This window comes from Musca domestica, unplaced genomic scaffold (assembly GCF_030504385.1).
Source record: "Musca domestica strain aabys unplaced genomic scaffold, Musca_domestica.polishedcontigs.V.1.1 27, whole genome shotgun sequence".
Taxonomy (NCBI): Eukaryota; Metazoa; Arthropoda; class Insecta; order Diptera; family Muscidae; genus Musca; species Musca domestica.
In genome coordinates this window covers 1437128-1507204 of record NW_026712286.1, presented here as the reverse complement: position 1 = coordinate 1507204, position 70077 = coordinate 1437128, and the positions used below count along the sequence as shown (strand labels likewise).

The window sequence follows — 70077 nt, the reverse complement described above, 5'->3', positions numbered from 1 at the left end:
TTATTTATTTTATTTTATTTTATTTATTTAATCTATTAAATGTTAATATACTTTTCCAATCAAAAATCGATTCGAAAAATTAACAAAAAATTAAAGAAGTTTTATATTTTCTTTATATTTTACATTTCTTTTTATATTTTTCTTAATTTACCTCCAAAACATTTTCTTGTATTTCACAGAGAAATTAATACTCTATCAAATCTTCATTAACTTTTCACGTTTCCAATCGGGGTTTATGGATTTAAAACGCTTCCAAAAACACAAAAAAAACGTGTCCACAAATTATCCACACAAAGACATGGTTTCAATTAAAAGTAAAGCTAAACTAATCGCAAGCATTTCACTTGCTGCTCCCTTTGATGTGACCCGAACCCGTTCTAATCTATATATGGTTATCGCTCTGAAAACAAATCTTAGTTTGCACTTGATCAGAGTTTACACAGGGATCAGCAGCTGACTGACTGAATGACAGATCCTTGGCGAGGTGAAGGAAACAAATCAAAAGGAATATTTCCACTGCAAAAACTAAAAGAATTGTAAATCATTTTATCTTCGATTTGTGGTGTTCGAAATTTGTTTGCTTTTCAGTTTCGGAATTTCGTTGTTGTTGTCGCTTGGGCTATTGTTTTAAAATTGTCTGCTCTGTTTTCAGTTGTACTTGTTGTTATTATTGTTTTATTTTTTTCTTAAGAAAACTCCGCCTTTGGTTATTCAAGATTCGATAATAATTTGTACGACTCTACACCCTTTGGTCATGCGGGGGTATGCTGGGCCCGTAGCCATAGCCTCGCCAGCTCAATGTGTGTTCGTTCTATGTGTATTTTGTACTTTTGTGTAAACAGCGAGTGCGTGTGTTTGTAAACATAAATTATTTTGTGTTTGCCTTTCAAAAACCTTTTTTGTATTTTTTTTTTCGTTCTTTGAATAACTTGGCTTCGAGAATCCATTATGGATGCTCCGTTTAAAATGGTCGACCATGGAAAGATTTCACTAAGAATAGTGGCAGCAAACCTAAAGCAAGAGATCTTTAAAATTAGGTGATTTTCGAAATCGTTAAATGCCAGAAGTCGGTATGGAGCAATTAAATATTACTCCTTGTGTATCAGTTAACAATTATGAATATCGCCATCACAATGCCTCCAGATTTTAATATATATTTAATGTTTCAGTCGCAATTTCCAAAACAATGAACTCTAATGTGACATTTAAGGTTTAATAAATCTCGAATCTCTTGCTGCAAAAATTTTCAATGAGTCCACAAGTTTATATAGTTTCAAAATAACTCTACCTACCGATGCGGGATTGCGGGATTTGAAGATGAAAGTGATTTCTAAAGTATTGCTCAGTTCCCTCACAAAAAAGGGGAAAACTAATAAAAGATTTTGTTGCCATACTTCAAAATCCACATGCCAGACAATCAGAAGCTGGCAAACATGCTAATCTTATTAATTCGGCCAAATTTGTCAAGTCATTGTCAATTCACCGTTATTTTTGTTTGATTTCTCTTAGATTTGTCATCAAGTGTTTGTTATTTAGGAGCATGGAACGGTTTTCATTGAATGTAACACAAACGGAACGTTTTTCGTTTTGTTCTTGAAATTCTTTAGACGTAACTCTCTCTCTCTCTTCCTATGAGAAAAGCAAGATCACATCTAATATATCTCCCTCCCTGCCTCAAAAAGAAACAAAATCCTTGTTTTCAAGTGGGGTTTTGTCTGATAACATAATGATAAATTTATTTAAGGTTTTTAATGTATTTTTTTATTATGTGGAAATTATTTTTTGTTTATAATTAAGTTTTTGCAATGTTTAATTTCTGTTATAATGGGCTGTTTGTTAAATATAATATTGTTTTCAGTATGTCTCACTTGTTTTTGTAAGGAAATCTCTTCTTTTATCAACATGACGTTGTTTGTGATTTGTTTTGGTTTACAATTTCGGCTGAAGGTACATGATGCAATGATTTCAGTGATGATGAATTTCGAACAGAAAACTATTCTAAGTAATAATCATAAAAATCGCAATAATGGTAATGACGTTTGTTTTAATACTTTGTAACTGTTAATTAAAATATTGAATATAAACAACTTTATACTAAATTTGTTTTGTTCTTGTTGTAAATAATTTTGGTTTCAAATTGCAGCTTTAATAGGAAATTCGAAATTGGTTTAGCATTTCGGTTTTGTTGTAACTATCGCCTAGTTTTTTATGTATGGTATTCAATTTGGTTTTTGGCAATAAAGAAACAAATTTTGAACGCCTATGTATGTCCAGTATATGTATATGTTTGGTATGCATGGTCTATTATGGCATTTTAGATACGGTCGTTATTTTGTTTCAGATTTTCTTTTTTTTTTTGGTGGCAATGCTGCTCTATATATATGTATGTATACATTTTTATTTTCAGATTTATGTTTTGGTTGTTATTTTTTTTAGTTTTCAATATATAATTTCAGTTTGGATATGATTTAAACGTTTCAACATCTTAGAATAGGTTTGTTATGTTTTCTTTTTCTTTTTCTTATTTTGTTTAGTTTTCAATATTTCCAATATAGGCTAAAAATTTTATATATTATTTATTTTATATTATATATAATTAATAGTACTGAGTTTGTTTTTCATTTTCAATATATTTCTGTTTGTTTTTTATGTTTTTTTTTTTATTAAATTGAAATAACAACATCGAGATTATTTGAAAAAGGTGTTAGATTTGGTAGATTACAAAAATTAGGTGCCAAATTAAAGGAAACATTTGAAATACAAAGAAATTCAATAAAATGTATTTTAATAAAAAACAATAATAAAAATATTAAGATTTGTTTGTTTTTATTAAATATGTTTTTAAATATTTTTTTTTTTTTTGTTAATTTAAGTATTGGTTTTTGTTTTTTTATTTAGTTTTAACAATATGGAAGACATTTGCAATTCATTTTACTATAATTAGTTACTTTTTGTGGTTTCATTTGTTTGTTTTTTAATTATTTTTTACTTTTATTCTTTAAAACAAACTTGAAAAATAATTCCAATAAATAATCAAAAATAAGTTATCTTTACACACACACTTCCCTTCTTTTAATTATTTTTCTCATTTGGTTTCTTAGTTTAATACTCAGGTTTGTGGGTTTTTTTGCTTCCTCTGATTAACCCATTTATTCCATGGTGCCGTATTGTACCTTTTTGATTTTGAAATATCTGTCAAAGAGATGTGAATTTAAATTCCAAAGTTTCAGAATCCGTTGAGATTTTCAACTTACCTCCATCCTCCATAGCCTGAGATGGTTAGTAAAACAGCTATCGCCAATGCCGTGCCCACTGCCAAGGGTGCCGTCTCATCCCGATACGAGCCGGTGGCACTGCAATGGAATGGTGGTCCCCATTTACCACTTTCCTTGAACATAAAGCTTTGCATATGCAGATCACGTAAATACAGCCGTGCAATGTGACCCGACTGATCACCCGAGTCCAGTGGGGCGAACATTAACACCGTTTGTTCCTTGTCGCAGACATAGGATTTACCCACGGGTGTTGGGAAATACATGGGCGTGTGAGATGGTGAAGTTAACTTAACATCTAAGCCTGGACGATCTGGATGTTCGAATAGGGGATTCGACGAGGAGTACGTTAATTCGAAGAGATTGATGTACCAGCCTTCACCGCCAGATGACTGTGTAAAAGACGGAAGAAGAAGAGGAAGAATTAAAAATTGGCTTAAAGTCATTGTCCTCGAAAGAACACGAATCCCAAATTTTTGCCTAGCTAAACTTTTCATAACCTCCAAAATGAAATTATATTTCATCAAATCACAAACAATTTGGACAAGCGTTATCTTCTTCCCTTATTGATTGGAAGCCCTTTTCCTTGTATTGGTCTTAGAACTTTAAACTACCAATAATAGGCCCGTTCCATGGCAATCTATATAGGAACCCCTCGCAGAAAGAGAATAAGGACCAACATGTAAAGACCATTTAGATGAATATGGTAATTGTTGTAGAATACAGGATGAGATGAAAAAACTGCAACCAAATTCAGACTGTTGTCATTTTTAAGCCACTCGTCCGACAGCTGTTAAAATTATTCCAGTGACAGCTCATAATATTGTTTACAAGGGGAACAAAAGCATTTTGATGAGAATTTTCCAGAAAAAAATTACTCGTGATGGAATTCAAACGTGATAGTATGATTTCTTTATATTTGGCTGGAAAACCACAAGTGGCTGTCTTTAGAGTCCTCGAGCATTTAAATGTGAATTAATCTTTTGTGTTTCCGATGTCAAGGAGTGGACGGAAGAAAATAGCACCATCAGCAGAAATGATTCGAAAAGTAAAGAAATCCGCGTCGCTGTGACCGAAAAATGGCTCGTGAGCTGAACATATCGCAGTATTCCATTCGGCAAATATTGAAAAATGAGCTCGGGGTAAAGCCATTGAAATTCCAAAAAGTGCAAGAACTTACACCGCAACAGAAACAAAATAGACTCAAAAGAGCTAAAGAGTTGCTGTGCTTGGCGGTGATAGTCGCTCCCCGCTCGTATTAATCGACCGTGACATCAAAATAAATGCCAAATATTATCGCGAAAATATTCTGGAGGGTTAATACACCCATGGGCACGCAAACATTTTGGCCACAGACCTTGGACAATCCAACAGGACTCAGCACCATCGCACTCAGCACGCCCACCCAAGAGTAGTTACAAAATGAGGTTCCTTGCTTCATTTGCAGCGCACAATGGCAACCAAAACCTCAGGATACCAATCCGTTGGACTATTGTGTCTGGAGTATTTTGGAAAGCAAGGTTGGCACTAAAAATTGTCAAAGTGTCGATCACCTCAAGAAAGTGCTTCGCCGGAAATGGGCCAAAATACCGCAGAGCAAAATTCGGGCATCATGTGACTTTTTCTTTCATCGGCCGTTTGTGCCATAATTCGTGCCAAAGGTGACCAATTCGAACAAATCTAAACTTATTCTAAAATTTGATGCTATTTCCGACATTTTTTGCTTTCATTCCATAAAATGTAAAAATTATGGTGTTTGACTTTGTTGCAGTTTTTTTGTCTCACCCCGTATATATAACACCTGTATATCATGGCTTATTAAAACACACCTAATGAGATCCTGCCAATTTGAAAATTTTAAAACACCGGGAAAATGTCAAACGAATACCATGCAACAGTTTTTGTGTTAAAAATAATCATGGCATCGTCGAGAGGCCTACTTCCCCTCCTCGTGCATTGGCCTAATGACCACATATTAAATTGGTCAACACCTCACATTTGTGTAATATTCCATACACCTTGTACTTCTCCCGCCTCATGTAATGACACAGTTCATATCCCAACTCTCTTTATACATAAATAGTAGCCTGTGCAACAGACTAATTGGTTATGCCAATAATGGATGACATGCCACCCACTTCCCACTTACCTTTTTGAACGTCATCGATAGTTTGAAGCCTTTGAACTCCAGCGTCAACAGTTCCATATTGGACTCCACACATTCGCCGCTCAACACTGGATTATCGGGCAAATACAAATCGGCCTCAACGTCTTCATTCAGCTTGTTGCGATACTTAATGCTGATCAGGCCATCAACACTAATCAGGATGCAGGTGATGCCGTTGGTGGCATTGAAACGGTAAATGGACGTGGTGGCATCGTGGTTCATTGATGAAGACTGTCAAGGAGAACACACACACATACACACGCAAACAAACATATGTCACATTAGAACAACAGATGCTTATATAAGTGGGATCAATAGGCGACTTTGACTTACCGCTGGCGATTTTGTCGTATATCTGGTAACCCTGGGCATTTTCGTTGAAAGTGAATTCAGTTGTAGACCTTGACAATACGTAACTGAAACCAAGAAGAAAAACAGATTATTTTAACAAATTAATCATCATCATCATCGGCGTCGTCGTCGTCGCCACCATCATTATCTGTCATTCTATTCAAGAGCAAAGCCTCTTGCCTCTCGTCCATCCCGTATGTCACAGTTAAGTGATACGCTAGGGGGGACAAGTTCGTTGTCCCACAAACCTAATTTTGGCTGATTTCGGCAAAATCGGTATCATGCCAAGTCGATTGTCCATTTTTATCTCTTGTAAAATATTAATATGTGACCAAATAGAAAATCGATAATTCTACACGTTGTTGTGTACAAGGCAAGCGAACATATGCCAACATCCTACTCCCCTCACTCCTTGGGAATGTTCGCTTTAACAGAAAAAAAAAACACATTCTGGCCCACATTCATCCCCCTAGAGACACTTTCTATTTCTTGTTTTTGGAAATTTTGTTACGTTTAGAGTCTTTGTCAAATGCCACCTACACCACCATCACCACCCACCCGAACAAATATCCAACCAACCACCTTGACGACATCACTACCCCATTTAGCTTTTTGGTCAAAACGAATCAAGTCAAAAAAATAAATACTCCATGACGTTGTAAGGACCACCAAAGAAAAGAAGTGCGGCCTACAGAGGGGACTTGGGGGGTTGGGATTCGAACACCAGATGCAACACTTTACTTTACTTACCCATTAACGAGAAAAGTATACTCGTGATTATTAGAAAATCATAACGCACTGAATTCCAATGGGTTTTACTCAGAATTTTCAGTAGATCAGTCATCTTTGGTCTTGAACTTTGAATACGAATCACAGGATTTCGATAATACTTTAGTTTGTCAATGATTCTAACTCGGATTTGTTCTTTCAATGCTACTCAGCGGAATGTTAAAAATGTATCTTTTCTTTTTCTATTTTTTTTCTTCTGCTTCTGATAAAAGCTCCAACGAACGAACGAACACACTCTCAACACTCCCGTTTCTTTCCTTTCGGTTGGCTTTAATGAAAAAATACGAAAACCGTTCCCAGTGCGAGTGACGAGTCCTGCGTACAAATGATGAATGAAATTGTTTGTACCAAAATTGACATTCAAGCAAACAATGGAGGAATGCAAGAGCGTAAATATTCTTCCCGATTGGAGGATGCGCACGGCGCATGTCCCAGTTTTGAACGAAACGGAAACGATGTGAAAATCATGTTGCCACATATTTTTTAATGGATGTCCTTTTTTTCGCAAAGCTAATAAATAAATAAAAAAGTAGAATAGGAAAATGTTGTTTGTCTTTTTCCAATAGATTCCAAAACCGACGAATGAATGTTTATTTTTTTGAAATATAATCTGCCGTCGAGTTTTAACCTTTAAATATTTTCAAATATGTGAAAATATCAGGGCAGTAAGGCAAAAAGGAAGCAATGGGTATGTCTGGTTACTTTTCTTACAGGAATTGTCCAGCAAAATCTTTCTGACAGAGAAAGGTAATTTTATTCTCCTTTGCAATAAACTGTTTAAAGTAAAAAGATGGAATCTCTGCAGAAACTGAAGAAATGCAAACTCTCTGTAAAAGAAATGTCAAATCTTTCCCCCTCTTTCGCTCTCTCTCCCTCTCTCTCTCTCTCGCTCTCTCGAATCGCTTCCTTTTGCAGAACTTTTGTGTAAACAGAAGACTTCCAGTAATAATTTGCAACAATTGTTATAAATTCTACAGTAACCAGACACACCTAATAATCCACATAGGACCAACCTAGGCCACTTTAAAACAGTTGCGCAGGAGGCGAATTCACACCTAACTCTCTCTTGCTGGCAAAAGTTATTCCTCGTAGCATCTATCAAAATAGAGGAAAACACTTAAATATTCTTCACAAAATGTACATTTCAATGCTGTGCCGGAATTTTGTTGTAAGATAAGAAATATTAATTTTTTTAAAGTTTTAATTAGACAATTGTGTTTTGACAGCAAAAGAAAACAGCCGCTGGCCTTACTATGGCATCTTGTAAGTACACCTTGATACCAACTAACTTCTTGATTTTTTATTGGGTTCTTATTAATCTATTTAAAACTAAATCAAAGACAACACGAGTCTAGATAACATATTTCAATATAAATGTTAATTTCATACAATTTTTTTTTGCTGAATCCGCCAGATTTTTCTTTAATTTTAAGGTCGCACTCTGAAATTAAGCAAATAAGGCCAGATCCCATAAAAATGAAGTTTGTGTTGGCAATGCCCAACTATCAAATGCTAGTTGTTCATTTAAGAAGTTCATGCTGGCAATGCTTTGCCACAAAGCATAATGGGATTGGTTTGTGTCTTTGCCACCCACAACAAAAATGCAACTCTGCTCGAAACTCAATCAAATATAGTAGTTCACATTTTCTGCGCCAGATTAAAATTACATGCTATAAAAATAAATAAATTCGAGGGCATCATCATAAACAAATGCACAGACAAATTAAGCTATAGGCAACGAAAAGTTTGTTTTGTCTTTTTATCCAGGTGGCTATCATCATGTTTTGCATAGTCAACATGCTGATTTACGCGTTCAACCCACTCTACTTCGGAAACACATTACATCCTTTTCAAGAATTTGACTTTGTAGTTTTTTATCTCACCCCGTATCCCCCAATAACAATTCTATAAACATGTTTTATTGTGTATTTGATAATTTGTTTTATTGTTATTTGTTATTAAATTTTACAGTAGTGTTTTATTATCTGTGTTTTTGTTATTGTATTTCTTTTTATTTAAAACTGTTAATTTTTTTCCTTTATTGTTTGTTATTTAATTTAGGACATTGTAGTTTTTGTTTGCTTGCATTTTAATTTAATTGATTCCTATTGAAATTATCATCAAATAAAGTAAATGTTCTTTTCTTTTTCATAATATTTGTTTTGTTTTTGTTTTTGTTTATAAGATAATTGAGTTTCTTGTTGTTGCCCGTTTTACTTTTCGGTTTATGTTCTAATAAAGCTTTATAATTATATGTAGTTGTTGTTGATGATGCTTTCCAACTATGCCTATGGGGCTGATGACCCGATTTCGATATTCATTGAACTCCTCTCTAAATACATATTTTAATTCTAAACTGGAAATAAATTTTTTTAGATAATTTTGGTTTTTCACTGATTTCCCCTACTGCGGTTCTAAACACAAAAATGGACGTGTCTTTTGTTAACCGAAAAACAACAAATCAAAAAATAAAAAACTCCAAAATTGGTCTGTAGCAATGAAACACATTGATTTATTCTTTTATAAATTATAATTTATATACATACATTTATTTATTAAATAAAATATCTGAAACCAAACAAAAGAAAAAAAAAAATTGGAACATAAATCACAATGCCAACAACATCTTAGAATTGCTTTAGAACTAAAATAAAAACGGGTGAATAAACAATATAAATTTTAACTAATTTTGTTTTGTACATTAAAAAACCATATAATAAATACAATAACAATGATTGAGGGGACGTGCGTGTGTGTGTGTGTGCTAACTTTGTCACTCACACCTCCGCCTTCGCCCTTTCCTCTTTTCCTTTCTTTTGTTTAAATAAAATACAACGACAATGTGCCACAGAGAAAAATAATTCATAAATTACACTAAACCATTTTGTTTTCTACATTTATTTAAATAATTTCTTTAAAGTTTGTTTAAAAAATCTTTGGTTTGAGGATTTTCAATTTCGTATTGTTGCCCTAACCCTCCGATTAGCTATGCTATGTTCTTGATCTGCAAACTTGAATTGTGTTTATAAGAAAACTCTCCGTCATCGATCGTGTAACATTTTGTGGTGATATCTCCTTTATTGGTTTCCCGTTGGCTGTAAAAATTTCCCTAGAGGAGTTACATATCACTAATGGGGCGGTTAAAAGCCTAGTTAGCCAAACTTTTTGTTAAAAACAGAAAAAAAAAACACAAAAATGCTTTTCATATAAAGAACCTGCTTTCAGTTTTATAAACTATGAATATATGTATCTTACGTAATGATTGATTTCATTTAAAAGAAAAATGTCTCGTCTATGTTTAATTGAACCAACCACCATGTTGGAGTTGTTCTATCTTCTTCTTCTTCTTTTATTTTTTGGTAATTATGTTAATTATTGATTTGGTTTCCATGCTTACTACAAATGTCTAAAAAATGTGTGTGTGTGTTTGTTTGATTATTTTCTTATATTTTGCATTGCTAAGATTTGAGTCGAATTTTAAAATCAGAACTGAAGGAAAAAATGTTTTGTTTGTGGTTTTTGTTTTAGTTGTGATAAAATCGTATTTTCGTTTCTTGAAATTATTGCTTTCGTTTGTTTTGCATGATATCAATGTGTGTTTGTGTGTCTGTATGTGTTTCATCTCAATTCTGGCTCGATTACTTTTTACCTATCATCTATTTAGTGTTAAAAGAGATACTAATTAATTATTTATTTATTTTTCTTCTTTATTATAATTCTGTTACTGTTCCTGTTTAATTGTTATATTTTTTAAATATGTTGTTGTAGCTAAATAGTCTTATCGTTTTTATTTAATTAATATTTAATTTTTTTCAGAGAAAGAGAATAATGTTAAAAGAAGTTGTTGAGAAATTCTAAAAATTGAATAGTTGCAGCCTGTTTTCTGGTTGGTTTTGGTTTTGATAGGTCATAAAAATAGTTTACGTTTTTTCGCTAACTTCTTGAGATTATTATTTAAAATTATTATTTGTAATTATTGTTTTTTTTAATTTGTTGTTGTTGTTGTTTTTGCTTTTTGGTTGGTTGATTATAGTTTAAATAAGTTTTGACAGCCTTAGGCCAGATGCTTATACATATCCTCCAACTGGGGTTTAAAGTAACTCTTTAACTGTGGTCGTTTTGATTTGAAGGTAGGTGTCAGCAGGCCATTTTGCACCGAAAATGGATCTGGATGTAGATAAATGTCTTTAACCTAAAAAAAAATAGAGGAAAACGAAATCAATAAAGAGTATTTAAATAATTTAATATTAGGTTATATAGATAAACACTTTACTTAAAAGTCTCGATTGCTAATCTTTAAAGCAGCTCAATAGGTCATACATATTAAGACTATGTATGACTTGCCTTTAAAGTCTCTTTTACGCAGGTTCCATATCAGTCATCCAAAAAGACTTCGTAGGCATACTTATAAAGAGTCCCCGTCTCTGACGTATAAAAACTTTCTCTATAAAAACTCTCTATATAGTTATCAACACTCGGTAGGCTTGTCTAAAAGTTTTTCCTCGTCCTTAAAGACTCTTCATCGCTTGACTATCGAGACTCCATATATCTTGCCTATTAATACTTCCTCTTCTACTTCTATAAAGGGTCCGAATAGGTCATCGTCATATATTTCTAAAAATTAACTAAATTTTATACTTGACATATATAAAGACGATCCGAAACTATTTCTGAAGACATTCTACAACTTGTATATAAAAGCGTGTCTTTAAACCAATATCCCCCTAGAAGAAAAAAATCCGACAAACTCTATCCCTAAAGACTATATACAATTGATGTAGTTTTTCCACCACCAGCCTGCATTTTTTTTTTTTTTTGATCCTCAGAATTTATTATCTTTTTGTTGTAGTATTTCTAGATAGTCTTGTTCTCAATCCCACCAAAATATTTATCTCACCTGTTCAAATGATTTTAGTCCGCTCTGTTTGCCCCACTTCAGCATATCGGTCATGATGAGTTCTTTCACTTGAGGATTATTACAAAGTACGGACAGTGTACCACGTACACCGTTTTCCATGGCCCATTGTTTTAGGACTTCAACATCGGGCACAACCACAGCCACAATACAGCTCTGCAATATAAAATGGAATGGAATGGTTTGAGAGGATTTCCTAAATGGCCATTGGAGACCAACTCACCTTCAGACTTTCGCCATAAACAAAGACTTGATTGACGTACTGACTTAAAGTGTAAATGTTCTCAATTTTCTCGGGCACAATATATTCACCCTGACTCAGCTTGAAGATATGCTTGCGACGATCAATGATACGTAATGTACCATTTGGTAACCACATGCCAACATCTCCAGTGTGATGCCAGCCCTCAGGGTCAATGGCTTCGGCAGTTTTTTCAGGATCTTTATAGTAACTGCAAATATATAGAGAGTAACACAATGCGATTAATAAAATTCTGAAATTTGTTAGGGACTGAGTCATACATACCCATGGAACACATTTGAACCTCGAACACAAACTTCACCAGTATTTTGATTGGCATAGTATTCCATTTCTGGTACATCCACCAGCTAGAATAGAAAACCATATTTTCTATACAATTTGTACTAATTTCTCAAAATACCCACCTTAATGGCATTACAGGATACGGGTGGACCCACATGATTGGGCACATAGTCTCCCTGCACTGTCAATGTTATGGCACCGGTACATTCGGTTTGGCCATAACCCTCAACCACCAAACAGCCCAAAGCACAGCGCATAAAAGTCAAAACATTACCAGCCAATGGAGCTGAACCCACCACCATCAAACGAAGATTTCCACCAAAAGCTAAAAGGGCAAAAGCAGAACAATTATCAGATTTTTCTCTGCAAGATCTTCCACATCGTTGTCATCCTACCTTGATGCACCTTCTTGAATACCAGCTTATCCCAGCAACCATTGCGTCTCAATATACCTCTGGATATTTCTTTCTCTTTGGCTTTTAAAGCCATATTAAATAAGGCTCTCTTTATGGACGAGGCAGCGATTTCATTTTGAATTTTATCATAGACACGATTTAATAGACGAGGCACGGCCGGCATAACGGTTGGCTTCAACATCTTCAAATCATTGTTCAGTTCTTTGATGTCGCCCGAATAGAAGCCAACGCACCCTCCCACATAGTACATGCCATTCTCACAGCAGCGTTCGAACATATGGGCCAATGGCAGGAACGAAATCATGACGTCACTAGCACGGATGCGATGATCACCTGTGAAGGACGAGATAAAATTGAAAATGTTAAAAGTTTGCGGACCATCCTCAATGCCTATAAACATTTCATATCCATCTATGAGGAATTACTAACCCCCTTGTCTAGATGCTGACGTATTTGGCCAGCCATTGGCATTCACTTACCCAACTGCAATATGACAGCGCACACTCCAGCAACAACATTGCCATGTGTTAGCATAACACCCTTAGGATTGCCCGTGGTTCCTGACGTATAACACACCGTACAGAGATCTTCGGAGCTAGGTGGTGCTTCGGGATGATTGCTTTTGGCACCCAATTTCTCGACGTCGATAAACGAAAAGATTTGTATGCCTCGATTGCGGGCATTTTCCAAAGTAGCTGGCCTCACCGGTTTTATGGCCACAAGGATTTTCAGCGAACGTGGTGCTTTGTCCAAAAGCAAGGAGGCTTTCGCATCATCCTCCACCACCACAATTGACATTTCAGTCTGACGAATGATAAAAGCACAGGCATCTGGTCCAAGGGTGTCGTAGAGCGGTACCACCACCAGCGAATAACAGTAACAGCCCTGCTCGTACAGAATCCATTCGGGACGATTTTGTGAGTAGATGCCCACCAGCTGTTTAGGTCTTACGCCCAGGGCAAGCATGCCGGAGCCAAAGTTCTTGGCGCGCAGCAGAGCTTCATCGTAATTGATCCACTGAAAGAAAGGCAACGACTATGAAAAGCAAGAAAATATGGTATTGGACCACTCTTACCTGATATGGAGATGTTAGGGTTTCTCGCCATCCCAGACATGGTCCATTGTTGGACGCATAGGCACCCTCACGAAACGTCTGGTACAGGGTTCGTACATTCTCTGTGATGTACGACACGAATTTGCCATTTTTTGATTCTTTGTAGAACTTCGAGACATGAATTTGTTCCGGACCCTGCAAGCAAAATGGTATTCGAACAACGACAACGAGAGAAAAAAAAAAGAAGAAGGAAGAACAAGACAATGATGAGTGAAAGGTGGTGCATAAATGCATTAAGAAATTATGTGTGTGTGTGTGTTTGTTATTCTTGGTGTCCTATGTAAATTTAATGCTCTCTATCCGCGAAGGCCACACACGGCATAAATCCCTCATGTAAAGACATTTATCGGTTATTTATCGACAACAGTTCTAAACTAAGCGCAAATTTATGGCCGTTCAACGTCAGACGCACGGAACCAATTTTTCCCCATTTGCCGCGGTCCGTTCAATTAGCAATCAATACTTTTATTGTCTTTTGTTGGCAGTTTTATTGTTGTGCGCCTCTGACGGCGACATGACGTGGCCAACGACAGGCCAATTTTGTGCTTGCACACAGCCCCAGCCAAGTATCGCTCAAGTATCGGCCGTAGTGGACCAAATTTAGATAAACGGCGATGCTACTACCCCACTCACCCACTTGGTGTGCCTGCTCTCTAGCATTGGTACAAAGCACTTAGCTTTTTCCAAGTCTAAAACGCTTTTAAAATAGATTTTAATGTGGCCAGTGTTGAAAAATTCATTCCATTTAGCGGCATTATGTTAATATTCAACAAGTGTTGATGGACACGAATGCCGAGTGATCAAAAAGATTCGCCTATTTTTCGTTTTAATTTACTGGGCTGTGGAGGTTGGGGGGGGGGGGTTTGGTTTGTGGTATAAAACGAAAACAAAACGGCAAATCAAAGAACAACTGTTTCATCCATCCTCCTGTGTATGTGTGTGTGTTTGTGTGATGGGGTGGGGATGTATTCGTGATATGGAATGCAGACCGGTATGCAAATAATGTTTATACCTGTCAAAGAGAATGAATTCATCATCGCCCTCACCATCATCATCATCGTGCATATGATCGGTCGAGGGCGGGCGGGAGGTGGCATTACAAACCATCGATTCTCAATGATTGACAATAACAAGTAATACATGCCATTTATGTTTTCTTTTTTGCTAAACGATTTCTGTTTACGTTCTGTGTTGAAACGTAACGAATTCACTGAGCACTGCTAATGATTTCAAATGCCCGCTGGTGTAAAAGGGTATCCGGGAAGTGGTATTTTGATAAATATATCTTTTTGAAATTTCAAAAACAACAATGGGAAATTTTCGATGGAAATGAACTAATTTGGCTTCCCAAAAACGATATTTATGAAAAACAAAAAATAATGTGAGATGTCATACTTTGGAAATTCATAGGAAAAGCAAAAGTTGTTCACACTATTCATTAAGTATTCGAAAATAAAAACCAACTTCGACGTCATCATCTAAAATCTTGCAATGGATTTGCCATTGTTAATTCAAAAATACAAATGCCGCCATTAATTCTTCTGACACAAAAAGCCAATTTTTAAATGTAAATAATTTGTATTCCAGTACATTTTTTTTTTTTAATTTTAAGACATTTTAAACAAACAATTCATGTAAGTGTTTCGTTTTATGGAATTTTAAAATGTAGCTCTGCTGAATGTGATATTGACCACATGACTTGTAATGAAACATTTCCCATCGATTGCTAACAAGTGGACCGACAGCTTTCACCCCCTTCCTCCTACCTCTCTCGAAGAGTGTGTCATAACACAATTAGCGAATTTCAATTGATTGTTTGAACATTTTCATAAAAGAATTAAAAACAAGTAAAATAGTATAGCCTTGAGTTACGATGTTGACCTTTCATGGGGAAAGTTCCGAAGCAGTTGGCCAATATTGACCAATTCGTATCTGACCTAAGTCTGATATAAATATTACAACATGCCATATTTTGGACTATATCCTCCCATACTTTATATAAGATGTGTGCAAATTTTTGGAAAATGTGGAAATATGCATGCGGTAACAGTTATAGCGGACCGAAGTATTCCATTTTCAGACATTATCTAATACACCTAAAAATATTGGTATGTGCTAAATTTGAAGGAAATCGAACATTTATATCCATTTTTATGCGAAATCATAAATTTCGAAAAATAACATAGTTAAATCAGATTTCTGGTTAAGAGAAAGATTTAGATGTATCAAGTTGTAAAGAATCGTCGACTGGTTTCGCAAGTTATGACAGATATAAGTATTGGAAATTGGGTCCCCTTTGGATAAGGTACAATAAGGTGTTGGCAAATCTTGTGGTAGCAAAACTATTTGGATTTGTGAAACTTGAAGAGAGTTGGATGATTATTTCGCTTTCTTCGAGCGTTTTGTTTTTCAAAATCTTTAACCCTATGTGGGGGAGGTACCAGAGGTTTTAGGTGTTTTGAAGATCATAGCCCAATTTTCCAGCCCAAGAAATCCTCAACATAATTAAAAAAAAAAGCTGAATATAGGTCCTGGTTTTGAATTATCGACATAACAACGTCAGATCATTTTTCATTTTACTTTTATTTAAGTCATTCGGTATGGGAGGCAACTAGGGCCGGGTCTCCACCGTACGTCCCCGGTGAAGCCTATAAAAAGTTAGTATTAAATGTATCCGTATTCTTGTGAATTTATGCTCTGTGAATTTAGAAAGAAAATTACTACAGAAGTATGAATATACCTCTGATGGCCCTCGTTTGTAGAAAATCATTTTAAATAGCCTTTATTGTGTTTGGTTCCTAGGAGGATATGAGCCCCACAAACGTTTTTGTATTTCGCCTACTTTTCCCCACAGTTTTTCTAATTCCTTATCAATTCCAAAACGATTAAGGCTGGGACTTTAGACATTTATATTTAGCATACTTTTAGGCGATCAAAGTGTTTTGGACAAATGCAAAATATTAATGTTAAAAAACTCACTTTACATATGCGTATAACATCGTGATGTGTAAACCAGTAAACTATCTCTTCCTCATGTAAAAATGTCACTACAATAACCAAGTTTTCCTTTATGATATCCAAAAAAGTGGCCAAGCTAGAACTTTGTTAATAACTTCCCCATAAAATACCACTTCCTTTACAACCCCAACACCTGCTGTCATCTTCGGAGAGTGGAGCATGCAAATGACTGGTGGCATAACAGTGATTTGGGTAAGGGGAACAACACTGAATGTTTCCAATGATATGGGCATACCCTGCGATTAATATCTAGGCGGGGATCATATTTTATCTAATTAAAATCAAAATCGAGCGATGACACAAAACAAGGAGATGCCACAAAACAATAAATGTAAAAAAAAAAACCAAGAAAAAAGAAGAAAACTCGGCATTAGTTTGGAAATATGATTAAGATTGGTTGTTGTTGTTGTTTTATTTTAACTTTTCTGCGGTATGTGGAGAGCATATTTAGCCACATATATATGTTTCGGATTTCAATGCCACTCACATACCCAGAACTTTTTTCATACGTTTCTTGATCAACCCATTGAGAAGAATAAACAGTCGTTAATTACCTTGAGAATATCACTCTGACTGGCCATGTCGATGGGCGGACGGATGGTGGTGATCTGACCGCAGCAGGACATCTTGAATGTGAATTTTTCACAACTACTCTGTTAGAACTCTGGCAAACAGACAAATGCTAGCCCACATAAAAAACCGTTGTTGCTTGCCCGCTCAAGCGAGTGTTAATTGTTGTTTTCTTTTCTTTTGTTCCGTTTCTCTTTTGCACAAAAACTGTTAATAATATATTAAGGAGAAATTATGTTTTTGTTTATCTGAGATTGATTTGTGTTGTCTTTTATGACGTCTTGGATGCGGTTCTTTCTCACGATATTTTGTTTTAGATGGCTTTCCTGGACGCGCGCGTTCTTTTGCCGGCAATCGTTTTGCTTTACTTTACTCTCTGCACATGTTGCCAACTCGCTGCGATGTTCAATATATTTTGTTGTTATTTTGTAAATTAACCGAAATAAATTGCCGTTTTTGCATTGTTTCGCGGCGGTGGGGATTTCGAATTTATTTTGCCAAACAACAGCAACAACATCAATTGATTGGCCAGCCAAGCCATCAAAGAGCAACCAAACCAACAAAATCGATTAACCAACTCCTCGGGGGATATATCATTCAACGCGAGGTGCAATGAAACATCGCTTGTGTTTATTCTAGATACAATCTACAAGATACTTAAGTATGTGATATGTGAATATGAGGATTAAGGGATATCTATAGAAAAATTCAATGCCACATATTGGCATGGTTGTGTGTGTGTGTGTGTTTGTGTGGAATATATGGTCTAAAGACCAAACACCTACTAACGGCAGACGAATATATCTTTAGATAATTTGTTGTTTGGATCTCACAACAATAGCGCGGAATGTTTTTCTTCTTCAAAATCTTATGACTTTTTATTGTGGCAAAAAAATGCCAAAAATTAATATATATATGTCTGCATATATGTATATGTGCTGTTTAACTTTGACGTCATATAGACATTAGAACATGTCTTCACATATTTTTTTTTTAAGAAATTATGTTTTTCCTATCAACACCCTTATGGTATCGGCTTAAAAAGGGAAGCATATTCAAATTGTTGAAGCATTTGTAACAAAGGAGAAAAAAAATGTAGGTGGCGTATACGTTGTGATGAAACGTATACGCACACCCTGTACTTAACGTAGGAATTCTGCTAATTATTCTAATCACCAATGGAATGTTCTATTATTATTATTTGTATTTTTTTGAAATTAGATCACCTGCCCCGGGCAATGTTACCAATATTACCTCATATTTAAGTAGAAGAGAGGGTGTTAATAAGTCGTATTAGCAAAGCATGTCCATATCTATTTTTATGTCTTTCGTTGTGGTCTTTTTTTCCGCTGGTGACAATAATCATTTTTCCAATGGTCTCGTTTGAATTGTTGCTGTTCCGTTTTTTTTTCTTCTTTTTTCCTATTCTTCAAGGTCAACAAATTAACCACATTCGCGACAGTCTGGGACGTGCCCCCTTTAAATTTATTTTTTTTTTTTGATATTTACACAATGCTGTATGACGAACTGGTCTGCATGTTTCCCGGCATATGTACGCTGGCGATATCTACCAACCAACCGTAACACGAATTAAGTTAACAAAGGCCTTGTTAAAGTTCAAAGATGTGGTTGTAAGGAACACTTCACAAATAGAAGGGGAACAACAAAATACCAAAAAAAAGAAAAAAAAACGACGACGATGGTCAGGTAATGAAGAAATAAAGAAAATTACTTGTTCGTTGCATTGCTTCTATAAAAAAAGTGAATGAATATTTTAAAAGATTGAACAGACAAGCAACATTGGTGGTATGTACGTTTGTCGGTGGGTGGGTGGTTGGATGGATGGGTAGGTAGGTCGGTATGAGATCGATGAGCTCATTTGTCATATGATTAAGAAAGTCTGTTTCTTTTCACATCAGTCTATTTCTGTTGAGGGTCTATCGTCATACTCCGATGTTAAGTAGAGGGAAGGAAAATTGTTGTATATACTTCGTATCGTGGCGGGAGAGTCTCACTCTTGGTAGGCCATGGTAACAATTGTCTAGGTAATCCATAAGATTTGTCAGTACATTTTCATTAAGTGGGTGAATAAAGAGAAGTGTCTGGAAGGTGCCATAAAATACCGCTGAAGAAAGGTTAAAAGTCAGGCGGGGCCGACTATATGACTATACATCACCATGCTTATTTAGTAAACCTACCCGTAATGAATAAACGCTTAAGTTTCGAGTTTATGTGAAGTAGATCATGAAAGCGTATTATGGCTTCAAGGCAGCTATAATTTGAGATCAGAGGAAACTAATATTTGGTATATGCCGAAATTTGAGGAATCCCCATTGGAGTACAATAAAATTGAAATCGGAGGAAGACATATATATATGGGAGCTATATCTAAATTTGGACCGATTATCACCAATTTCAAAAGGGTGTGCCCTGGGGTTAAACAAATGATTTGTAGAACATTTCATCACATTCAGACAATAAATGTAATTATACTTTGTTTACAAAAATACGGACATGCATAAATTGACTCAGAATGTGATTCTATGGAGATCATCAAAGGGAACTATGGGTTTATTTCATTTCCTTCTGCATGTTGGACCACAGTGTGGCATAAGGTATCCATATAGCATATGCTATTTCCAGAACCTGCCAGAATCTACAATTTTTGCAATATTTTTCGATATCATAAAGGGAAATTTGGTTATTGTAGTAAAAACTTTAACATTCTTGGGCAAAATCTGTAAAAAATACTTAAAATTTTTTTTCAAAATAATTTTGTAGCCATTATGTACCTAAAATTTTAGCGCAATTAGCTGAAGAATATGAATTGGACCTACAAACTACCAATAATTGGGAACTATCGTTATATCGAGGATATTCAAAAAGCCAATCTTCCAGAAAGGTGCAGAGCTGGACCTCAATTCTTGTTCTATGAAAATGTGAAATGAAAACTTTTATAAAGAAATATGTTTCATTTCATATTTTCATAGAATAAGAATCCAGCAACTGGATAGTATTATTTGAAATGTAGATACCTTGATTTATTTGTACCATGTCATACCCATCTTCTCCATCAGAAAAATTAAAAAGCATTACCATTAAATAATTGCTGACAATTAAACACAAACCATTACGAAATACCTACAAATTCAATCTCTACATCAATTCCATGGTTTTAAAATGACACCACTGAGCCATATATTTTGTGGGTAATTTTAAATAATTACCAAATATTAGGATATTTATTGGACCGGAAAATGTTTATCAAGATTTTCTGTTAATATTATAATTTTAATAATGGTCAAGTAATTTGGATTTTGAAATGTCTCCTTTTTTAATGAAATGTTTTTATCTTCCAGTGCCATAAACATAATTGTCATGGCTAAAAATAATTGGCATTCTCTAAAATTACCATGAAATTTTAAAAATCGAAGAAATGTGAGAATCAATCAACAAATTGTTATTGATTTTGCATTCGTCCTTCATTGTCCTATTGGAAAGGTTCAGTAAAATAGCTCAAGAACCGTCTTTAAATTTCAAATCGGCATAACTAAGTCCGCAAATATGCCACACACTCAATTAAATTACTCCAGATTTGTAATATGATGTTTGGGGTTCTCGCTGATCACAAGGCCCACAGAAAAAAAGAAAATATAAAGATGAGTTATGTATTTCTAATTCAAACCAAATTTCTTAGTTTTAATCATTGACAGATATCCCAACCCATGAAAATTACAGCTATTCTAAAATCGGATTTTAAATTCGAATCGGGAATCATTTGGCCTATAAGCCTATACGGGCTCAGAAATAGTTTTTTGTTAATAATTTTAAAGATATTTTTTTCTTAAATCACAATAATTCCACTGCAAAAACTAATCAAAATATTAAAAAATTAATATCGAATCTAAAAATAATTCTTCGTTATCTCACAATGTATTTACATTTTTCTTATATTTAAAAAAAAATAATTCTATATAGAAATAAACAAAAAAATACAACGCTAACAGAAGAGGATGAATTTGTTTAAGATCTCTTCAATTCACAACTGAGTCATTTGTAAGATAATGAAATCAAGAAGAAAATCATTCGCACTCAGGCAATGGGGAGGGAAATTTTAAAAACCAAAAAAAAAAAATAAAAAAAAAAATGGTTGATATTTTTTGTTCTTAATGGCAGACAATTTAAATTTATTCATTCATATATCAAAAAGTATTAGAAACAGTGTGTACCAAAACAAGCCGTTGGATATTTGTTGGTGTTTTTGTGGTTGGTTTCTTTTTTTGTCAAGGAAATATTAAGATTTTCTCACTTTTTATTTCTAGATACAAATAGAATTGTTGTGGAAGCGCACACACACCCGCACACTCGCACATTAAAAATGCAATTGTAAATTTTTAATAATTTTTTGAGCATATTTTTATAGACATTTTATTGGGTTTTTTATATTTTGGGCGACAAATTGTCAGGTTGTTTGGCAAAGATTTCGAAATAAATAGTGGCCCAAAGCAAAGACCACAATCAATTACGTTATTTATGGTGGTCATTTCTTGCTTTGTTGGTCGGTTGCACTTTTTCGAGCTTTTACGTAATAAATAAGATGGCAAAGCAAAATTGTCACATCCCCATATGAAAACGTATTGAGATCCGCCGTTTTTTTTTGTCTTGTTTCTAAAAATGTTTTCACAGACAATGGATTTTTATTTTTTTGACTTCAGCTAAAACACTTTTTTGGGCACAATTACTTTGGAATTCACACCTTAGCAATCTATTTGTTATTTTTCTGAGGTTGATATTTTTTTGTAATGTAATAATAATTTAAACTTTTCCGAAATTTGAAAATCTCCACGCGCGTCTTAACACAATGGGAAAATTTCGCAACACGTTAGACGTTCAAAATAGTACTGAGCGAAAATTTTCGTCCGTATATCTTTTGCCTGTGTGCCAGACAGAAAATCTGTTTACCGCTGGTCATCAACATTGCGTTCTTCTTCATCTTAGCCCAAAAAGATCTTCTTTGCATATATCTCAAGCAGATTGAAAACATAAAGAGTGCCAACGAAAGAGATTTTCATTTGACAGAGAAATGGTGAGAGACATGGGGAAAGAGAGAGAGAGAGCATGGGCACAGAGACCCCAGCACCAAATGAACATTTGAAAACTGCATGAAGATCACATGCAAATAACTGGGGAAATCCTTTACACCCAACAAACAGACAAACCGACACACACACACATAGACGCACACAAATCATTCGCATGTGACTTGGGTGGCAGATGGCAAGTGGTGGCTAATGATACACCTTTCCATTCCTAACAAAAAAAGGGAACATTACTCAGTCCATTTTTTCAGAAAAAAATTTAGGAATGTACCGAAAATAAAAGTCTGACAAACAAACAGATGATAGGACTTAATTAGAATTCAGCACGTGATTTCGATACACTGATTTCAACTCCAGCAGATTCTGCCGTGGAGCATATTTCTCTAAAAATGTAGTTTTGTTATTTTGCATAGCTGATGTACTTATGCCAGTATGGTATTTTATATAATAATAATAATAGTACGTTTATAATTTACGGATGTAGAACACCAAGTGCATTTAAATTGTCAATTTAACCCAGCAAAATGCTCTAATGTAAACATACCATTACTCAGTGTTTTATATCATTGTAGAAGAATACAAGTAGGAACATCGACACAGCTGCTGGGAATTTTTTGAATGAAAAATTATTCAAATTTGGAAAAAAATGTTAAAGACGCTTCTTTTAACAACCTTCAATTGACGTCGTGTAAGAAAACATATAAAAATCTACTTATATTTGAAAAAAAAAAACATTTTAAAATTGTTGACATATCAGTGTTCCCAAGCGTTAATGCATCTATTTGTATTCTTCTACCATGGTTTTATACCCAAGTAAAAAAAACACAATTCGATATCAAGGCCTATACAGGGTGAAATGAAAAACCTGCAACCAACTTCAGACTGCTGTCAATTCTAAGCGACTCGTCCGACAACTGTTAAAATTATTCCAGTGACAGCTCCTTATATTGTTTACAAGGGACAAAAGCCTTTTGGTAATGGTGTGGGTCGCTCTCCGCTCTTATTAATCGACTGTGGCATTAGAATAAATGCCGAATATTGTCACGAAAATATTCTGGGGAGTGTATTGAAGCCTTGGGCATGCAAACATTTTGGCCGCGACCTTGGGCATTCCAACAGGACTCAGCACCATCGCACTCAGCACGCGCCACCTAATAGTGATTACAAAATGAGGTTTCTCGCTTCATTTCCAGCGCACAATGGCCACCAAAACCTCCTGATACCAATCCATTGGACTATTGTGTCTGGAGTATTTTGGAAAGCAATGTTGGCACTAAAATATACCAAAGTCTCGATCACCTCAAGCAAGCGCTTCGGCGAGAATGGACCAAAATACCACAGAGTAACATTCGGGCAGCGTGTGACGGTTTCATTGGCCGTTATTCGTGCCACAATTCGTGCCAAAGGTGACCAATTCGAACAAATCTAAACATATTCTAATATTTGAAGCTATTCCCGACATTTTTTGCTTTCATTCAATAAAGTTAAAAAAATGTAAAAATTGTGGCGTTTGACTTTGTTGCAGTTTTTTATCTCACCAATACAGGGTGATGGGACTTATAGCTATGTACTTTCAAAACTTTTAATCATAACACAATATACATATCTGCCGAATAATATTCAAAGAAATTTCAAAATAATAATTCAGAAATTCACAGCAGTCGCGGTGGTTTTTAGGCTAATAAAAATATATGTAACTTGTCAAAATGGCTAAACACCCCAAATTTCGGACATGTAAACATACCCACACACACACACTCACACTCATATTATAATGTGTAAAACCATAACAATTAATTGTGTATTCGAACATCTTGGCATTTTATTTATTTCATTTCACATATGTATATGCATGTACATACATACATATAGATATGTATGGACGGCAGACTTGTCGCATAAAAATAGCCCCCCGGGAAACAAACGATAACCTGTGAGGCGTTCAACTGTCTGCCGTTAGGCAACAGCAGGCGATTCAAGAGAAATTCCTACATTTTACACATCATCTTCATCATGAATTGGGTTTTTTGCTTTTTTTTTCTTTCTTTACTCTTGGTTCTGTTCTACATCCTCAACATGAATATTGAATGCAATTTGCATGCAGATTGCATTGCCAGTATTGGTGGTGACCAACCGACCGCCTTACATAAAATTCATTCATGCAACATTTTGTGGTGGGTATTGCAAAGCATTTTTGTTGTTTTAATTGCAACGTCATCGATGCATTATGATGCGATTATGATGATGGCGATGATGGTGGTGACCACTCAACCCTTGTCTTCATTGGCAAATCTTTCCATAAACAAATCACAACAAAATAATGTGTGTTTAAATATTTTCTTTTTTTTAGAAAACTAAAATTGTTATTTTATCTGGTTTAGAATATGGAACATTAGGGTGCCTCACAAATTACTGTTTGAAAAAAAGAAACAAAACAATCTCATTATCATTCACAACCTTTTAACATATGGATTTCTCGTGATCCCGCCTAATTCCAGATGTGATAAGCTGCAGTACTTTGATTTAATATGTAAAACAATTGCGGAAAAATATTTTATGAATATTGTCTTGTCAATTGATGTCTTTAAATGAATTGACGTTGATTTGTTCGTATAAAAATACATATTGAACAAAAAAAAATACATACAGGGTGTCCCAAAAGAAAACGATTGACGTTTTTGTATTATAATCGAACTTTGACATAGAACAAGTAAAAGAGCAGCTATGTTCGGTCGGGTCGAATGTTTTGGATTTGTGGATTTTGAAATTTTAGACTAAATTTAGTTCGGCATTTTCTTTTTATTTGTAACACATATTAAAGCCCACCCTCTATTCATGCATACATATATACGTATGTACATTTGAGAAACTATTTTCTATGCAAAGAATTACACAAAGATAGAAAAACGAGTTCAGTAGTCCGCCAAGTGGACAGACAGACAACTTTCGCATCAACTACTAAATTGCATTACATATAAATATTTGAGGCGTGTCATGATTGATGCAACTGAATATATGCTCATTAGTAATTAACATGAGGATCTCTGTGTCTCATTTGCCAGAGAATACTTTAGAACGAAATATTTTTGGTGTTTTCAAAATGTAACAAAAGTAAAAAAGCAGCTAAGTTAGGCTGGGCCGAACTTTTAATACCATCCACCATTTGGAAGGAACGGCAACTACCACTTAAATCTATACGACTATACGAAGACGTGGACCTGCTTACGACATTTTTTGTCATAGGGTGTAGTACCCATTACGAACTTTAAATACGAAATTTGTTACGATTCCGGTCAATAATGTCGCACAAATCATAAAAATACCGAGTATCGGGAGGTACCGTCATATGGGGGCTATACGAAGACGTGGACCTGCATGCAAAAATTTTTGTCATAGGCTGTGGCACCCATTACGAATTTTAAATATGAAATTTGAAATAATTCCGGTATATAATGTCGCTAAAATCATGAAAGTACGGAAAATCGGGAGGTACCGTTATATAGTGTGGGTAAAGGAAAACGTGGACCGACAGGACCCATTTACGAACTTAACCTACCTACTGGTAAACTATTCGTGTATGCAATTTTAGCCTTCTATCTCAATTCGTTCGAAAGATAGCGTGATTACAACAAACATCGGACAGTCGGACAGATCTTCATAACTAGATCGTCTTAGAATTTTACGCTGATCCAGAATATATATGCTTTGTATAGACCCTACAATAAATATTTCAAGGAGTAACAAACAAAATGACAAAGTTAATATACCCTCCATAGAATGGTGGGGGGATATAAAAATATATGTTGTCAATTTATACAATTTGAGTTTAAATGGATTTTGAAGCTTTTTCTTTATGTTCACAAAAATTGTTCTGAATATGCATACGACTTCATATATTCATGGCAGTTTTTGTTGCTGTAATGTTCATATGGACCTGACTACTCCTCTGAGAAATTCAATTCGTTTTTTTTCACCCATTTCTAATCGTATACATATATACATATATGTTACAACAATAACAAAGAACTTGGTGCGACAAACGCCCCTTATAAATTATTTAAGAAAAAAAAAAGGAAAACAAAACAAAGTGGAACACTTCAGGTGACAATCGATCGGATAATTGTATGTTTAAAGTTCACAACAACTTCCGCTATCAATTGCCCATGCTGGCCTATGAATATTGGATAATTTCCAAATATTTGTTCTGTGGCAGGAATGACAGCCATTGTATATCAAAAAACCCCGTGACGCATGGCGCCATATGCCTCACTTCCCTTTCTCCCGCGCTTGCTTGCTTGCTTGCTGCCTCCCCTTAAACCAAAAACCTTATAATTATGTACTTACTTCCAGTATAGGCGATTGATTTTCCAGAGGCACTAATGGTTTTTCCGGTATGGGCCGGGATGTAAAATAATATGCCGAAGCTGCAGCGATGCCGGTAAGCGTTAGCACTCCGGCTGTGCCGCCAAAATAATAAAGATAGCCATCGATTTCATCAACTGTAATTAGAACGAAAACGAGCATAACAGGTAATTATAAAAAACCGAAAGTCCATTTAATGGCCAACTACAATTAACAACTACTACAGCCAACCTTAAAAAATAAACCAATACTTACACAAATATGAAATGTTGCTCATTATGAAATGATTCAAATAGGCCCAAATTGACTTTTCTGGCGACATATGTAATTGTTGTTGTTTATCTTCTTCTTATTCTTCTTGTGCTGGCTACTGCTAAAGTTGCAATGAAAAGAGAGTTTTCTTTGGCCTTTTCTTCAATCCGTTGTTGTTGTTCTTCTTATTATTTTAATTTTACTATAAATAATGTCTTAGAATTTGGGTTCTTAAAAATTATTCATCGATGCGGTTTTTTTTTTTCAATACGTGTTTTGAGTTCCTGAGTTTGTTGAATTAAGATGATTAGTACGGATTTTAAAAATTATTTTATGTTATTAACGTCAAATCTGAAAAAAAATAAAAGAAGAAGTTATTGTTATTGTAAGGTTGCATTATTGCATTCGGAATCGATTTTTATACCCTACACCACAAGGTGGTCAAGGTATTAAGTCTTTATGCATTTGTTTGTAACACGCAAACGGAAACGAGATAGACCCACAGTTCCTTTTGATGGTCTGCACAGAATCACATCCTGAGTCGATTTATGCATGTCAGTCCGTCTGTCTATCCATGTATTTTTGCACAAGTCATTTATTTGACCCAAGGACGAACCCTTTTGAAATGGCAGATAATCGGTCAAAATTTAGATATAGGTCCCATATATATCTTCGACAGATTTTCCTTTGAATCTGCTCGATTTCAAGGGAATTTTTCTCACACTCTGAAACGAGCATAATACACTCACTCATATACAAGCAACTTCGAACAATAGAGTATTCTCGGATTAGTTCCAACTCCCGGGAGTGCTACCACTACAATAAAGGGTGAGATGAAAAAACTGCAACCAACTTTCTAAACCACTCGTCCGACAGCTGTTAAAATTATTCCAGTAACAACTCATTATACTGTTTACAAGCGTACAAAAGCGAAAGTGGTAAACTGCCGAATTTGGTTTTCTCCGATGAGAAAACATTCGTTGTCCAGCAGTTTGTAAAAACAAAATCAAAATGATCGTGTTTACTTGCCAAAGAGGGTAGCTGAAAATGTACACCTTCGGTTGGCCACCAGAACTCAAACGGCGACCATGGTGATGGTGTGGGCCGGCATAACAGCTTATGGTCGCTCTCCGCTCGTTTTAATCGATCGTGGCATCAGAATAAATGCATTTTATTATCGCGAATGTATTCTGGAGGGTGTATTAAAGCCTTGGGCACGTATTAAAGCCTTGGACATTCCCACAGGACTCAGCACCATCACATTCAGCACGTACCACCCAAGAATGGTCACAAAATGAGGTTCTCGCTTAATTTCCAGCGCACAATGGCCACCAAAATCTCCGGATGCCAATCCGTTGGACTATTGTATCTTGAGTATTCTGGAAAGCAAGGTTGGCACTAAAAAATACCAAAGTGCCGATCACCTCAAGCAAGCACTTCGCCGATAAATACCAAAACAGAGCAATATTCGGGCAGCGTGTGACGGTTTCATTGGCCACTTGAAGGACATGATTCGTGCCAAAGGTGACCAATTCGAACAAATCTAAACCTATTCTAAAACTTAGATAAAAAATGTAAAAATTATGGCGTTTGACTTTGTTGCCGTTTTTTAATCTCACCCTGTAGTTGTGCTCCATCCGACATTTCTATCCCCATTTAATGAAAGTCGAATGAATCGTTTTAGTGCTCTTCTTTTACCATTCTCTTGCAGTTAAAAAAAGGTTAATAATGCCCTACATACACACAAATAATTCTATATATTTACAATAGATCTGCCGAAATCAGAGTGGACATTGAAACGTCCTCTCATTTAGGGTAAAGAGAATGTGAATTTAAACTCTAGGTTCCAAAGAGGTGGGGAAGTGACCTATTTAAGTGGTTTATTGGTTTTTTTTATTGTCCTTGAGGACACAAAAAGTTTAACCACAGCAATTGAAGACAGGTAACTTTTTTTGTTTCTTGCTCAAAAAAAAAAACAGTTGATGGAAACTTGAACATATGTCAGTTATAAAAATACATTAATCGCCCAGAACTTACATGCGTTGGTTCCCGGCTTAAGTATGAATATTAAAGGTGTATGGAAATGAAGGCATCTGGTCATACGGGGGGACAGTTCGGATGTGCATTTCAATAACCACAATTTAATGAGGCAACTTTACAAGAGGCAAACTCAATATCGCAGTGAACCCTTAAAATTAAAAATTCTACAACAACAACGACCTTTTATATTTCATGTTTTTTTATCGAACGTCTGCAACCACTGACACGCAATGCAAGATAACAAATAATGTGCATGGATTCTTTTAAGTTTTGTTGTTGTTGTTATTTTTTTAACTCTTGGTAACCGGAAAAGAAAGATATCCAGCCAAAGCGTTCTCCAGCTATCACAAAATAAGACTGAAACGCCCCGAAACGCCAAATAGTTTTTCTTATTTGCAACGCTAATCATTGTTTTGTCTGGCGTCCTCTGGATGTGGAGCTAAGAATAACATTTGTTGTGTCTCTGCCCTGTCGCCCACCACAAGAAAAGAGGCTGCAGCAAATAAAACAATATCAAAAAATGCAAACAAACGAAAACAAAATAAGTCTAAAGTTCTTTCGAAATAAAAGATAAGAATTTTTTATTTGCAGATTGAATATGACCTCAAGAGTCAGGCTACAGTCTAGCAAATCTATTGCAGGAGCAATCATTTGCTTCTTAATGTAACGAATGCTGTTTGAATGTATAGGTCAGGAACGAGAACATGAAATTAAAAAATAAACACTTTTACAGTTTTTAAGAAATGTTGTTCTTTTTGAGTAAAAGTTAGAGTTTATATTTATTAGCTGTTAGTGAGATAAAAATGTTATTTAAAACTTAACACGTTTGATACCTAATGCAGAGCTCAGATATGTTCGAGCTAGTTTCATTCTCTACATAAATTTGAGCGGGAGAACTCCTGCGAGAGAAAACAAACAAGTCAAGCATACTCTAAGATCGTGTGCTAGTTTTCGCCTTTTATTAATGTGTAGTTTTTAGACATCTTTGCGATAGACGACTTTCTACAAACCCCTCCTTATGTGGCATGTTCTCACTAAAAGTGACCCAAAATATCCATATCCTAGACATTATCCGACATATCCGGCCATTAGATGAGAGTATACATATGTCTGAAAAATTGAGTGATAGTTAAATGATTAACACCCTCTTAAGAAGAGCACTTTTGGGTTATTATTTATAAATGTTCTGTATCGGATATGACGCAGATCTTATGCCAAATCTTATGAAAATGTCAACCGTCGATACATAATTCCTAGCTTATGATAAAACATATTTCAGGTCCCTTGTCTGCCACTCTCTTTTTAAAAAATGAGTGCAAAGCCATATAACCATAGACAAATTAGGTATAGACTAAAAAGTTGTCTCATCTGTTATCTCTGGAAAAAATGCTTCAATAGATGTCGTTCATGCTGTGAGAGAGGTTCAGTAGACACACTCAATACTCTCAAATACAAAATATTAAATATTTTTATGATTCTTTATTATTTATTAATTAAAAACGATACATCGACTTTGTTTACTTTTACATTATCCAAATACGTCGTGAAATATAAAAATATAGAACTTAAATAGCGGAAAAATGAATAAATTGTTTTCGAAGTCGAGTGACTTCACTAGCCCTGAGTGACTTGACTGGCCCAAGATCAACAATATTGACATCTGCCGGAAGGGAAAATTTTAAAATTTTTTAGTCTATACCTTTATTTGTCTATGATATAACGGTAAGCGATGATTGAACAGCATCTTTGGCAACGAAAATTTTGCTGGGATATAAACCTAACATGATGTGTAATATAGGCTTTAGACTAGATGTTGCTATTTCCCCGCACACAATCTGAACTACGTCTTTGACATATTTTTTTTAAAGCTTATCTTTGTTTCCCATGAACTTTCAAATGTGTTTGCTTCTAACTTGACATTTTTGAGTTATGACCCTCTTTGTATCAATGCGCCATTGCTATTTTGTGTACACATTTGACTGACACTTTTCAGTTAGTTTGTCAGTCAGTCGACCCCAATGACAAAAATAGCAGCATCCATTATGTATGTCTTTATGGGCTAACTGTCTTGTTAGCCTAAAATCCATTGTAGGGCCTGTTTCATTGGCAGTATTTATTATCGCTGTTTGTTATGTATCTAATTCGGTTTTTTTTTTTTTTTGTGGCATACATTTTTGAGGAGAACAAGTATTTCACTTGTCTGGAGCACAAATTCACACATACACACACACTGACATCGGGGTGGAGGATAAACAGGATGGGACACAGGCATTCACATACCTAAATCGTTAACAAATCCATCAGTTATTGCATACAATTATGTAGATATGTGTGTTTGTTTGGTTGTATGGGCTACCCGCTACGAGCTGGCTGGCTGCATTTGATCATACAAACACACACACACATAAACACAACAACATCACACGTTTATACAAATAAAACGCTGCTGCATTCAATGTCTGGCTTTGTTACCAATTGAAGCACCCACCCCCTTTTGTCTTTTGTGTAGATGGTTGTGCATGTACATACAAGGAAATGTGTGTTTGTGTGTGTGGTTGTTTTTGTCTTTTCTGTCGGCATTGACTTTGCAAACACAAAAACAAAAATCAATACTATTTGGCCATTTGTATAAATACTACCTACATTGTTAATAAGTCCAAGCAAGAAAAGAGAATGAAACAAAAAGATGCATAAATAAATAATAAACCAAACAACACCACCCCCCCCCCTCTCACCGATATTTTTGCCTTGTCGTATCAAAGGTCAAACTCATTTGAGGAATATGCTCTGATTCCAATCAAAATAAAAAAGAGGACATGGACAAACTTACCGCTACTGTTGTTAACTGTGGCCTAGGTTTTTACATCCGCCGTTCGATTGTTATATCCTTCGTTCCAGTTTATTTTATTTTATTTTTTCAACCAATTTCTACAAATATTTATAACGGATGTATTGTATATTTCGGGGGAGATGTATCGATTAGTTTCTGCAACAAACGTTTCACGACACAATGTTTTGACTTTTACGTGTTTCGATTTATTTCGTTAAAATGTGAATTTGTTAAATTAACTTTTTGTTTTATTTGTTAATATATCTTCATTAAACTTTGTTTCTTACTTTCTAAAAGCGAGCATAAATGTTGCAAACATTTGTGGTCTTATTAGCTTTGTAGGTTCTGAACTGGCTAAGAGGCGAAACAAAGAGACAAAAAGTCAATAATATATTAGGTATGTAACATGCCGTATGTGTGTGTGTGTTGTATTGAGGCGTTTTATTAGTTCAAGGATAATTTTTGTCAAAAATTGTATGTTTTTTTCTTCTGACATTCGTTCGTACGCACAGACACACGCTCAGGCTCAGAACTTCAATGTTTGTTGGTAAGATGGCTGTGCAAGCCATGCACAAACCTACGAACGTACAAATGTATATGCGTAAATAAGGAGCTTTGCCATTGCAGTCTAACAGTTTTCTACCAAAATAAGTGCTCAAAACCTGACCAAAGAAACGAGGTCGGAAATTTATTGGAATATAAGCCATGACTGTATATCATCCATATACAGACCCTGAAGACATGGATTCCTTTTTGACTACATTTTCATTCAACAATTTTGAGCCAAAATGGTCATGCCCCCACAATAAATTGATATTAAAAAAATCTACTTATGCCGATATTCCAATTAGAATTTTGGTCGAAAAAGTTGAAAACGGCAACGCCGGGTATATAAGACCAGGTACATGTATATACATATTTACTTACCTACATATATATGTATATAGGTATGTATGTATGTGTGCATGTATGTATGTTTCTGCACATAACAAAAGTTTGGAAATTTGCTGCTCAATTATATAAAACAAGGTTGTACCATTGACAAACACGTGAGTCCTGGCAACAGACAACAATAGCATTTACCAACTTAATGGACAAAAGACATGCATATTTCGTACATGTAGGTATGTAAGTAAAAATATTGGCACAAACGCACACATGCACAGTCCTTTTTTGCCAAAAATTAAAAAAGACAACGCATTCAAGCCAACGAGCAACATAAAACAACTGACCGAATAACGGCCCAAACTCGTTGAACAACGAATGCTAACGAAACTATATTCAAGAAGAATAGTGTAATAGGTGCCCGAGGCACCTGAATACCGGTAACCTCTACAATGGCCAACCTCCTTACTGGATATTTTAAGTCCTTCTCTTTTAAATAGGTGGTTTAATTTTATATATTTTTAAAATCCTAAAACACACTCGACAAATATGACACACATAATAATTTGTTTATTATGCCTTGTCCTTCATTCTTATTTTGGCCGTTTTTAAGTTTTCCTGTATTTCTCAATTCTCGTTTTTATGTCTGCACGAAGTCTTTGGTCTTTCTTTTTGACGGTGCGTGGTGGTAGGTACAACACTTGGCCAATTCCATTACCACAAAAGCAAAAGCAATCAAATACAAAGATGACGTCGGGTCTCCTTGTTTTTTACTCGACGTGAAAAGGGCCTTTTTCGTTATTTTCGACAAATATCATTACAAAATTACAAACGCAAACGAAGAATAAACAAATGTCGTTAATAAAATGTTTGTTTAAACACCTCCACCGATTCCAGGATAAAGAGGGTGTAGGTATATATTATTTTATTTATTTTTAGCACACAGAAACACAACACAATTTAGTAAAAAACCCAACGTCGTTAAAACTGAGACGACGTTTTTAAACTGAAACACAATTCCACTTTTGTCCAGACAAAAGCATGCTTACTTTTCGCCCACAAGAGAAAGAGAGGGTTGCTATAGCAGCAACCATGTCTCAAAACGCAGAGGGTGTCGTTAGTGATGCGCACAATTCAATGCCTCTCTTTGTCTCTCACACACACAGCCTTACATTTGACAACATCATAACCCAGCAAGCATTTGGAAGATTGTTTTTGAAAAAAAAAGAGATTTTGCTGAGTCTTCTTCGAGTCCTTTAGGTAATCAAAAAAAGATTAACTCACTTGTACGAGTGAAAAGCGACTCGAAAATAACTCCCACTAGTGAGTAAAATAAACTCAATTTAATACACAACAACAAAATGTATGTGAATCGCAATCGCATGCATGAATCACTGAACACACTGTTGACAAACTAGAGAGAAGGGTAACGAAAAAATGGATAAATGAGAGAGGGGGTAGAGATGGTTTTATACGAGAGAACCTCGCTTAGTTTACATCAAAAAGCCGGTTTTTAGTATTGGCTAACAAACATTAACAAATACGATGTTACCATGCCAGGAGAAAATTGCAACGACGAGTTCAGTTGTTCAAGTGTTGCCACTATTGCCTTTTCCAAACAAAAGCAATTAGAAAATTATCTTATAGGATTCAATAGAGGGGCGGCAATCTCAATATTTTCCAAAACCCCAGAGATAAAAATTATTCAAAATATCAATAAATTTCTTATATCTCTGCTCAAATAATGGGTTCTTAATTTTACTAAATCGTATTGGAAATTGCCTTCTAGCCAAAGTAGTTAGTTAGTCATGTCCAATATCGTTCTCATATTTCCCTCTATTACCAGCTTTAATACATACTTATGAGACCATTAAATTCAAAATTGTAAGATAACATTTTTTTGAGAATAGTTTAAAGATTTTTCTTTAAATTTGCCTACAAGTTGTAATAGTTCTCTAAATACGCGAACATTTTTCTAATAACAATGGCATTTAAATTTTTCCCTTTTTAATTTAGAAAAAATGATATCCAAAACATAATTCTCATTAGAATGAGGCAATAATAGTTCTATGTATGTTAGATTGATATCATTTCACCTCTCATGCTATATAGAAACTAGAAATAAACGTTAAGTCGTGAACATTGTTTTTTTTTTTTTGCTCTTATGATACAATCATTAACATATTTTAATGTAAAATATATTCATTATATATTTACGCTAATTAGACAACCTTAATTCAGTAATGTAATGTGAAATTTATGAAGAACTAACAAATATATCAATTTCGTAGTATTTTCTGAAATATTTTCTTTTTATTCTGTCATACTATTATTCTCAATTTTTGAGCTTTTTATGTAAAATACCGCGCTCTACCTCAACTCTCTTTAATAAAAACATGTGTTCAGGAAAATATCAAGTCTCCACTCCACTCCATCGGTCGTTTGTATTATCATCACAAATAGTAAGAAACCGCAATGGAAGAACCACAAAATAAAAAGAATGAATGACATGCAAACAAAGAAGAGTTGGATTGGCTAAACCAGGCATTTACTAAGCATTTAACATAATGTGTATACATTTCAATTGTTCTCATTACAATCAAGTGTTCGTTCGTCATAGAGGAAAGTCATGGCGAAATTGTTGACCGATAAAAGGGAATCGATACCCAATCTTTCTGGATTCTCCTCCACTGCTTCGTCTGTCGATCAGCCCATAGAAGAGGATGAAATTAGTGAAATAAGTGACAAATGTTGCAATGAAACTAACGCGGCTGGTGCTAAGAAGGGATCATCAAAACAATCCTCAAGTCCATACAAGATTACAATAGATGACCCAAATGGTGCAAACAGCTATGCTGGCAATAAAAACATAGCTGAGGGACTTATGGACATTTCCCTGTTGGCAGCCAACGCCAACCAGTTACGATTTCTAATCACCTACAATCACGATGCCTCCACATACTACATTAGCATGGCTTTGGTGTCACTGTCGCTAATAATGCAAATAACTGTTGGAATAGCTTTGATATTTAAGGTGAGTTTATGAATTAATATATTCCGAAATAGGTGTGTAATACGCATTTCTCTCGTTTTAGCGTCGTTTCCGTAGATGTCGAAATAAACGTTACAATGAGTTCATATTGGGCGGTGTGTTTGTCATAACCGTGGTGAATATACTACTGGCTGCTTTCACAACTACAAAGAATGATGTGAAATGATTTAAAATCCTACCTGCACGATACATATATAACACAGAGAAATTAAAATAAAATTTTATACATTTTTATTTGCGTAATACAAAAATAAATCACTGTTACAATCCCTAATTACAAAACAAAATACGAATATCTCAGGGCGGCGTTCCATTTAGAATGGAAAGTCACTCGGCGATATCCATTAAATGCACTGTTGGTATCTGTTACGATGTAGTATTCTTATCGATGGAAGGATGGTCTTTCATAACTAAACTCTAAAATTACATGCATGGCATGTGTTCACCGTCTAAGAGGAGTATTCCTTTTTGATGAGCTTGGCAATAGTGCTGAGTTGCATGTTGGTGGTACCTTCGTAGATGGCTCCAATCTTAACGTCACGGTAGTACTTTTCATGGGGGAAGTCACGAGTGAAACCAACACCACCCATCCAGTCGATACACTTAACGGCGGCACGTTGAGCAACTTCTGAGGCATAGTATTTGGCCATGGCGGCTTCCTTGGCGAATGGTGCACCATGTTCTACCATACGGGCAGCGTTGTAGGTCAACAAGCGAGCAGCTTCGATTTCGGTGGCAACAGTGGCGATTTGGTGTTGCATCGACTGGAAGCTGTAGATGTCTGAACCGAATTGTTTGCGTTCCAACAAATAGGGGATGGTGTGGTCAAAGATACCCTGGGCCAAGCCAATCATTTGAGCGGCAATGCCAATACGGCCTTCGTTTAGGAATCCAGCAGCGTATTTGTAGCCGTGACCGAATGTACCCAAAAGATTCTCTTCGGGAATGCGGACATTTTCGAAAGTCAACATGCAAGTACCGGAGGCGCGGATACCCAATTTGTCCTCGGGCTTATTGATGGTGAAGCCGGGGGTATCACGTTCAACAAAGAAGGTGGTAATACCACGGTAGCCATCTTCTGGTTTGGCATTGGCGAAGACAACAAATACGCCGGACAAATCAGAGTTGGAGATCCACATCTTGGAACCGTTTAGAATGTAATGGTTGCCGTCCTTTTTGGCTGTGGTCTTCAGCGAGAAGGCATCAGAGCCAGAACCGGGTTCAGTCAGGGCAAAACTACCAGGCTATTTAAAATATTCGAAAATAAAATATTACCATTTCAAATACTCAGTATTGCGACCATGTACTTACATATTCTTGGGCCAATTTGGGCAAGTATTTCTTCTTCTGTTCCTCGTTGGCTACCTTAATGATCAAAGAATTAACCAAGGTATTGTGAATATCAACCAAAGCAGCAACAGCTGGATCAACTTTGGACAGTTCTTCAACAGTCAGGATGGTGGTCAAGAAATTGCATCCACTGCCACCCAATTCGGTGTCGATTTCAATGCCCATGAAACCGTTATCGAACATAGCCTGCACGACAGAGGGTTCAAATTTGTGTTGTTCGTCCATTTTCTTGACATGGGGAGCAATTTGTTCCTGGGCGATCTTGGCAACTGTTTTCAAAAAATAAGAGAACACGAAAGATACGAATTATTGGATAATCAAATATTTTAATATGTTTTTACAAAAAAAAATTTGTTGTTTTGTTGCCCCGAATTCCGAATTCGAATATAGGAATTCAAATTTACATTTTTTAATATTCTAATACAGGGATTGTTTTCTAAATTGTTATCAATAGCTGCATTTTGAACGTCATTTACGATTAAATCACATTAGGTTGTGAAGGTGTGTCAGTTGTTGTTTTCACTTGATAAGAGATAACAATAACAAAAGTAAAATATTTTTATACCTACAAGATTGCATAATGACACTGGCTTGCAAACATTGTAGACATTTCATTTTTCAAAAATCGTTGTCGTTTTCATAGGAATGTTCAGGTCTTTTTCTCAGCTCTTTATATTAGAATAAAATCGTATTAATTGCCCTGATGCTAATCTACAATAAATTCAAGGCTTTCAATGCAAATCTGATGATTTGGAAATATGACAGAACAGCGTGTGTTGGACCGCTTTAAAAGATGCAGATAAAATACTGCTCTCATTGGGATGTATAGGAAATGAAATTGTCAAATATATAGCGAAAAGTATTTGATAACAAAACTAGATTTCCAGGTACATCAAAATCGATTATTTAAACAGTAGGTCATTTGGCTTTATTGGAATCTGCAAGAGATAAAAAACATAGAGCATGTAATAATTGTGGTTGATGAAAATCACTTCCAAGTGTTTAATTTTCCACCTTGAGTTTATCAAAACAATACAAATGCAGATATATATTATGAAACAAAGATAATTTTATGGAAAATCTAACTAGGCGTTGATAAGATAAAAAAAGTGATGTGTGGTTAAAACAATAACAATTTGCTTCAATTTATTATTTTTTTTTAAATATTTTCTATGCCTATGTATGAGCAGCACGTCTGGACATACATATATATACAGATAAAATACATTTAGAATAAAATATACCCAGGTATGTGATATATATATTTTTTTGTCAACTTTCCAACTAAGAACTGGGCCGGATTCATTGCAGCCATCAATTCAACTCTCTAGGAAAGTTACGGAAATTCAACTTCACAATCCATGTGAGTCCACTAGAACAGTGAACGACCACAGGCGTGAAACTGAATCCTAATTTATTCTATCACAAGTGTAACGCCGTTTAAACACTAAATACGTTCCACTCAACAAAGAGAGGAGCAAATTTAAACCGCTGACTAGGCTTGTGAATAATGATGTGATACGACGGCTGTAGCTTTGTTTATTAAAAAACCCTACCCCAAACAGTATTCTCATACAAAGATGAACAAACTAAAGCCTCGGCGTGTTTCGAACTCACAGCCTTGTGCTTCATAAGAATTTTTTCACAACACATTGTGCGGCTTGCCTACCAATTCGACCAACCCATGCCATGTCGTATGTCTAGCTACGTGTTCATTATAGAGAGAGGTGTGATTGCCTCTCCAAAAGGTTTCTTATCTGTTGTGCTCTGCAGCTATTTCTCTTTCTCTCTGTACATGTTTGTACAAATATATGTATGTATGTGGGCACGTGTATATCCAAATATAGACTTATTTATATAAAAAAAAAAATTAAAACAACAAATCGTTGGCATCAAACATCGACTGTTATTTATTCTAGTTAATGCAAATAAGAATAATTTTTATCTAAACGAATGTCTGTTTGGAAATTGTGTTAATTTATTTCCTAATTTGCACATCTGAAAAAAAGCAATTTCCACAAACTCACAGATTGGAGTGCTAACAGGCTATACGATCGCTGGCAAGAATCTACGGTGTCAGGTTCAAATCCCAAATTGAATAAATTTTTTTTAATTGGAAAATTTTTTTTTTCCGATTCCCTATGTCCTTTTTAAATATATAGATTACCAAGATATCGAATGAAACTTTGAAGTATACAAAGTATTGAAAAACGAAATCTTCACATAGAATTGAAAGCATAACATTTTATAAGATGTCTATTCATTTTTATCGAAAAAATATATATATGTGTGTGTCTATTTATTTTTGTCCCCTAACATCTCTGTAGAAAAGGACTAAACAAATGTGTATTTAAGAAATCATTTGCAAAGTGTTTTGACATTGGAAATGTAAATGTTACGTCACTAAAAAAGGTAGACTTAAGAGGATTAATTGCCGGATAAAAACGTTAGCTATTTTTATAAATATTTACCATAAAGATAAGTCGAGTCAACCTCTAATCAAATAGACCCTATCCACAATATTTAATAGTGCAATCATATTACTCGCAGAATTTTGTATAAATAAATTGATAAAGTTGAATATTAATTTTATAATTTTTTCAAATATTTATATAAGTAAAAGAAAATTCTAAGATCAGGCTAAAAATTCGATCCAGAAATTTCCAAAAATTAATAAAAAAAAAAATGAAAAGATTTTGTAGCAAAGTCCATCTCATTCTATGCATAGCTAATTTAGCATTTTCAACTTTCGAAGATTGCCTTATAATCAATGGCGTTAGTTTATAACACAAAAGATAACCCATGAATATCATAAAATATTTTAAAAATAATGAGAAATGTAGTCATGGCAATGCTATTGGCGTATTTTATCCTTGTCATGACCAAGCACTGCAGGGAATCAATCCAGTTTTCACTGATCTTCTTAACATGTGTATACAACAAATGATTGCAGCTTTGATATTAGTTATATAATGTAATTGATAACTTGGTTGCTCCATTTAGTTTTGCTTCCACTGTTAATTGACATTCATTGTGATCGTTCAAGTTTCTTGCATGTCTGTGTGTTTCAAACTGGGTAGATAGACAGACTATGAATAAATTATATTCTACGATTTGATATGGGCTTTATGCCATAAATGTATTTGTTGAATCCAAAAGGCAATTGTTGCTTGCCTGTCACCTATTGCCCGTCGAGTGAATGCAGAAAATAACATAACTAACTTTTTGATTTTATTTAGAGAATCATTTATAATGAAGTTATTTGCCAAAACCATACTGCAATTGAAATGAAGCACTTGCAAGACATTTAATATCGTCAGAGTGGACGCACACGCTTCATGAAACTTCATAAATTTTGATTTTGTTTTTTTTTTTAATTACGACGCAATTTAATTTTCGCATATCCATCAGTATGTTTGCTTTTGGCCAAATTCCTACGATTCGAGATAAACAAAGAAATTGAGTGAAACCTAACAAAAGTTACGTAACTTTTTTCGAAAAAGAAAAAAAAAACATGATGGACCAATTGCTTGCACCATCCGTCTTTAAGAACCGAACTACATGTTGTCACACCGCAATCTTACTCTTCCACGTAGACATGTTAGGAGTTAGTATGAACTTACCGGTTTCCTTCATCATCTTCTCGTCCTCGGTAAGGAAAGTCAAGGGGGTGGGAGTAGTGGCAGTGCCGGAGGACATAGCGGCACATTGTTGTTGACGCAAGGCATTGGCGATCTGTTGGAAAACGTAAACATAAAAAAATACATTAGAATATTACATAAATATTTTTAAATAGGTTTGGAGTTGTAGCAGTTGTTGTTGCTGCTCCTTTTGGAAAAAAGTGGTTGTTTCTTATTTTCATTTATGTTGCATGAAAAATTACTTACCAAACGTGTGGGCAATTTTCTCAAAACATTCATTTTGTTTTTGTTGCTAGTGGCTGCTCACTGAAGAATATTAAAGAATTAATTCAATTTATTTAAACACACACACGAGTGGATGGTTAAACACACACACAGACGAGCGTCAAATAAACGATCAATTGATGGCCTTTTTACAAGTCTCGATGTGACGGAACTGGAAGGCAAACTGTGGCAAACACTACGACCTCCAACGTCTGACTGCTGACACAAACTGATCTAACCAGATCCTCCAGTACACGTATGAAGCTCCAAATTCTCACCGTGGTGAATATTTTGTTTGATATTAAGCTAACAATAAAACACACGAGGAAGACGACCTCATCCCCTTCGTCAATGTTCTTAACGTAATTTACCATTTTTTAGCTGCCGTTTCAATTTGTTGCTAATATTTGTCTCCATATTCGACTGAATCAATAGTAATCGTATGTTGTCGTTATTAGATTGAGGGGGAGGGGGAACTTGAGGGGAGCAACTGAGTGTTCACAGATAGAAGAGAGAGGTAGAACACACGCACACAAACACTAAGTGCTATGCCTCCCCAACAATGGAGACATACGCACCGGTTCTATTAAATACGACTATAAAGTACCCTACAAAATGATTTCACGCAGATTTGAAATGAATGAACATTTGGAATTAATAAGAAATTACAATATAATTCATTTCATGTTGATACATGTTATTTTACACTGATTAGATAACGGTCAGACCTGTAGTAGTAATATTTTTAAAAATTCCATGAAGTACTAACCATGACGAGGCATTCTATTTTATATAAATCACATTTTTTTACTCAAAATTACGAACGGGTATGTATAAAAACCCGATCTGATTCGATTAGTGATGGTGGATAATATTTTCAAAATTCAATCACAATTTCCAAAAAAGATAAGTCAAATTTGAGATATAGAAAACCATCATAAGAATGAGTGTGAATTTTAATCTTTAGGGATTAAAGTCTGTATATGTGAAACTAACTTAGCTACAACCCTTTCTAAATCACTTATATTATGTCAGTTCAGAGAAACCTTAATGTAGAAGCAAATATGTATATTATTATTTGCAGTTCAATGGCATCCGCGTCACCATGAAGTAAATCCATGAAAATTGGCATTAAATCTTATTTTAGAAGTGGATTTGGTGCATTTCCACAACAGAAACATTTGACAGTAAGAAAAGCCTGAGGTCTGAATTCGCTTCTGCGTGACAATATTGCATAGACGAAGGTCTATATGAAACTGAACTGAATGTTCACACATATATAAAAAAAATATTGATCACAACTTTGATGCCACGTATTATTTTGTTGACTATTGTGAACATAAGGATGACAATGGATTTCCAGTTATCACTGGCACTCGCAATTACTTCAAATTCCATTGGTAGACTATGCCAAAAAGCATTGAAAATGCGTAATATCGAATGATACCAAAATATATTGGTCCAAATAGGCTGACTTTGTCCCATTGTGATTGTTTCTATAAACAATTGCTTAGTTCCACTATGGTGTTATGAGTTCCACAACATACATTATTTACCTTATTTTATGACAAAATTCAGGTTCTGGAACACGCATAATATATTTATTGATTATTAAAAATAATAACCGGGTTAGCCAGGACATATCCCTGACATCCTTCTTTTTTTTTAAATGGCTATATTTTTCTTTTGAAGAATATTTAAGATAAGTAGCTTTAAAACAAATAAAAAAGTATAGGTCGGTTTTGTTCTATTATTTAAAATATTTTGACTGTGGACCCAAAGAGTGGGGCAACTTTGTCCATTTCGTATCAGACCTAAATAAATATGATATTACCGTTGCGACGTGCCAGCTTGCATTATATTGATTACTTCCTTCACTTTATCTGAGATATGTGATAATTTTAAAAAATATAGTGGGCCGAAGTATTTAATTTTTACTTCATCTATTAAATATTGGTATGGGAAAAATTACAAGAAAATCGATCAGATACAATTTTAAGCGAAATTATCAATTCCATATTTATATTTCTGGTTGATAAAAATATTTAGATACAGCTGGTTGTAAAGAATCGCTGACTTGTTTTGCAAGTTATAACCGATAAAAGTATTGAAAATTGTGTCCCTTTGTGGATGAGGTACCAAAAGGGGTTCGAAAATATATATCATCTTCGCAACACATAAAGCGAGTTGGATGCTTATTTCGCTTTCTTTGAGCGTTTTGTTTTTCAAAATCTTGAACCCTATGCGGTGAAGGTACCAGAAGGAGTGCGCCGATATATCCCATCTTCACAGCAGACCTTGTCTTAGTAGAAATAATGAGATGTGCGAAATTTTAAATGAACCGGAAACTTATTTCGCATTTTATGATCGATTCGGTTATTCAAAATGTTGACCCTTTGTGGGGGATGTACCAGAAGAAATGGTTCGATCTCTTCCATCTTCATAACAGATCTTGTGTTATTGAAAATGTTATTACCAACTTTATAAATGATCTTGTGTTGATGGAAATATTGAGATGTGCCAAGTCTAAATGGAATTGGATGTTATTTTCGCGTTTTATGAGTTTCATAAATATTCAAAATTTTGACCATTTGTGGTCATCTCCACACCAGACCTTGAGTTAATAGAAATATTGTGATGTGTGTAATTTGAAGACAATAGAGTTTGTGAGAGTTATAATAATTCAAAACTTTTACCCTTTGTTGGGAAGGAATTTGTCCATTTTCGCACCTGACCTAGCACTGATGCAAATATTAGGATTTTCAAAGTTGGAGCAAAATCGGATTAAATTTTCTCTTGTGCAGGAAATTATTTGCTTTGAAAACATTGACATTTTATGGGGCAAGTACTAGAAGGAGTGGACCGATATTGCCCATCTCGAATTCGATCTAAGTTTGACAATAATATTGCGATGTACCAAGTTTGGATGGATACACCCACCCTTCGAGAGTTGTCGTACACACCAGCCAGCCAGATAAATGTCCTGAAACGGATTTGATCCAAAGAGACTTAGGGTCTTAAACAGTTATTTCGATGAGGCACGTTTTGGTCATATCCAATAATATGTACCCTCTGTAGCCATATGGCTGAAAGTATAAGAAACTATAAGCCAAGTGATGATGGTAAACTCAATAGAATAATATCCAAGAATATGAAGTTAACGGGCATAATTTAGGAATTTCTTTTAAGTATTACCATAGCACATATAATTTCGATGAATGACAAAATTACTGTGGATACTTTAGCTCAATTCTGAGACTGTTGATGGGTACATTCTTCTAATTGCAAATATAAAAAATACAATGCATGCATATTGTCGGTGTCATGCTTATGTGTTCCATACACCAAAAATTGCATCTGGAAATGCTAGTGGCTGATTGAAAACTGTTATTACCAAAAATTTCGGAAAATTTAACCTAAGAAATTCAAGCTCTGTCTTAGACAGCAGCTTTATTATAAATTATCATCAATGTCTCATAACAGCTGTGATTTTGTTTCAGAACAAAAGGGTGGTATATATCTAACAATAAATAACTTCAGCGAATTGTTGTTGTTCTATCTCCTGTATAGTTTGCAACATAACTTATGACACCAGCTTGAGTTGCATACGAAAAAAAAATATTCCAATTGTGAAACAATTTTGAATTGAGGTTTACACATCTCAAATCTCAGCTTACATATGGGCACACGGACACATTTGTTTACATTCTTAATTCTACCCCAAAACATAGGAACTTATCAAGTCTTAATTTTATAAAACATTTGCTTTCTTTATTTTAAAGAAATCCAATGGTTTTTATTATTTTAATAAAAATAAATCGATGGCATCCAATAGTCACTGACCATTTTTACACACATGCCACCATCCTCCCGATAATTGTATTGATGGTTGTTTGTTTTTGTTGTTGTTATATTACACAGCACAACTATGAACTAGATCAGGCTTAAGCAGTTTCCATGGGTTGGGCAGCGGTTTCTTCGGTGTATTTGCCCTTATCCTTGCCCAAAGCAGCCAAACGTCCCTTGCCGCGACGTTCCAAGATAGCTTTGCGATCCTTGTCCAATTTCAATTTGACAATCAAACACTTGGAGGGATGGATGCCGACATAAACGTTGGTACCGTTGGCATTTTCACGTTGGATCTTCTCAATGTAGACGACAAACTTCTTACGGTAGGCTTGGACAACCTTGCCGACTTGGTTACCCTTGAAGTGGCCGCGCACAACTTGTACTTCATCATCCTTGCGAATGGGCATGGAGCGAACGTTGTACTTTTGACGCAACTCCTTGGAGAGGGGAGCCGACATAAGGCGACGACGAATGTGGGAGGGGGCCTGGAAATGGCGCTTGCGGTTCTTTCTGCGGGAAGATGTCACGAACTTGTTCAATTTCATTTTGGATGTGCTTTGTTGGGTTCACTGCAAAAGAAAAAGGAAACTATTAAAAACCAGGCCGATAATTTAAAACACACTAACTTAAAACACTAATTAAGCGTTAGTGAAAATGAGGAGAGATTTTCTTTACACCATCACATATATTTGTTTACTTCGTACGAAGCAAAGGAAAAAACATTAACAAGTCTTTGTATTTTTAAGGCGGCATCACTTCAATTGGCATTTTTTCATTTTCATTAACACTTCTCGATAAAATTTTCATTTTTTATAATTGTTCAGCTAATTGTGAGAATCCTTCACAACGTAATTCAATTCAATTCTTTTCGTAATACACGATGTTTTTTGATTTAAAAATTTCACTGAGAAAACTTACACCAAACAACTATCGTAAAAATACGAAAAAGAAAGAAATTGACAGTTGCGCTGTCGGAAGTAGCAGCGGCCAGTTGTCAAAAGTGTTCGTTAAGTTTCTCATATGTCATTGTCCAAATACAACACTAAACTAAACGAAAATCATGCCAGAGTTGCAATTGGGAAAATATTTAAAAATAAATTGACCTTTATATGCAAGGTGGTGCTTTTTCTTAAGACCCCATGAAAATATAGAAAAAACAAAGAATCGATTAAAACCAAGTAATGGTGTGTATCCCACAAAATTCTCCGATCCGATTTGTAGCCTCTCACAAAACATGGGTCCGATTCATTTCTTTGATCTGGCAAAATATCGATGACCGCACCATTCGATATCGTTCGGTTGTCAGCTCTAACAGTTGATGGGGTTCGTTCGTATTTGTTGCGTTGTTTTTCACGTGGACCAAGAGAACATTAATTAAAAAAAAAAAATCTTCAATAATGGCTGAACTAATGGTTCGTAGGAAAATCTGATCCCATTCCATATTCGCCGATAAACATTATCGTTACTGTTTTCAGCACGGAGCGTCTTTATTATCGAGGCCAGCCGACGAGTTCGGAAATGATGGTCTGGTGGAGGAGATGTGGGCAGTCAAAGCTATGGATCATGCCGAAGTCCATTTTAATGTAGGTTTTTTTTGCGGAATTACGGTAATAAGAGCAGGACATTGAACAGACAATTATCTGATGATTTCGAAATTGTTCGGGCCACTAGTTATTTTCTCCATATATGGACATTTTTTAAATTCCTTAACACTAGCTAAAAACCTAGCGAGGAAAGGCCAGAATGTGGGCCAATGTATAAATCAAATCGAAACCAATTGGGTTCAGGTATTTCTAGGTTGTATGTGATATCTTGTATATAATATAGCATTTACGTCTTTGGTAATATTACGCATTTAATTTATCAAACGATTCAGAATATCATATAAAAGGAGCTGGGTTTCTTGTTGTCTCCTTTTGCCTGTAACAAACAAATGCACATAACCCTAGTCTCTGCCATAGTGAGGTATTGTACATTAAACTGTCATATTTCAAATGCTACATTAGCTAGAAAAAGGACAGCTCATTGGACCACAGATATTAAATGTCCTACCATTATTCCTCAGTTACACGGCTTTGCGCATCCGCAACATCATGCCTTTAACAAGACTTTTTCTCCAATTCTCTTGCAGTTGATAACTAGTGTTCACCCATCCTGTCTCAGACTAACGCCCTACGATGATCAGATCTACCAAACTTTTCGCCAAGATTTTCCAGATTTGAAAGTCGACATACTTTCTGATGACATTTTAAAATCACCTGAAGCTAAATTGGCTTGGCGTAACTTTGCCGAAAAATTCAACAAACTAGAAGACTACTCTTACGGAACCTTAATGCGGTATGTATGAAAATTTTGCAAAATAAAGATGGTTATTTAAAAAATAATTGTTTTAGCGCCGATGCATCAAAAGAATTTTCCCCTGAAAATTCCCTACTTGTAGTTCGCATCCAATTCTTGGCCATTGAAATCGCCCGCAATATCGAAGGTTACAATGATGAGGTGTATCGTAAATTTAGACCTGCCCCCAAAACACTGCTGACAAGTGAAAACAATGGAAGCCAACAGCAGGAAGTTTCTCAATGAATATAATGCCACCATTAATGTTAGCTTCGAAATAAGGATATTTTTACAAGAAATATTTATGTAGCTTTTTAGACACCTGTATAATTTAAGTAATACTTATTAAATTAAAATGTATGTTTCGGATCATCCCAACATGAAAACAATAGTATTTACTGTGTTCTGACTAACGAAATCTTTAAGCGATGGCTGATTTGTCAGTTATGTGTCCAGCCTCTGATTCACTTCGTGTAATGCTAAATAAAAATTCATCTGAGTCTCGGCTGGTATCTAAACCGAGGACCTCGAATGGGCATGTCTATCGTAAGCTATCCACACATCAAATATGTCCGATGAGCAGCTTAACCAACAACGAAACGCGTCGCACAGTGGTGAGAGTTTTCCCTTTTCATTAAGCCAGCCCGTAACAGAAAAAAGTGCACATCGCTGAAGGTTAAATAAGCTTTATTTTATTAAGATTATTATGTGTGAAAAATAAAAAAAATCGAATCATTTTATATGAAGTACATTGGATTACACTCCATAAAAACAGGTTTAATAAGACGCTGCTCGTATTCACGTTTCAAATCTTTCGAGAAAGTTCTTGATCTAAAAAGAGGAACAAAATTATTGATAGGATACAAATTTCCTTTCAGAATAAAACTTACCCTTCTAAATAAACACGTCCACGAAATGCTACCAAATGCGCTAAATATGCAGGAGCCGGATAGGAAACAACTCGATTACAACGTGGAAACAAGTGACACAAATTATATGTAAGTTGTTGCAAAAGATCTATATCGAGGTTTGACTCGTCCATGATAACGTTATAGCGAGTAGGTTTCGCTGTACCTTGGATCGATTGATGGCTAACCATGAAGAACTGAACTTCGTTCGGATGAGTAATGTGCTGGTCGACAACAGTGCCTGGTACCACATTGTTAAAATCGCGGTCGTCGCGTGGTTGTGTCATGGGGAAAAACCTAGTGTGGTGTCGCTTAACAACAATGATACAGGTCAATTTCGGACTGCATTTCTGTGTGATTGAATATAAAGAAAGAAACATACATAGACACATTATAGATACGCAGGTGTTGATTATGATGGATTACATTGAAGGCAAAGTTATTTACCAATTTGGCGCAAGCTCTTTTTATTGCCTTTAATTCAACATTCGCAATGATGGGGAATTGGCCATCCGACACGCCGTCTCTGTAGTAAATAATCTGAGAAGGATACGTTTTCATGTATTTGAAATAGACCTTCAAATGTTGGGTTGCGATCGACTCCATGTCTTCGATGTCTTCTCTAGTCGACTGTTGCAATCTGTATTGCATGTTATAACAAGCTCCAAATGGATCGTGTGAAGCTGTGACTCCAACAACACTAGGAATGTGACGCTGATCGGGGGACGGGTGCGTTACGTCGGCGCCCATAAACATCACATTTTTTAATGGTGTCATCATCTGTTTCATGGCAATATCCCTATCCTGAGATATTTTGTGATTGGTTCCGTTAAGCTTCCCGTTTACCTTTAGGAGTATATTCGAAAAAACTGTTAGATCTCTTGCAGTTCGTCCGATAGTTTCCTCCTTTATACACTGTGTTAGAATTCCAACTCTCAATTCGGCGTTTTGCTTTATATCGGAATAAGTGGTTCTACTGTTTCTACCCAAGACAACAAATACCAGGGCATACTTTTGTTTTGCAAGATCCGCAAGTGTGGCATTGATATTGCGATATGCTATAATTTCGGCCGAGTTTTCAAGGTTCATATTCAAATTTTTTGAGGTGGTTAAGACCTGCCAAAAAAGAACACGTTTTAACCTAATTCATTTTTCACATTTATAATGCTTACCTTATTTTTAAATTGCTCCAAATCTCTATAACTCATCCTCGATCGGGGATTTTCTTCGTATATTATACCCCATTTGTGGCCTGCTCCGCCTTGTGGTTGAGAACAAGTCAAAAATTTTAGTCCATCCATACGCCAAGCACCACGACTTGTTCTAACTGTTTGTCCGTTCAAATACTCCATTAATGGTGATGGTAAAACACGGATTGGCACCTTAATAAAACTGGAACCGATTTGGATACCAAACGACTGGACTATTGCGCTGGCATTATGATTGAAATACGTCAACATATCCATGATTTTTGCCTTGCGGAGATTGGTTGAAGTTGCGGCAAAACGTATCATCTTCTGCACTTGTTTTGATTCGTCTTTCCGCTAGACACGATTTCAGCAAATAAATACATGTTGAGGAAACTATGATATGTGTACTTACATTTAATGCCTGACCTTCGGCAATCTTACATAATTCCATTGGCAAATAGATTGAACGGACCGTAGAACCAACTTTCACACAGTTCAATTGTGGATACTTAAGAATATAACCTCGGGATTGAAAGTATGCAGCAATAGTCATCTGTGCACCCTCATCGTTTTTAAAAGTCAATTTCGAAGCAGAATCCCCTAAGCCCATTACTTTGTATCTCTTGTCAAAACTTCCAAATGACGCTGGTGGTTGATACACAATGTCAATGTTTTTTAGGTATCGTTCAACATTTCTGTATTCGTAACTTTCCAAAGGTTTTTCCAAACTGATATTATTGTTTGCCAAGTAATCGAGCAGAGGAGATTCACGTGGAAATGACTTGTGGGCAATATCAACATTAAGAAACGGTACTTCACCCAAGATTGCAGCCTGGAACAAACCTGTCCAGGCTTCGTATCCATCCTCTAAATCGAATGGGTTTCTGGGTCTGCAAAAAAAGGAACGTCCAACACGAATGCTCCGTTCATTGTTACTTTCCGACAAAATTACATCTAAAGCTTGCAAGGCTCTCATCGGTTTGTCGGAAACTTTTTCATTGTGGTATCTGCAATAACAGCAATAGCAATAACAGCAAAGTCAGTTCAACTGCATTTCTATTGACTTACGTTCTTAGTGAATTGAGATCCACAACGCAATCGGTAGTTTCCTTAATTTCTACTCGAAATTCTTTCGTACGGTTGCCCGAATCTGGAACCTAAAAAAAACATTGTAACCTGCCCAGCCCTTAATTTAGAAACTACGTACATGAACTGTATGTTCGATTGGACCCGGAAGTCGCACTGGGGTATAGCAACTTTTTCTGCCATCAAATGCAGCTTCAATACCACCGAAAGTTTCCCTTTTGCACTGTTGAAATGCAGGACGCATACATTTTTTTGGCCGATCTGGTGTAATTGTTACGTCGTAGTGGTAGGCTTCATTTGGCATATTATCAAGAAGCAATCGTAAATAATTCACTTCTACGACACCTTCTGTACCACGTGTTCCACGAACAATACCAGCACAGGAGGCCTTTTTTACCGGAAGGATCTTTTCTATAAAAGTTAATGGAATAAAGGTAATGAGAAATTAATTAGAGGATGTTGAATAATGCCACATATCCTTTCGGACACGCACTGAAACCAGTGTTTAGTTACCTTCCGAAAGTGACAAATTTTGGAATGATGTCACAACTCTTTGCTGTTCTTGCAATTGCCTTTGTTGAGCTGCGCCTCTCTGTTGCTGTGGACGGTTGCTTCCTCCTCCCGATCCTCCTTGTTGTTGTGGGCCAGGCCCTCTTTGCTGCTGTTGGGCACCCTGATTGCCTCCCGATCCACCTTGCTGTTGGCCAGGACCCCTTTGCTGCTGTTGGGCACCCTGATTGCCTCCCCATCCACCTTGCTGTTGGCCAGGACCCCTTTGCTGCTGTTGGACACCCTGATGGCCTCCCGATCCACCTTGCTGTGCACCTGGACCTCTTTGCTGCTGTTGGGCACCCTGATTGCCTCCCCATCCACCTTGCTGTTGGCCAGGACCTCTTTGCTGCTGTTGGGCACCCTGATTGCCTCCCCATGCACCTTGCTGTTGGCCAGGACCCCTTTGCTGCTGTTGGGCACCCTGATGGCCTCCCGATCCACCTTGCTGTTGGCCAGGACCCCTTTGCTGCTGTTGGGCACCCTGATTCCCTCCCGATCCACCTTGCTGTTGGCCAGGACCCCTTTGCTGCTGTTGGGCACCCTGATTGCCTCCCCATCCACCTTGTTGTTGACCAGGACCCCTTTGCTGCTGTTGGGCACCCTGATTGCCTCCCCATCCACCTTGTTGTTGACCAGGACCCGTTTGCTGCTTTTGGGCACCCTGACTGCCTCCCCATCCACCTTGCTGTTGGCCAGGACCCCTTTGCTGCTTTTGGGCACCCTGACTGCCTCCCTCAGATCCTCTTTGCTGTTGTGCTGTTTGTTGCGGGACACCTTTTTATGTAAGTACGTATCATTGCAATTTATAAATGTTAAAAAAACTACCAACATACCTTGTTGCTGACCAGGTTTCTGAAGTTGCTGTTGTCCACCTTGTCCTCCTGGTTGCGGTGTCTGTTGTCCTTGCTGCCCTTGTCCACTTTTTTGTTGACCAGGGACTTGGCTCTGCTGACTGCCTTGGCCTATATATTATATTGGAAAATGTTTTAATACTACTATATGCCTGTTTTAATTGCGAAATAATGTTGCCATGAAACTATTAGTCAATTTACCTGATTGGGTGTTTTCTTGCGATCCTTTTTGAGGGTCCTGGGTTTGTTTTTTCCCAGACGAATCCGATTCGGATGACTTGTACTCTAAACACAAAAAACACGTAGATGTCCACAAAGTATTTCATCATACAATTCAACAAACAGACAAACAAATGTTAGCCAAACAAAAAGTTTTCTATTTTGGGAATACTCACTATTCTTTTTTCCCATGGCTGTTCAAAACTAGCTTTCTTCTATAAAATATGTATTTTTCTAATAAAATCTGCAAAAAATCTTTATTAATTTGAAATTAAGTCGAATTGTCCCGAGTTTTATTCCTTCTGTAGGTCTTTGTGTATATGGTTTCAGCTTTGTTGTGTTGGGCTGCTGCGTTTGTTGCTTATATACTCCTCAGTTTAGGGTTGCCATTCTTCCTCTTTTTAATCAGTATAATTAGAAAAACATTGTCGATTTGATAGAATTAATTTAAAAACGTTGGCTCAAATGCATTTTGTTATATCGCGAGGTGCATTGTTCACAATTATGTACTCTATATCCATCTCTCTGAAACCTATACTTACGCTCAATTTATATATTAATTTTTTGTTAAACTTGGCAACTCTTTTTGGGATGAAAATTAACATATTTGGGTTTAATAGCGTGTGAATTCCCAAGTTCGTATTTTGTTACATCAAAAAAAAAAAAACAAAGTTAAATTGTGATGCAATCAGTGTTGCCGTTTTGGGTGTTTCCGTCCAAATTTGGGCAGAAAAAAGATAAATTTTGTTGTTTGGGCGGATTTTGGGCGGATTTTTTCCATATTGGGTACAAATTTATTTTTCTTTGTTTATTTTTACGTAATTTAATTTTTTTATTACTAACTGAATTTTATATTTTTTATTGAGATAAATCGTTATTTATTTTATAGATTTTTGTTAAGTTTTCTAATAATATAATTAGGCTATAGCCGTGCGGGGCCGACCATGTGATACCCTACAACACTATAATATGTTAGAAGCACCCTCATGTCCAAATCCATTTTGGAAGATTTCGCTTTTGAAATTATGTCACGGAGCACTGCCCAGATATTACCCTTAGCATTTTGACCAGGGACATTTTGCTGTTAGTTTTTGTGGTCCATTTTACGGCTAAATATATTCCAATGGTCATCCAAAATGCCAGAATTCTTCCCTGTGCTTACCTATCTTCTCAGGCGCGTCGATTGGCTTCAATTGTGTGATCAGGAAAATTGTTTCTGTTTTTGGGTCATTTAAACCCCTAAATATTTTGCGATCATCTCCAAAAGCAAGAGGTCCCTCTGTGTCTCAAAATTTAGACTCATCTATATGATTTGCTTGTCTACGATATTTGGCTATATTCGTAAACGAAATCAGCATAAAAAAGCCAGAAGTTCGCCTATTGTGTATCGCCTGTAAGTAATGTTGGTATTTTTTTACACAAAAGTAGTGGTCCATTCTACCCGCTGTCCTAAGATCTAACTTCATGCGAGATTTCGTGTACTTAGGTTTATATTTGGGACCTTTATAACGGCTGCAAAATCAGGAACATTTTGAGTTGCTGGTCAATTTCAACCCCTAAATATATTGCGGACATCTTTGAAAACAATAGGCTAAGCCCTTCTGAGCCTAACCCTACCTTTGTGAAAAATTTCGTGAGGATCGAACGATAATTGCAATCTGTATATAAATAATAACCCTAACCTGTGTTGTAAAGTGAAAAAATATTACAAAACAAATACTTCAATATTATAAGTCAATTTGAAAAAATGCCACAAGGGCATTCTAAATTGACAAAATTTTGTTAAAATCGCTCCAGCCATTCTGAAGATATAAGCATTCTAGCTGACATCCCCTTCCTTTGTATATATACATTGTATATATTTCTCTATATATATCCGATATTTTTACTATCGGCATCTATGTAACGGTCAGAATTGACCTGTTCGTCTATTTGTGATTTCGCCGGCAGTAAAAATATTCGCGGAGTAATGGAAAATTTGACTTTTATTTATCGCAAATGCTATGGTCTACTAAACCACTAAATATTACCCGATGACCATCGAAATTGGAAGGCTTCTGCCCAGTCCAAAATCTAGCCCCATGCTAAATTTCGCTTCGATTGGTCTATAACTGTGACCTGTAGAGCAACTGCAAAATCAGGAAATTTTTCAGTTCTTGGTCCATTTCAACCCCTACATATTATGCGATCATCTCCAAAAGAAATAGGGTTCTATTCTGACCTTAACCCCAGCTACATTGTAAATTTCGTGAAGCTCGGGCCATAATTGCGATCTATAGAGTGATTACGAATTAACATATAATAAATTATAAATACATTGATTGTAATACATTGAATGTAATAAAACTTGAGTACCTTTTTTATATATTTTTTTTTCAATAAAATTTACTTGAATACAAACACATATAAATTATTCAACTTTTTACAGTTTGGGCAGATATGGTCGATTTTGGGCGGTTTTTAGAAAAAATTTGGGCTGAAATAAAAATTTCAAACGGCAACACTGCTTAAACCATACAAAATCACTTTTTAAAATTAAAGTCGCCGACTATAGCCGACTCTTAGCCGCCGTCATCGTTAATTTCACATCGGCTTTGCTCTCTGATACAAAGTTCAGTAGTGCGACTCTCTGACTGGTTGGAGATAGTTATCGATAACAATTATCTTCTATTGCTTATTTCGATAAATTAAGCATATGGAAAAAATCGCAATTGCTCTTGTCCAGTACCTGCTACCCCCTAAATACAATTTTTATACCCACCACCATACTATGGAGGGTATATTAACTTTGTCATTCCGTTTGTAACTCCTCGACATACTCATGTCAGACCCAACAAAATAAATATATTCTTGTCAGCGTATAAGTCGATTTAGCGATGTCCGTTTGTCTGTCTGTTGTAATCAGGCTATCTTTCGAATGAATTGAGATAGATGGCTAAAATTTTGCACACATGTTTATTTTTCCAGTAGGCAGGTTCAGTTCGTGAATGGGCCATGTAGGTTCACGTTTTCATATAGCCTCCATATAATGGTACCTCCCTATATTCGGTATTTTGATGATTTTAGCGACATTATTCACCGGAATTGTTTCAAATTTGGTATTTGAAGTTCGTAATGGATACTACAGTCTATAACAGAAAATTGTCTGTACAGGACCAGTTCTTCGTATAGCCCCCATATAACGGTACCTCCCAGTATTCGGTATTTTGATTTTTGTTTTTCTTGTGTATTTATTATTGTATATATTTTTGTTAATATAATTCAATGTTATAATAATAATCATAATGTTTTATCATTGTTTAATATGTATATATAAGTTAAATAAATTACAAATACTCACTAGTAAAACATGTAAAACGGAGTAGGGTTTTCACTTTTCTGAGAAAGTTTTTCACTACAAAAGGTTCGGGCGGATCTCCGCTCCGTTTTTATTCTAAATATTGCTTGCTTTCTTTGTTGGTTTGTGGTTGTGTTGTTGTGTTTTGTCTAACTTATAAAGGATATTACAAATAACTATTTTTTTCCAAGTTGTCATTAAATCTAGTGGGTTTTTTAAAAACTCACTCTCAATGAAATGAAAACAATATTTTCGTTTAATTTCCCTAAACAAATTCATTTGGTTTTTCTTTTTCATTACATAACTGAACTTATTCGTAAAGAAAGACTTAACATTGAAAATAAGAAAGAGAAGTGCATAAAACTGATGTCGTGTCCCAAAAATGTTGATTTTCTTGTTTTTTTTGTGTGTGTCTGGTCTAGGTAGAAAATATGATCTCCAAATGGTTTTGCTACTGTCCAAGATGAATGGTCCAAGGAGCTGGAGTATGTTGTCTTTGTCAGGATTGTGGGGGATGTTTAATACTTAATAAATGCTACAAAAGCTTCGGTTGCTTCTTATTGTTGTTCGTTTTTATGGTTGTTTCCGTATTGTTTTAGCATAAATAAAGTGTAGTAATAAGTTTAGAAGGTGGTGATCAACGCTGTTGATTTAAAATCGTTCAACGATTTACGTATGAACAACTTCCACATAATTTGCAGGATACAGACCAACGCGACCGTTCATACGTCCCTTACACCAACCCTGTTCATCTTCATCTTCCAGTTTTTCAAACACATCGCCTGTAAATTTAACGAAGCAATATATTAGACATACACATGTATGTTCACATATAAATAAATAGTGACTCTGGTTCTGTCCATACCTTGTTTAAATGTTAATTCGTCACTTTCAGCGCCGTCATAGTCATATAGGGCTTTAACTGGAACTCCGGGTTCGCCATTATCAACCAAAACATTGTCACCCTCATCCCATTCTTCTTCCTCTTCGAAGGGATTGGCATCAGTTGAATTCGATTTGCCATTGCTGTTGCCATCGATCATCGTAGCCAAAAGCAAAAATTTCGTTGTGTAAATGATATGTCGTTAGCTGATATTGATGTTGTAATTAATTTCAATAATACTTACGTTACGCTCGAGTTGCGAGTATGTGTTGTTTTATTTGATGCAGCTGTCGCTGTTGCTGTTGTGGGCGAGGTAGCTGTAGAGGAAGAATCTGGTTTGACCGATGATTTAAATGTTTGCGAATTATTCGATTTTTTCAAACTAGATGTGCCCGAATATTCCTAAATGTAAACAAATACCAAATGAGAAACTGCCAATAAGAGAGACAGAGAGAGATTGTGTAAATAACGTTTAAAACATACGTGTAGATCTTCATTAACCGGCCTTTGGTTAATCAAGGTAATTGGGGCTGCTGGCAAAGCTTCTTTTGATTTACTACCCTTTGCTATATCCCGGAATTCTTCGGTGTATTCCTAAGAGAAAATACATTTTGTATTAAAGGTCTGTTAATTAACGATGTCGCTAAGAAAACCTACCACAAAGGCAGGCCAGTTCATTGCCATGTTAACACCGTGATTATTCGACCACCATTTCAAATCTTTTTGATGATCGGCGTTGTTGATGGTGTGGTAAAACTCTTCATATATTTGCGGTAAGCTATGCAAAATATAAACCCCGTATTGTTTATAATATTTAGCTCTTGACGAAGATATGACTTACCTTGGTACCTTGGTTAGATCTAAAACTGCGTGCAAATTGAATAATACCTCTTTAAAGAACTCCAGCCGAGTCTTTTCCATTGCTTGGCACTTTTCAAAAACTGACGTCATATCTTCTATATACACGGAATTGTATTTGGTTATCTCAGCTATTGCCTGTTCATATTTCTCTCGGCACTTCTGAACCTGGTCTTTAGTCTTTTGAACGCGATCATGCATTTTTTTCACCTACGAGATAAATTCACAATTTGTTTTTATTTTGAGTACTAACATATTGGTAACAAAGTGGTAAAAGAAAATTAGATCAAGTTGCACCCTTTGATATAGGCCCCATTAATATATACCCTGCTATATAACTATACAAAGATTTGCATCATATTTGAAAATTTACTTGATTTTTGTCTAGAATTTTTTCGAATACATTGATTGGAAACCTTTTTGTCTTACCCTTGATGGTACAAACATTTCAAATTAACAAGCAGACTTTTTTTCAAAACATTGAGGAAACTACTCTGGAGGTAAGCATAAACATTTTTGAATAACCAAAATAATAAAAGCTCAAATTGAACTTGGAAAAACTATCCGTGTCTTTGCGTATCCCTCAAATACGAAGGCTGTATGAAGAATTGCGAGACATTGGACTCAATCGTTTACAAAGATCAACGCTTTTATGGCGTCTGATTCATTTTCACAATATTTATAAAATAAAGTTTAATTCCGGGACGCAGTCAAACATAGAAGCATAGATCTACGCTTAGACAACTTTTGCAACATATTTTTGCTTTACATTCTGAGGGGCAGTTCTTGTCCCATATTTCAATCTGACCCTTATCTACCGTTATGTTAGGGTCCATATTTTTACGCATAGTCTCACTAAAATTCTTGATATTTTCTTCTTATCTATTGGTCGACCTTCACTCCAAGTCGTAGAATGTGACAGATAAACTTTCCACAATGCTATAATATCATTCTCAAGATAAGAAAACTTGCGTGAGATTATTAGTTTAATGGCCCTTACATACCTGATCTGGCGACAGCGAGCTATCCGCGGTGGCATTACGCTCTTGGTTTGTGGCACTTTTTTCTGTTTTGCAAGCAGCATGATATTCCGATTTTGCCTTTTCAACTTTGGCCAATAATTTCGCCCACGTTTTCTGGGCCTTTTTGAATAGGTCTTCCATGTCTTTGCGTTCCTTGATCTGCATCAACGTATGATGGTAGTTATCTTTTTGCCATGCCTTGATCTGGCTACTAACGTCACTGCACAAATTCTCCTTGATCTTCATGTGAACATCTGATATACGTTCCGATTCTGTTAAAACGCCTTTCCAGGCAGCCTCTGTTGTGCCATATTCAGGCCCTGTAATTGTAAAAACACACACATACACAGTGATACACATACAAATCCAAATCATAAGCAACATAATACATTGCTTTGTCAACGTCGTCCATATTATGTCGTCTTGATGTCTTTTCTAAATAGAACAATAGAAAGCCTTAATTCCTCAACGACAAAAGCTACGGTGTCATTTGCTATTGGGGACTAGCATGAGTTGGAATCAGTTGAGTGGCCCGCCTGCATTTCTAATATTCTTTTGGGGTGTCATTGATTTTCGAAACCTTTTCCGTGTAAATACCATCAATGTACATGTAAAGCAAACTACAGCAAAGACAACAAGTAAAGCAGATGAAAACAAAAGGAGAAGCCCCCTCCGCCCATTCTGTGCCTGCTACTCTGGTAAGACACACACAATAAGGCTTTCGTTAATGTTGTCATTTACGAGTAGTACACATAATGCCCTACTACCCGGTCAAATAATGCCTGCCACCACATGTGAAACTGTTGATTCCACTGCTTACTGATCAATTGAGATTGTTTAAAGGCGGCATGGGGGTTCGTCTTCCAGATTCGAGGTAGTGTCCAATCTTTTGGGGAGTAGTGGTAAAGTTAAGTCAGAGAGAAAACTAATTCAAGACTACTAATATTTTGTTGTTGCTGTTTTATTTTACAATCATTGTAGTGCGAATTTGTCTGTATGTTCACTATTGCTACAACGGTTGCTATTTTCATCTTTCAGTACTTATTACTGGCTTGTTATTATGCATTCATTGCGGCCGTTTTTTTTTTTTTGCATGTTTGTCTTTCGTTTTGTTGTCTTCCAAGCAAGTGTCTGTTGACTATTTTCAGTATTTAGTATGACGTAACATTAATGATGCCTCGCTTTGAATATCGACAAAAATGTACAAATAGTTATGAGCTGCAATCACAAATTTATTAATAAACACTAAATGATAACATCCATATGTGTACGTAAATGTACGTTTGTACGTAAAGGTAATAGGTACCATATCGAATTGTGTATTTTCATTAACACATTCCACAGAATGGGAATGGGCTATTGTAGATATCCTCAACATTTTCCATCAATTGTCATTCTTTGGTAAAAACCTGCAAGAGACCAGGTCAATGTACTGCTTGTGCAGGAAGTAGGTAAATAGTGTGCGATGAAGAATCCAATAAATATTGTCATTTCATCTGATGACCCTTATAAAAGCAAGAGTTAGCTTTGTTTAGGTTTACACTCCCAATTTTAAATATAACAATAGTAAATTAACAACAAATTTAATTTGCTGAGCTAAAAGGAACATAATCGTTCATATATGATATACCGAAGATATAAAAAAAATATTTCATTCACAATTTTTATTATTGTGCAGACAGGTAGACGAAAGAAACGTGTCCCAAAATATGTGCCAAATACTTCAATCAATTTAGAAAATTCGTAACAATAAAAAAATGGGGCTAAATACTAAGAATGTTATTAATCTGTCGAAAGTGGTATAAGAGCGAGGGGGAAAAATATATTTTAGTCAATGGCCAATTTGTTCGTGATGTTGTAGTTGTTGTTGTTGGTGCTGTTAAACTTCTTCGTCTTCTAGTTAAGGCAAGTCAAGGCAAGACAAGAAGAAGAAACTGATAACTTTGGGTGATGGTGACGAAAGTTGCTGCTAACCGAACAAAAACAAAGTACAACAACGTGTTTGTGAAGAACATTCATACTTCCCAAATTCAATAAGAAATTTTGATTTCACTCATACGCCAGCAAGCCAGCCAGCCAACTCGCTGCTATAGCAATAATGACTTATCATGGTATGTGGTTAGTAAATTTTAAAATAGTAAATGATGTTGGTCGCAAAAAAAAAAAAAAAAACCGAATACGTTAATATAAAAAGAAGTCTTTAAGATTGTCCAGAAATAGAACGATAAATGCGTGTAATAGGGAGTGTGTGTCTGTTTGTTTGTTCTGTCAATACTGTTTATGAGTTTACCTTTCTCAATTAGTTCAGCCCATTTTTTTGACCAAGCACGCAAACTTTTGGCATATGATTTTTCTATATCAGCTCTTTCTTGTATGAGCTGTTGTAAGTCATTGCAGAGTCTATAATTAAACGAAATTTAGAAAAGAAAAGATAACAAGAACCGATCAATATGTGTGAAGTTGAAAGTGACACCAAAATAAAACAATGTATACTCACTTGTAACCATCCTCTATGCGTTTGGTGGTACGTTTGTAGTTGCCAGGCTCCCAAAACGATTCACTGCCAGCTTCTAATAATTGATCATCGCTGTGGTGCGACATTTTCTAAAAGTAAAAATAAAAAAAGGAAAAACAATAATGAGTGAATAATGAATGATTCAATCGTTGATCAGTCTATTTCAATTTAATTGCACGAAAGAATTTTAGGGCATGGTTCAGTTTTGTAATTTTATGTATTTTAAACAACGCGTTTCTTCACCAACCCAACCAAACGACAAATACTAGATTTAGATTGTAAACTAGACAGAAATATACATATTTCCATTTCATAATTGATAGAAATTAAAAAAGTACTTTGAGATGAGCATCAAAAATGTTATTGCCTTGTCATCAATTGGCGAAATTGGTATTATTAACCATTCCGTTGAATGAATTTCTGCAATGAATGAAACCTGCAAGAATATTATGCCAACAATAATAATTTAAAAATTTTAATTGCAAAATTAATTAATTCCATCCGCTTCCTATTAAAAAGTTTGAATATTAATTTGGATATTGCCTCGATTTTAACAAGTGACAAAATCAGACTATCTTCTGAGGTTCCTACTTTAAAATAATCGTATGAAGGGTTAATATTCTCCTGGAATTGACTATTTCCATAACATAATTCTTGTTTAGATTGTGATCCGGGTAAAATGGGTTTTTATGAGGAACTACTGATAATTCTTTATAATCAATTATGTTCCCCTCATTACCGGTAATCGGTTTTTGATTCTACGGGAAAAGTCAGCTTCCAGGGGAGTGAAGTAGGACAACAAACTCCCAGGTTCCTATTCATGGGCACAGGGTTTATTATCCTATTTGCTAAATTAAAGTATTTCCTCAAGCGTAACCTACAATAGTTTTAAATATTATAACATTCAATTCACAATTCAATCTATTTGTTAATTTAGACAATTACCTATTCACCTAATGTGCTCGATAATAAGCAAAAAATGTGTCCTACGTTCCCATAAATCCAGCCCAGCTAATTGCAAATCAAACCACATACAATAAGACTGACTTGGAATTATTTCCTAATTTAGCCCCATAACCAGTAACAAGTCAAGGTAATCGTTAAAATGCGTATAAATCAAATAAGTTAAAACTCTCTCAATATGCTCTCCGTTTCGGGACATATCTCAACATTGCCTCTTAAAATAATCTCCAATTGAAAAATATATAGGTAGAATTGTTAATGGTTGTTATCAGAGAGAGGTCCCACTCTAAGGAATTTAATTAATTTTACAATGACAAATGCCCCATCAGCGTTAGCGTCAGCGTTTAAACGGAACAGCTACAACAACTCTATTTCTTCGGTTGTGTTTGTTGTCGACGTTACTAATCGTCAACGCCAGCTGGCTGGCCTATCTCGCAGATACGATATCTTTATATCTTCTATTTAAACAAAGTAAGAATACCTAATATCTGCGAAATGAGAAATGGCGAGCGATTGGTGGCGCTAACAATTTCAAGAGTTAGAATTTAAATAATCTCTGGCCAGCCTGCCCCACCCGCGTACGCCCATTAGCCGTCCTTCCGTTCGAAATGGAATGTAGACTTACATAATTTAGTGCTGGAGTAGAGTGTTGTGTTATGGTTTTGGGTAATGAAGACGGTGTTTGAATTTAAATCAAGCCGTGCTTGGAGTAGCCCCGTAGAGTGTATCGTTGACAAAGTGACGAAAATTAAAATAACAATCGAAGAGATGATGGCCAGCGACCAGCAACAAAAACAACCAAAATTAGTTTTTAGCTAAAAGAAATCAAATAGTTTTGGCTGAAGTTGTAACAAGTTTAGTTTTTTTTTTTTACTTTACAACAAACAAGTTTAGTTAGTTTTTCCACACAATGAGAAATAGCGACGTCGGCGGCGATAGCGACCGACAACAACAACTACAACAATATCACATCACAGATCGATTATGCGTTTCACTGACCAGCAACCGCACAGCGCCGAATAAAATCAATTGATTTGTTTCTGTTTTTGTTGAATTTTTCACTTTTAGTTAATATACAAATTGTTTCCCTATTTTTCTTTCCTTACGTTTTATCTACACTTATGCTTGTTTTGCTTTCTTTCCGACGTAGCAGTATTGAAAAATGACTATGGGTTGGTCGTGCTAAACGTTGTCCAAAATATCGAAATGTAAAAAAAAACTCACAAAAATTCCACCGACCGTCGTTGTCAACGTCAAGCAAAAAACAATAAAACACGACTACCGACTAAAACAAAACACACAAAATTTGTTCTATGAAAAAGGCAGCGAGAAAAGTGAAAATCACTCACGGCACTCCAACACACACAAGCACACGTAGTTTAACACAATTGCCAAAAACCGAAGCGAGAAAATCAAAATAACTCATTCATTATTATTAAAATGTCAAGAAATTGTCGTAACTTGTTGAATTGGTTAAAATCGGATGCGCTTCATTAATTAATTAATGAATTGGTGACGAACAAACCTTCCTTCTTCAGCAAAAAAATCACTAAAATCGCAATTATATTCCCTCTCTGGCCGAAGAACATTCACTGGAAAGTGAGTACCGTGAATGTCATGGAATGCTCAAAGTACCGATGACATATGACATCGATTTATAGAATTTGTTATCGATTTTTAAGCCGGCTAAGAAAATTAAAGCTTTGAATAGCCAAAAATTGATGTTCTAACATATGAGCATGGTAGAACTAAGAAGGTAAAGTCATGTAATCATGTTTAAATTTTACATTTAAATTAATACATTTGACTACATCTCATAGTCAAAATCTATATTCATAAATCCATTGTGTACACACAAAATCAGAGATGGGAACTGTTTTTTATGCATTGAAATTTAACAAGGTAAATTACAGAAAATGCAGAGCTGGGAATTCTAATTTGAAATGAGATTGCCTTTATTTCATTGTACCATGCATATGTGTGTTATAAAATAATTGTCATGAAATATTAAATACCAAACTAGGTCTCATCTAAAAATAATTTAATTTTAAGACACTTTTGTGATATCTATTTTATGAACATTTCATGGGTTAACCCACTGGATTTGGATTAAAATTGTCACATTCATTATTGAGAGAATAAACAAATTACTTTTTCGACTGTCTTTACAAATGATTTTTTGGTTGACTTAGTTCGATTTTGGCCCTATGACTTAAGACAAATAAAAAAGTGTTTTATGCATGACAGAAAAATACCGGTAGATGCGACGTCATTCAGAGGTTATTATAATTCGCGTTTTTCAACAATTTTTACAAATTTAAATAATTTTTCATTCAACATTTTCAATTCCAAAATTGGTTTGACAGTTCATAGTCCCAGCAGCTGTGTCGATGCGTCTACCCTTATTCTTCTACCATGGTTTTATGTATGTATTCTCACTTTTACTCTTCAAATAAATCATCTAATAGTAGGTTAAAGGTGAGACTACATAAACAGCTTGAAGTCTTCGCATGGCATATTTTGTGGCATATTATAAAGGGATGCCAGAGCCGCATTCAAATTCTGCCGTCGTTTTACTTTATAATTTTACATTAATATGCCTAGCTATGAAAGGTTAAAGGTGAGAATACATAAAATGTTTTTTTGACTGGCTTAAGTCATCGGCTGGCTTCTTCGGAAAAGAACAAAAGAGCGTAGGGTTAAAATCGAACTAAGTCGACCTAAAACTCCTTTGTTCCACTGCGAAGAAGCGAGCCGATGACCTAAGCGAGTTTTAAAAAAAGGGTTTTATTTAATCTCACCTGAAGGCTAATTTTATTAGTTATCATTTCATGATAACAATTTTGATATTGAACAAATTCCCATTTCATTTGGGAAATTCACCAAAACGTTGTCTTTACCAAAATTGTCGCGTTACCATCGTTCTATGTATTGCGCCACCTACATTCCATATCGTCTAACATAACGCATGTATCGTAGACAAGACCCTTATATTTTTGGGCTATCATTCCAAAGTGAATTGCTTTATATTATCAAACGAGAAACTCTAAATGTGTCGTACAATAAGAATGACATTTCATGAAATTGTTACAAATTGATTAAAATCGGATGTGAATTATTAATTAATTCAAGAACTAATGACGAACAAACGTCCTACTTAAGTATAAAATGTAACAGAAATGAAATTGCGATTTCAAAACAAGGCTATAAAATAAAACCAAAGGCAGAGTGAAAGATATGAAACATGTTGTGAACAAAATTAATTGAAATGACACATTTAATTGATGTTAAGGTTCAACAGATGGCGTTGGAAGTAAAAAAAAATGTAATGTCAGTGCTTACTCATCCGATTATTTTAAGAATTATGTAAATTAATTCTAGCATTTTCCCCTCAAATTTAATACATTTTCCATGTGGTACAGGATATTTTCATTGATTTGTATAAATCATATGTACTGTCTAAATTTTATAGTTTCAACTTCTATTTTTTAATTTTTACGAAAGCTATAAATCAACCCCCTTTCTTTTGTCCCCCAAGCAGAGGCAAATGCCAACCAATTACGATTTAGAGTAATAATTGTAAGATCATTTGGCACTCCCTATTTTAAATTGTTAACGCACGCCAGTCATAATTTTTTGAGTCCAGAAATTGCCTTCATTTCCCTCCCCGATGAGGCCGATTCAATGCAAGAATAGATATGGTGGGCTTGTTTTGAAAATAAAAAAAATAAAATAGAAATGAATTGAATTTATTTAGTTTTAAATAAAAATAAGGTCAGGAGAACTATTCTCGATATTATTGATAGAGAGGGATGTGTGTGTGTATCTGCAAGCCAACGTGAAATAGAGGGTTGATGATAAAATCCCCTTTATGCAGGGGATAATGCAATAATTCTTCATTTTCGACACTCGCAACCTTAACAGACGAAAAATATATAAAGGAGATTAAAATTATATAAAAAGCCAATTAAAGACAAATTGAGTATTGAAATCTTTACTTCGAGTTAACAATGGGCTAATTAAAAATTGTCTATGGCTTCGTAAGTAAATGCCCGCATATTGAAATGTTGCTATTGGTGAATGATTTCGATTTTCGTGGGATATCTGACGATTTTTGAAACCATTATATTTAAATTGATTAGTAAACAAAAAAGATTAAAAAATCGATTAAGTCCTTTAAATAGGCTTGGGAAACGTGGTAAATAAAACGCCTTATATTTTGTTGTAATGTGTTTGCTAATTTAAATGAGAACACAAGAGGACTCTTTCTGAAACCCCTTAAAGTAAGGATACATAAAACGCTTTTTTGTCTGTCTTAAGTCATCGGCTGGCTTCTTCGGAAAAGAACAAAGGAGTGTTGGGCCAAAATCGAACTAAGTGAATCTAAAAACACAACACAAAAATTCTCTTGTTCAACTAGTGTCGAATTAATACTGATGCCGAAGTTGATGAGCTTGATCACATTCGAAGGAAATACGTATTTATTCAAATCTTAGCATTTTCGTTACGATTAGCCCACTTATATTTTCATTCGTTTGCCTAATAAAATCACCTAACATTTGCTTTTTATCCCCCTAAAAATCTCAAGTGGTTTCTGTTTTTTTTTTGTTTCCGAATTTTGTCCAAAATCATCCTCAACGTTTAAACTTGTTCGCCAGCTGTTTTAATTCGCTTATTTTGTTTTTTTTTTTTTTTGATTTGATATCCTTTGATTTTGTTTTTGCCCAATATTACAATTGCAATTAGAGTGGTTGAAATTAGAACAGGGATATCCAGGGATATCGCAGAGCCACCACAGAAACGGTGGTTGCAGCCCAATACCCATTGTTATGATAGATTAATCATTCGGTAAACAATGTGACCTTGTTATAAAAACTCGGTTTCCTTTCGCCGGCAACAAAAATAATAAAAAAAAACAATACCCCATCCTTTTTCTCAATTAGTTTCAGTTGCGTATTTACCCAAAACAAATTTAACCGATACCCCGAATGCAATTGTCTATCACTTGGAGCGTGCAGAGATGATGCAGGAGACCAGGTTGCTACAACGCAAACCCTTTTTAATGTCGGTGGTAACAAATTTTCTATTTTTCCAACTCCATTATCAGATTTGGTGTCTTTTTGTGTCGGGAATAGTGAACGAATTTTCGGGACGCGGTGTGTATGTGTGTGTGTGTGTTTGTGCATAAATTTTTGGTTAACTAATTTGGTGGAAATATTCTCTATGTTTCATACGCGCAATACACAACCTACCCTTTGTTTTCTTTTCATGGCGTTTCATTCTTTATCCTCGGCGAAGTGGGTTAATTTATGCAAAGTTGCGGTTGTCAAAAACAAAAACCAAAAAACGGGGATTGATGACTGGAACATTTCTAAGAATCTGGTGTTTTTTCCGACAGATTTTTTGGTCTGCTCATAGTTCTATTCAGCCATTACTAGCCAACGTAATATGCAAATGCCTTTCAAAGTCATGCTTAACGGCCAGATACAGGCTATTATTACAAGACTCATCCCGTTCGCCTGGGAAAATTGTCATATGTCAAGTGGCAACTTTAATTTCCAATGCAAGGCGAAAAAAATATGTAAATTTAATTTATCGATTTAAACTTGCGTAAGTTTATTGCGAACCATATTAAAATTGCGTAAAGTACGGTCAAAGTCGGTCTTTTGTATTTGTGATTCCATTGAGTTTAAAAAAAATCCTGTGAAACGGAAGCATTATAAGTAGACACTCATAGAAATTAATGGGAACGATGAAAACCTAGTCTTCACTGTTCTATGATGATCAAATACAGGGCGAGATAAAAAAACTGCAACAAAGTCAAACGCCATACCTTTTAATTTTCTTTTAAATTTTATTGAATGAAAGAAAAAATGTCGGAAATAGCAACAAATTTTAGAATAAGTTTAGATTGGTTCGAATTGGTCACCTTTGGCACGAATTATGGCCTTCAAACGGCCAATGAAAACGTCACACGCTGCCCGAATGTTGCTCTGCTGTTGTTCCCGGCGAGGCGCTTGTTTGAGGTGATCGACACTTCGGTATTTTTAGTGCCAACCGTGCTTTCCAAAAGGAATTAGCGATGAACCTTATTTTGTAACCATTCATGGGTGTCGCGTGCTGACTGCGATGGTGCCGAGTCCTGTAGGATGTACCAAGGTCTGAAGCCAAAATGTGTGCGTGTCCAAGGCTTTAATACACCCTCCAGAATATTTTCGCGATAATATTCGGCATTTATTCTGATGCCACGGCCGCACCATGGCCGGCGCTTGAGTTCTGGTGGCCATCCGAAGGTGCACATTTTCAGCTGACCTCTTTGGCAAGTAAACACGCAGTTTGTTTACAAACTGCTGGACAACGGATCTTTTCTCATCGAAGAAAACCAAAAACCAAATTCGGAAGTTCACCACTTTCGGCCAAGCAAAGCAAATGTTTAGCTCGTTTGAGTCTATTTTCTTTCTGTTGCGGTGTAAGTTCTTGCAATTTTTGGAATTTCAATGGCTTTACGAGCTCATTTTTCAATATTTGCCGAATGGAATATTGCGATATGTTCAGCTCACGAGCAATTTTACGGCCACTGCGACGCGGGTTTCAATAACTTTTTGCAATACTTGTACCATAGACAAATAAAGGTATAGACCAAAAAGTTTATAAATTTACCCCTTCTACTAAAGTCACTCAGGGCTAGTAAAGTCACTCGACTTCGAAAACAATTTATTCATTTTTCTGCTATTTAAGTTCTTTATTTTTATATTTCACGACATAGTTGGGTAATGTAAATATAAAAAAGTCACTGTTTCATTTTCAATTGATAAATCATAAAAATATTCAATATTTTGTATTTTGAGAGAGTTAAGAGAATAGTCTTATGCTCTCTCACAGCATGAACGACATTTAATGAAGCACTTTTTTCGAAGATAACTGATGAGACCAGTGTTGCCAACATTTTGAGAGCTAAAAGCGTAATTAAAAATCAGAAAAGCGTAAATGGCGTAAAAATTTTCCTTAAAAAAGCGTAAAAAGCGCTATGTATTTTTTTCTAACCAAAATTGTCAATAAAACACTTTTTTTAAACTAAATACTGTTTTATTCAAAAATTTAGAAGATACGATCTAAATTTTTGAATAAAAGAGTATTTAGTAAACATTTCATGTATATAAGCGCATACATATTTTTAAACAAGTAAAAAAGCAGTAAGTTCGGCCGGGCCGAACTTTGAATATCCTCCACCATTTAAAACGAATTAGGAAATTTACAAAAAAATCCATTAAAAATTCTTTTAAAATCTACAAAAATACACAATATCGGAAGATGCCGATATATTGAGGATATACGATATTGTGGGCCTTACCGACAATTCTTTTTCAGGGGGTTAAGTACTCACAAAGAACTCCTTGAGTAGAATTGCAGACAATTCCATTGAAAAATGTGTCTCAAATAAACCACAACATATATAAATATTTCATGTATATAAGTGTATACATATTTTTAAAAAAAATATGATATATTAGGAACATTTTACATGTGGTTAAAACTTGCAGACATATACATTTTTACAAACAATTATGTTCACCCATAAAACCCGTAGCTTCAAATTCAGTTGAAGTTTTGTAAACTCGTACAACAAAGCAGCCATGTATAAACTTACGTTTTTTTCTCGTTCATTTCACTTTTCCTTCAATTGGTTTACAATACACAAAATTCTTCGTTTTATTATGGTTTATTAAAAAAGAGTAAACAAAAGAACTTCAATGACAGGAATGACACGTAAAGAATTTGCAGTAAAGAACTTCCGACAAGTAGATGTCATACTATCAAAATATTCGAATGTATAAACATTGTCATATTTAAAAATCTAAAACGCGCTATAAGCACCAACAGAAAAGATGAAAAGCGTACGTACAGTGCTTTTTTTCGTTTCGCGCTATGCCCACTATTTTTGGCGTTTTAGGGGGTCTAAAAAGCACCATAAATAGCGCGAAAAGCACTAAGTTGGCATCGCTGGATGAGACAACATTTTAGTCTATATATTTATTTGTCTATGCTCGTACGTGAGAAAGAGAAAGAGAGAAAAAAAATTTTCTGAGCATAGGCTACTGAGTATCACACCTAATGTATGAATATCGACATAAATAACGATAACCAAAAGTGATCAAGCAACATAAATCGAGGAACCATTGTCCCAATACCTAATAATTTTATTGATTGGCAAACGAGGCTCAGAAATAATTGACGAATCCACCCCATAGAAATGCTGTTGCCATTTTATAAGGGGTTTCTACTTTTGTACAGAACAAATTGGCCAATATTGTTTTAGTTTTTTTTTTGTAGTCGCTTTCATTTATTGAAGGGTTGTTCTGCGTTTAAAGGAAACAAAAGAAAAAATGGCTAGGCGGTTTTCACAACTGTAAGTGAAAGCTAATATTTTTGTTAAACACATTTTCCAATTCCAGCAATATTTTCACTTTCATTAATTCCCTTTTCTTATTTCATTTAAATTTTTCATAACAGGTGCTTGTCATCGCCAACTGAGGGATGGGATTAAAATTTAGTGGAGAAACTCTCTCGTTTTTTAA

General features: G+C 35.4%; 8 protein-coding genes and 1 long non-coding RNA gene across 24 annotated transcripts in view; 3 read left to right on the top strand and 6 right to left on the bottom strand.

The window, feature by feature from the left end:
* Window positions 1-1685: 1685 nt before the first annotated feature.
* LOC101889740 (lysosome-associated membrane glycoprotein 5) lies at window positions 1686-6927 on the bottom strand. Its single transcript, XM_005177113.4, has 5 exons — window positions 6541-6927; window positions 5773-5855; window positions 5422-5670; window positions 3255-3664; window positions 1686-3192 (listed from the first exon to the last, which is right to left on the bottom strand). Exons 1-5 carry the CDS (start codon window positions 6632-6634, stop codon window positions 3150-3152), a joined length of 879 nt encoding a protein of 292 aa, XP_005177170.1. The 5' UTR covers window positions 6635-6927; the 3' UTR covers window positions 1686-3149.
* Window positions 6928-10081: 3154 nt separating this feature from the next.
* Window positions 10082-33638, bottom strand: LOC101889909 (long-chain-fatty-acid--CoA ligase 5). 10 transcript variants are annotated; one of them, XM_005177114.4, is made up of 12 exons: window positions 33343-33638; window positions 31740-32093; window positions 26873-27220; window positions 26600-26754; window positions 13530-13703; window positions 12934-13471; window positions 12434-12787; window positions 12161-12363; window positions 12021-12103; window positions 11718-11946; window positions 11477-11650; window positions 10082-10771 (listed from the first exon to the last, which is right to left on the bottom strand). In XM_005177114.4, the coding sequence occupies exons 3-12, from the start codon at window positions 26937-26939 to the stop codon at window positions 10634-10636; spliced, it is 2115 nt and encodes a 704-aa protein (XP_005177171.1). In that variant the 5' UTR covers window positions 26940-27220; window positions 31740-32093; window positions 33343-33638; the 3' UTR covers window positions 10082-10633. The 10 variants fall into 10 exon arrangements, with proteins under 10 accessions (XP_005177171.1, XP_011296401.1, XP_011296402.1 ...); XM_011298099.3 differs by having other exon boundaries at window positions 33454-33638; XM_011298100.3 differs by having other exon boundaries at window positions 33507-33622.
* Window positions 33639-34775: 1137 nt separating this feature from the next.
* LOC101889397 (ninjurin-B) lies at window positions 34776-35963 on the top strand. Its single transcript, XM_005177206.4, has 2 exons — window positions 34776-35658; window positions 35720-35963. The coding sequence occupies exons 1-2, from the start codon at window positions 35254-35256 to the stop codon at window positions 35840-35842; spliced, it is 528 nt and encodes a 175-aa protein (XP_005177263.1). The 5' UTR covers window positions 34776-35253; the 3' UTR covers window positions 35843-35963.
* Window positions 35887-41174, bottom strand: LOC101890297 (short/branched chain specific acyl-CoA dehydrogenase, mitochondrial). The gene is made up of 5 exons (XM_059124045.1): window positions 41042-41174; window positions 40914-40973; window positions 40650-40761; window positions 36988-37295; window positions 35887-36920 (listed from the first exon to the last, which is right to left on the bottom strand). Exons 2-5 carry the CDS (start codon window positions 40944-40946, stop codon window positions 36126-36128), a joined length of 1248 nt encoding a protein of 415 aa, XP_058980028.1. The 5' UTR covers window positions 40947-40973; window positions 41042-41174; the 3' UTR covers window positions 35887-36125.
* A 3502-nt stretch (window positions 41175-44676) lies between these two features.
* Window positions 44677-45848, bottom strand: LOC101890470 (large ribosomal subunit protein uL24). Its single transcript, XM_005177118.4, has 2 exons — window positions 45699-45848; window positions 44677-45349 (listed from the first exon to the last, which is right to left on the bottom strand). The coding sequence occupies exon 2, from the start codon at window positions 45323-45325 to the stop codon at window positions 44876-44878; it is 450 nt and encodes a 149-aa protein (XP_005177175.1). The 5' UTR covers window positions 45326-45349; window positions 45699-45848; the 3' UTR covers window positions 44677-44875.
* A 211-nt stretch (window positions 45849-46059) lies between these two features.
* On the top strand, window positions 46060-47511 carry LOC101890749 (protein PBDC1). Its single transcript, XM_005177120.4, has 4 exons — window positions 46060-46192; window positions 46256-46363; window positions 46912-47117; window positions 47174-47511. Exons 1-4 carry the CDS (start codon window positions 46178-46180, stop codon window positions 47361-47363), a joined length of 519 nt encoding a protein of 172 aa, XP_005177177.1. The 5' UTR covers window positions 46060-46177; the 3' UTR covers window positions 47364-47511.
* Window positions 47512-47787: 276 nt separating this feature from the next.
* On the bottom strand, window positions 47788-52280 carry LOC101890924 (protein argonaute-2). Of its 2 annotated transcripts, none has more exons than XM_005177122.4 (11): window positions 52100-52280; window positions 51906-51989; window positions 51687-51815; window positions 50815-51609; window positions 50423-50712; window positions 50284-50372; window positions 49628-50222; window positions 49198-49569; window positions 48473-49141; window positions 48008-48375; window positions 47788-47948 (listed from the first exon to the last, which is right to left on the bottom strand). In XM_005177122.4, exons 1-11 carry the CDS (start codon window positions 52113-52115, stop codon window positions 47855-47857), a joined length of 3501 nt encoding a protein of 1166 aa, XP_005177179.2. In that variant the 5' UTR covers window positions 52116-52280; the 3' UTR covers window positions 47788-47854. The 2 variants fall into 2 exon arrangements, with proteins under 2 accessions (XP_005177179.2, XP_005177178.2); XM_005177121.4 differs by having other exon boundaries at window positions 50815-51627; window positions 52100-52278.
* A 3369-nt stretch (window positions 52281-55649) lies between these two features.
* Window positions 55650-63075, bottom strand: LOC131803090 (protein kinase C and casein kinase substrate in neurons protein 1-like). Of its 6 annotated transcripts, none has more exons than XM_059124061.1 (11): window positions 62608-62749; window positions 62127-62316; window positions 60521-60627; window positions 60314-60423; window positions 58006-58343; window positions 56985-57211; window positions 56801-56921; window positions 56627-56737; window positions 56388-56545; window positions 56126-56286; window positions 55650-56042 (listed from the first exon to the last, which is right to left on the bottom strand). In XM_059124061.1, exons 3-11 carry the CDS (start codon window positions 60622-60624, stop codon window positions 55930-55932), a joined length of 1443 nt encoding a protein of 480 aa, XP_058980044.1. In that variant the 5' UTR covers window positions 60625-60627; window positions 62127-62316; window positions 62608-62749; the 3' UTR covers window positions 55650-55929. The 6 variants fall into 6 exon arrangements, with proteins under 6 accessions (XP_058980044.1, XP_058980046.1, XP_058980049.1 ...); XM_059124063.1 differs by lacking the exon at window positions 62608-62749 and adding an exon at window positions 62376-62571; XM_059124066.1 differs by lacking the exons at window positions 62127-62316; window positions 62608-62749 and adding an exon at window positions 63027-63075.
* A 6586-nt stretch (window positions 63076-69661) lies between these two features.
* Window positions 69662-70077, top strand: part of LOC109614514 (uncharacterized) — a 695-nt gene continuing 279 nt past the window's right edge. The window contains exons 1-2 of the long non-coding RNA XR_002195587.2: window positions 69662-69908; window positions 70013-70077. The exon at window positions 70013-70077 is cut by the window's right edge and continues 279 nt beyond it. This is a non-coding gene — a long non-coding RNA (uncharacterized LOC109614514). The remainder of the gene's footprint in view (window positions 69909-70012) is intronic.

Excerpts from the sequence above, each read along its gene's own strand:
- LOC101889740 (XM_005177113.4), bottom strand. The coding sequence starts at position 6,634 with ATGACTGATCTACTGAAAATTCTGAGTAAAACCCATTGGAATTCAGTG. Across the intron at positions 5,671-5,772 it reads ATACGACAAAATCGCCAGCG|TCTTCATCAATGAACCACGA; the intron begins GTAAGTCAAAGT and ends TCTCCTTGACAG. Across the intron at positions 3,665-5,421 it reads TATCGATGACGTTCAAAAAG|TCATCTGGCGGTGAAGGCTG; the intron begins GTAAGTGGGAAG and ends TCTTTTACACAG.
- LOC101889909 (XM_005177114.4), bottom strand. The coding sequence starts at position 26,939 with ATGTCGCCAGAAAAGTCAATTTGGGCCTATTTGAATCATTTCATAATG. Across the intron at positions 13,704-26,599 it reads ATCAATCGCCTATACTGGAA|GGTCCGGAACAAATTCATGT; the intron begins GTAAGTACATAA and ends TTTTGCTTGCAG. Across the intron at positions 10,772-11,476 it reads GACTAAAATCATTTGAACAG|GTTAAAGACATTTATCTACA; the intron begins GTGAGATAAATA and ends ATTTTTTTTTAG.
- LOC101889397 (XM_005177206.4), top strand. The coding sequence starts at position 35,254 with ATGGCGAAATTGTTGACCGATAAAAGGGAATCGATACCCAATCTTTCT. Across the intron at positions 35,659-35,719 it reads GAATAGCTTTGATATTTAAG|CGTCGTTTCCGTAGATGTCG; the intron begins GTGAGTTTATGA and ends CTCTCGTTTTAG.
- LOC101890297 (XM_059124045.1), bottom strand. The coding sequence starts at position 40,946 with ATGAATGTTTTGAGAAAATTGCCCACACGTTTG. Across the intron at positions 40,762-40,913 it reads GAAAATTGCCCACACGTTTG|ATCGCCAATGCCTTGCGTCA; the intron begins GTAAGTAATTTT and ends GTTTTCCAACAG. Across the intron at positions 37,296-40,649 it reads GAAGATGATGAAGGAAACCG|TTGCCAAGATCGCCCAGGAA; the intron begins GTAAGTTCATAC and ends TTTTGAAAACAG.
- LOC101890470 (XM_005177118.4), bottom strand. The coding sequence starts at position 45,325 with ATGAAATTGAACAAGTTCGTGACATCTTCCCGCAGAAAGAACCGCAAG.
- LOC101890749 (XM_005177120.4), top strand. Across the intron at positions 46,364-46,911 it reads ATGCCGAAGTCCATTTTAAT|TTGATAACTAGTGTTCACCC; the intron begins GTAGGTTTTTTT and ends ATTCTCTTGCAG. Across the intron at positions 47,118-47,173 it reads TCTTACGGAACCTTAATGCG|CGCCGATGCATCAAAAGAAT; the intron begins GTATGTATGAAA and ends TAATTGTTTTAG.
- LOC101890924 (XM_005177121.4), bottom strand. Across the intron at positions 51,628-51,686 it reads GAAACCTGGTCAGCAACAAG|GTGTCCCGCAACAAACAGCA; the intron begins GTATGTTGGTAG and ends TTACATAAAAAG. Across the intron at positions 50,373-50,422 it reads CAATCGAACATACAGTTCAT|GTTCCAGATTCGGGCAACCG; the intron begins GTACGTAGTTTC and ends TGTTTTTTTTAG.
- LOC131803090 (XM_059124066.1), bottom strand. The coding sequence starts at position 60,624 with ATGTCGCACCACAGCGATGATCAATTATTAGAAGCTGGCAGTGAATCG. Across the intron at positions 60,424-60,520 it reads CGCATAGAGGATGGTTACAA|ACTCTGCAATGACTTACAAC; the intron begins GTGAGTATACAT and ends GTTTAATTATAG. Across the intron at positions 56,738-56,800 it reads TGAACTGGCCTGCCTTTGTG|GAATACACCGAAGAATTCCG; the intron begins GTAGGTTTTCTT and ends ATTTTCTCTTAG.